General features: G+C 47.2%; 1 long non-coding RNA gene across 3 annotated transcripts; it reads right to left on the bottom strand.

Annotated features, from left to right (window-relative positions):
- Positions 1-38,535: 38,535 nt before the first annotated feature.
- Positions 38,536-40,700, bottom strand: LOC123185376 (uncharacterized). Of its 3 annotated transcripts, XR_006493359.1 has the most exons (4): positions 40,313-40,700; positions 39,729-40,161; positions 39,370-39,601; positions 38,536-38,810 (listed from the first exon to the last, which is right to left on the bottom strand). It is a non-coding gene; the product is annotated as an uncharacterized lncRNA (long non-coding RNA). The 3 variants fall into 3 exon arrangements; XR_006493357.1 differs by having other exon boundaries at positions 39,370-40,161; XR_006493358.1 differs by having other exon boundaries at positions 38,536-40,161.
- Positions 40,701-72,089: the final 31,389 nt, after the last annotated feature.

Below are 72,089 nucleotides of genomic sequence, written 5' to 3'. Positions count from 1 at the left end.
CGGTTATGCCTCTAAGCCGTGCTTCGACATGTGGGAGATATAGCCGCATCGAGGGCGTTACAAGTTGGTATCAGAGCCTTCCCCGACCTTAGGAGCCCCCTGCTTGATCGAATCGCTGGCATTATTGAGTCTAGAAATGTTTTGAGTCATTTAGGAATTATATATATCGGAGAGTTAGGAATTCCTTTTACTCCTCGGTCCCTTCGTCGCTCTGGTGAGGCATCCTGACGTAGAGTTTTGACTCTTCTCTTCTCAAATTTCACTAAAAAAAATTTAGGATCACGCAGGTATCTTGGAATCGTTCCGATGGTTTTGTGACGAGAACATTGTTCTTGGTGCCTCCTGACATTTAGGGGTTGTGGCAGTGTCCCGGGGAGTTGAGCTCCGAGTTGTTCTCGTCACAATTTTATTGTTGCAGTTCTGGAATACCTGAGTTTAGTTTCGCCGACATCGCAAATCTCTTTTATGCAGTTGTTGGTGAGATAACCTCGACGCCACCCAGTACTGGGGCGGGATTTCGGGAGTATTGCCATAACTCATATAATGGATGCTTTTCGAAGGTTGAGGTAGACGATTTCCGAAGGTTTCTTGGTTATGTGTTGAAGGATGGATACAGTTGGATGTAGGATTTGCTAGTTTTGGGTGAGATATTATGCTTCCCCTGTATCCCCAACACCTGATTGCATAACCGGAAAATTTCGGGAGTTTATAAGTGGGAATTCAAGTAGCTCTTAGGATATCTTTTCCGACAGATGTATGATATGAAATTGGGGTTCGACATCTAGTGGTCCGCCTATCCACGGTTGGTTTTATAGTGGTCTCATTGTGTCTTAAAGAGTCCTTGGCTATGCCGACTCGGGGACGCTTCGTATGTCATGTGCACTGCCTTGTACATGATGGTGCTGTACGATCGAGCCCGTGTAGGCCCCACCACAAAAACTTTGGACGCAATCTCTATCATATGTTTGTTCCGGCTTATTCTGCAAGCCAATCCTTTTTTTTGTTTTTTACTTGTGGTATTCGAGTTGCTTCAATGTCAAGTGTTGATTCCATACCTTTCTTAAGCGGTGTTCTCATATTTCTATGTGAATACTAATCCTTCTCGATTATCGAGTTTGTCATGTCAATCCATTTCACCGGTGTGCTTCTTTTCAAGTGGATCCGATCATTTCAACATCCGCAAGATCAAGTATCAGTTTCTTCTGAACGGTGTTTGTTTCATCCGTCTCCAAGTTGCCTTTGTTTTTCCTGCCCACCCACCCATTTTGTTCGAGGACTAAGATTTTGTCTTAATCAAGTATCCTTTTATTCTTGTGAAGCCTCTCCATTCTTTTTCCGTCAATTTTATTATCCGGTGATTCTCATGAAGATTCTAACGGAGCTTCTAGTTCATCATTATTTGTTCTTTTTCTTCTCCGGTGGGTCGAATTCAAGTTTTTGGTGCTGACCATATCCTTTCCTCGTTTCAAATGTTTTTTGTCATGCCGGTGTACCTCATAATCATTCATTTCTTGCTATTCATTTGTTCGGGAGTGCTGAAGATATCTCAGAAGGCTCGTCTTTCCATTCAAGATTCGTTCAACCTTTTTTTCGAGATTGTCATCTCATTCAAGCCATTTAATTCAACCGGTGCAATCTCTCCTTTTCAAGTAATCGTTCAACGGTGTTTCTTTTGAGTGGGCCCTAACCCACAGGTATTTTTCCAAGATCTTACCAAACTCTTCTATTTTCCCGGAGCTACCATCAAATTCTTTTCGAAGTTTGACGTAAGAATGAATTATCATCAATCATATGTATTTCTCCAAAATCCGTCAAATTCTTTTCATCGTTGACTTAACCTCTTCGTTTTGATTCTTCCAGAGTGTCTAAATAACTCATGGTGGTGTTTCTCGTCGTAATTCTCGGATTTTGAAGACCGGAGAAGAATTTCTCTCTCCAATCTTATCCGTTATCTCAAGATTCGTGGTTCTAGCTTGCCCCCATCCTCTCATAATTGTTTTTGATTGTGAGAATTCTTTTTACCCATCCGGCGCAATTCAGGAGTCTTTTCAGTTTGATTCTCCAAAGCTCCATCATCTCAGATTTACTCATTCTCAGCTTTCAACTTTTGTTCTCCAAATCTTACCGGTGAATCATTCAAGTATTCTCTAATCAGTTCATGATCTCTTCGTTCTCTTGTATCTAAACTCCCTCGAGTATCTTCATTTGTTCTCTAATTCTTCCCGGTGTTTCTTTATCTTTTCTTCAATCGTTTTTAATTCTTACGGTGGTTCATTCAAGATTTCTTTTCCTTCATTTTCATATCAATTTATTCGTTGTTTCAATCCTACCGGTGGTTCAGTGAAGATCTTCTCTAGTTTGCGCTATATCTCTCTCTTAATCTTTTCTACGAGAATAAGTAGTATGCCAAATCCGTTGTTTGTCATCAATTTAAATTGGTGAAGGATACGCATGATGTAATTCTTATTTTTGTTTCATCGAGTGAACTCAATTCCCTATTCCGGAGGCTCATTAAATTCTTGTTCCCATTTGTTCATTTTTCTTTTCCGAAGTTCCAAGTTTGCTCTTTATCTCGTCGCAAAGCTTCATCTAATCATTGCAAGGCTTCAACCTTACTCTTCTCATCTTTCTTTTCATTTGAACATTCCTTTGTTTACCGGAGTTTTTCATGGAGGTTCTACATGATGGTTCATCAAGGATTTACTTCCTTCTCGAAGCGTTCATCAAGATTCTTTTCAGAGGAGCTCAAGTATTCTTTATCTTGCATTTCAAAGTGCAATTCTTTCAACCGTATCATTCGAGGTGGTATTATGTCATTCTTGATAATTTGAGTTCATGGCTCATGATTCACATGTTGTTAAGAATGAGGTATTTTAAATCCATCAATCTCGTCATTGGAGTTATCTGGGGTTATATTTCACCTAAAGCATTCCCTAAGGATTAATGCTATTAATGGTGATAATATATGACCCAAGTTCTTCTTTTATCCTACCGGTGAAATAGTTTCTCGTCTCCTTGGTCATACCAATCCAATTCTTTTTCCCGTGAGTGGCAGGTTGTCACCTCATAATTTGAGATGTATTCCATAAGACCATATCAAGCTTACTCTTTTCGTTGTTGATTTCCCAACAACTCCGTTCGACCCTTCTCCTAAGGATGCCTTTTCAAGCTCATTCGAGATAGAAGATATTGTTCTCTCCTCCGTTCTTTCCATCCCATTCTCTCTTTTCTTCCGGAGGCATTGTGATGTTGCTCTTGTAAACCCTCCTTCTTGTTTTGTCAGGATCGTGTTCTTTTCATGCTTATCAATTTATCCAGAGTGTTGTGCACTCCGCTCAAGTTCTTTTCAACTTATCTATTCTTGCATCTCTTTTCTACCGGAGTGTTGTCCGAATTTGTTCTTCCTTGTTCCTCTTTCCTAACGGAGTGTTCTCAACTTTGTTCATCTCTGTTGTTTTTCTTTCTTTCAAGTTGTTCAACCTTTCAAGGTTCTTTGGTTTCACTCATTTGTCAAAGAAGCAACTTAGTTTTACCTCTCCTCTTCCTCTTCCGTTTTCCCTCCGGTGCCATCCCTAGGATCTCGGGTCGAGATCCTCTTGTAGTGGTGGAGTGTTGTGACGCCCCAAGTATGGAGCTTCAGATGCTTTCCAGGGTTTCCGGGTTCTGTCGTGTGTTTTGTTGGGTTCGTTGTTTTCTTCATTGCATCATGTCATCATGCCATCATGTCATTTCTTTTCTTAACTCAACTAAATAAATGGCATGGATCTTTGATCCATTTAAATCGAGGGAAGGGTGACTTCTCTTTATAAAATATCCTCCCGATAGTAGGGAGCTATATTAAATATTCCATTAATTTGGAATCATCATAACACACGTGCAAAATAATTCCCATGTCTATTCCTCTTCGAGTTTGATCTCAAACCTTGCCATTTATTCTTTCATCATTTTCCGGAGCTCCACCTAAATTCTCAACATTTTTGGGTACTTTGAGAAACCTGTCCCAGTTCAAACCTTTTGAATTAAATTCAAAGGAATTTGTATTTAATATTTCAAACTTGACCTTTTCTATTTTCCCGGACCGTGCACATTTTTTTTCCGAGTCCGTGAAAATTACCCCCGTGCCCAAATTCTTACTCTAACCTTCTCTTCTCTCTTTTCCCTTCTCTTATTTCTTTGTTTTTTTGTAAAGAGAAGGAGATGGGAGAGAGAAGAGCCCGGCTGGGCCTCCCGGCCCACCTGCAACCTGCCAAGCAGGCGCCATCCCCGCGGCCCACCTAGGCCTAGCGGCCTCTAAGGCCCAGCCGCGCCCCGCTGTTAACCCTAGCCGCACGCTGCTCGATCCCCGTCGCTTTTCCTCGATCCCCTCCTCCCTGTCTCTCTTCTCGCGCCGCCAGGAGAGGCACACCCGTGACACTTCTCTCCCTTGATACCCATCTCTCCCCTTCGTCCTCCTCTGGCGCCACCCCTCTCCCTCACTCCCTTGACCTCCTCGACAGCGCCGTCCTCCCAGCGCCTCCCCTGACCCGCTGTTGTGCCGCCACACCACCGCAACCGTGCCCTGCTGCTGCTGCTCTTCTGCACGCCGCCGTCCGTGACCAACAGGAGGCCGCCGCTCGCCTCGCACCTCCGCTGCCAGTGGTTCGGCGCCCCTGTTTCTCCCCGTCACCAGCGAGCCGCCGTCCTCCACGAGCAGTCGAGGACCAGCGCTTCTCCGCCACGTCCTCCCTCTCATCCATGTCAGCCCCGAGCTCCTGGAGCCCGAGCCGTCCCCGAGCGCCTCCTCCTTGCTGCAGTTCGCAGTGCCTCTGCCACCTCGACATGGCCCCCTCGCAAGCTTCCCCTATCGCCTTGTCTCGCCTCTGCCTCCTCCCTGCGGCATCGCGCGCCTGACGCCCATGGCCTCTCCAGCCTCCAGAAGTTCCGCTTCCGTTGCTCCAGGCCAAGACCTATGCTGTCCACTGTGTCTTGTTGCTACTCTTCTCGTGTTGCACCGCCGTCGACCTCCTGTTGTTGCAGGACCCTCCTCATCGTGCACCGTCGCCATTTTGTCTCATCTCGGTCAAGACCGAGACCGCCAAGTACCCGATGACTTAGATGCGCCAAGTACCTCACCGACAAGTGTACCACTACCGTCGAATTGAAACCAGCAAGTCCAACGACCCCAAGTACCACTACGGCTGAAGACCTCGATGCCCGACGCCTAAAACGATCGCCGAACCAGAAATAACGTCAAGTACTAGGTCTCCGAAATAGCCAAGTTCGTCTTCCGCCGTCTCCGAAATCATCAAGTACCACTATGAGATGTGCAACTACTTCCACGACGAAACGAGAACAACTACCGCCGTTGAAGGCCGTAAAGTGAACATCTACCGACGACGTGTGCGACCTACTCCGTGAACGTGTACCACTACGCCCGGAGGCATCGGATCCGGCAAATCCAACAACGACTATGCTCAACTACCTACGACTACCCTCGAGGACATTGGTTCCATCAAGTACGACTACAACATGTGTACGACTACCACCGCCGTGAATTTCGACAAGACGTCGTGAGCCTCTACTTCCACTACCACTCCGATGATCGCCGACGAACGATAGGATGACTACTTCGACTACCGTCGCGTGAACCACTACTTCCCTCGACGTCTAAGAACGTCTACTTTCACTACTTCCTCTATGCTGACACGAACCACTCCGATAATGCACGCTTTAGAGGTATAACGTCGAGACGACCGCTGTGGACAAATGTTGCGTGATGTATGAGTTGCACCCTATGTTTGCACCGTGGCCGAGTTGTCACTTCGTCGGTCCTCCTCTTCTGCCGCTACCTCATGGGACACCCGGAATCCGCGAGCGCCCCACCATCTTTTGCACGCATCCGCACATTTCTCCTTTGCATCGGTATTTCAATCGAGTTACCGTAACCGGGACGCTGCCGTGGCACCGTTTTTGTTATCATTGCCGTGGCACCCCTTTCCTTTCCGCCACGATGGCAAATGCTTCATAATGCTCTTGTCACTTTTAATATAAAAATTGCATAAACTTATTCATGTCATCTGCATCATGATAACAATAATTAAAATGCTTAAATTGTTGTTGCATTAAATTACTAAGTCATATGGGGATTTCCCGGAATTTGTTGTTCATTGTTTCCGGCCTCATTTAACCTTGACTAGATAGGTAGTTTTATTTTGCTTCACCCTCTTGCCATCTTTAACAACATTTAATATTGTTGGGTACATAAACGAGATCGAACTAAAAACTTGTCGTGGTGTTTCGTCAATATGCAACTCGTTGCATATTGAGCTCCACTTAATTTGTAGGGTTGCTTGTGCACTTTGCCATGCCATGCCTCATTAAACCGGACATGCATCATACTTGTTTGCGCATCGTGCCATTCTTATGTGGTGGTTGTTTACTATGTTGTTTGCTTTCTTTCCGGTGTACTTTGTCTTGGTAATCCGGTATCGTCGTGTTGTGAGGATTCGTTCGACAACGTCCGTTTGTCTTCTTCATGGACTCGTTCTTCTTCCTTGCGGGATTTCAGGCAAGATGACCATACCCTCGAAATCACTTCTATCTTTGCTTGCTAGTTGCTCGCTCTTTTGCTATGCCTATGCAGCGATACCTACCACTTGCTTATCATGCCTCCCATATTGTTGAACCAAGCCTCTAGCCCACCTTGTCCTACCATTGTTTGGCTATGTTAATGCTTTGCTCAGCCCCTCTTATAGCGTTGTTAGTTGCAGGTGAAGATTGAAGTTTGTTCCTTGTTGGAACATGGAGATGTTGTTCCTTGTTGGAACATGTTTACTTGTTGGGATATCACAATATCTCTTATTTAATTAATGCATCTATATACTTGGTAAAGGGTGGAAGGCTCGGCCTTATGCCTGTTGTTTTGTTCCACTCTTGCCGCCCTAGTTTCCGTCATATCGGTGTTATGTTCCCGGATTTTGTGTTCCTTACATGGTTGGGTTATAATGGGAACCCCTTGACAGTTCGCCTTGAATAAAACTCCTCCAGCAATGCCCAACCTTGGTTTTATCGTTTGCCACCTAGCCATTTATTTCCCTTGGGTTCTGCGGACTCAAGGGTCATCATTATTTTAACCCCCCGGGCCAGTGCTCCTCTGAGTGTTGGTCCAAACTGTCAGCCGTTGGTGGCCACCAGGGGCAACTCTGGGCTGGCCTACCGGAAGTTTGGACAATCTGAGTGTGCCCTGAGAACGAGATATGTGCAGCTCCTATCAGGATTTGTCGGCACATTCGGGCGGTGTTGCTGGACTTGTTTTACCATTGTCGAGGATGTCTTGTAACCTGGATGCGAGTCTGATCGGATTGTCTTGGGAGAAGGAATATCCTTCGTTGACCGTGAGAGCTTGTGATGGGCAATGTTGGGACACCCCTGCAGGGTTTTGAACTTTTGAAAGTCGTGCCCGCGGTTATGGGCAGATGGGAATTTGTTAATGTCCGGTTGTAGAAAACCCGAAGTTGACCTTAATTAAAATACATCAACTGCGTGTGTAACCGTGATGGTCTCTTTTCGGCGGAGTCCAGGAAGTGAACACGGTGTTGGAGTTATGCTTGACGTAGGTTGTTCTAGGATCACTTCTTGATCATAGTTTCACGATCGTGCTTTGCCTTCTCTTCTCGCTCTCATTTGCGTATGTTTAGCCACCATATATGCTAGTCGCTTGCTGCAGCTCCACCTCATACCTTTTACCCTACCTATAAGCTTAAATAGTCTTGATCGCGAGGGTGTGAGATTGCTGAGTCCCCGTGACTCACAGATACTTCCAAAACCAGTTTGCAGGTGCCGATGATATTGTCTAGGTGACGCAACCGAGCTCAAGGAGGAGCTCAATGAAGATCATGTTCGTTATGTCGTTTCCGTTTCCTGTTAATCAGTAGTGGAGCCTAATTGGGGTCGATCGGGGATCTGTGTAGCATTTGGGGTAGTCTTCTTTTATTTTGGTTCCGTAGTCGGACCTTGATTGTATCTGTATGATGTAATGCTTTATTCATGTATTGTGTGAAGTGGCGATTGTAAGCCAACTATGTATCTCTTTCCCTTATGTATTACATGGGTTGTGTGAAGATTACCTCACTTGCGACATTGCTTTCAATGCGGTTATGCCTCTAAGTCGTGCTTCGACACGTGGGAGATATAGCCGCATCGAGGGCGTTACAAGTTGGTATCAGAGCCTTCCCCGACCTTAGGAGCCCCCTGCTTGATTGAATTGCTGGCGTTATTGAGTCTAGAAATGTTTTGAGTCATTTAGGAATTATATATATCGGAGAGTTAGGACTTCTTTTTACTCCTCGGTCCCTTCGTCGCTCTGGTGAGGCATCCTGACGTAGAGTTTTGACTCTTCTCTTCTCAAATTTCACTAAAAAAAATTTAGGATCACGCAGGTATCTTGGAATCGTTCCGATGGTTTTGTGACGAGAACGTTGTTCTTGGTGCCTCCTGACATTTAGGGGTTGTGGCAGTGTCCCGGGGAGTTGAGCTCCGAGGTGTTCTCGTCACAATTTTATTGTTGCAGTTCTGGAATACCTGAGTTTAGTTTCGCCGACATCGGAAATCTCTTTTATGCAGTTGTTGGTGAGATAACCTCGACGCCACCCAGTACTGGGGCGGGAGTTCGGGAGTATTGCCATAACTCGTATAACAGATGCTTTTCGAAGGTTGAGGTAGACGATTTCCGAAGGTTTCTTGGTTATGTGTTGAAGGATGGATACAGCTGGATGTAGGATTTGCTATTTTGGGTGAGATATTATGCTTCCCCTGTATCCCCAACACCTGATTGCATAACTGGAAAATTTCGGGAGTTTATAAGTGGGAATTCAAGTAGCTCTTAGGATATCTTTTCTGACAGATGTATGATATGAAATTGGGGTTCGACGTCTAGTGGTCCACCTATCCACGGTTGGTTTTATAATGGTCTCGTTGTGTCTTAAAGAGTCCTTGACTATGCTGACTCGGGGACGCTGCGTATGTCATGTGCACTGCCTTGTACATGATGGTGTTGTACGATCGAGCCCGTGTAGGCCCCACCACGAAAACTTTGGACGAAATCTCTATCATATGTTTGTTCCAGCTTATTCTGCAAGCCAATCCTTGTTTTGTTTTTGACTTGTGGTATTCGAGTTGCTTCAATGTCAAGTGTTGATTCCATACCTTTCCTAAGTGGTGTTCTCATATTTCTATGTGAATACTAATCCTTCTCGATCATCGAGTTTGTCATGTCAATCCTTTTCACTGGTGTGCTTCTTTTCAAGTGGATCCGATCATTTCAACATCCGCAAGATCAAGTATCAGTTTCTTCTGAACGGTGTTTGTTTCATCCGTCTCCAAGTTGCCTTTGTTTTTCCCGCCCACCCACCCTTTTTCTTTGAGGACTAAGATTTTGTCTTAATCAAGTATCCTTTTATTCTTGTGAAGCCTCTCCATTCTTTTTCCGTCAATTTTCTTATCCGATGATTCTCATGAAGATTCTAACGGAGCTTCTAGTTCATCATTATTCGTTCATTTTCTTCTCCGGTGGGTCGAATTAAAGTTTTTGGTGCTGACCATATCCTTTCCTCGTTTCAAATGTTTTTTTCATGCCGGTGTACCTCATAATCATTCATTTCTTGCTATTCATTTGTTCGGGAGTGCTGAAGATATCTCAGAAGGCTCGTCTTTCCATTCAAGATTCGTTCAACCTTTTTTTCGAGATTGTCATCTCATTCAAGCCATTTAATTCAACCGGTACAATCTCTCCTTTTCAAGTAATCGTTCAACGGTGTTTCTTTTGAGTGGGCCCTAACCCACAGGTCTTTTTCCAGGATCTTACCTGACTCTTCTATTTTCCCGGAGCTACCATCAAATTCTTTTCGAAGTTTGACGTAAAAATGAATTATCATCACTCATATGTATTTCTCCAAAATCTGTCAAATTATTTTCATCGTTGACTAAACCTCTTCGTTTTGATTCTTCCGGAGTGTCTGAATAACTCATGGTGGTGTTTCTCGTCATAATTCTCGGATTTTGAAGACCGGAGAAGAATTTCTCTCTGCAATCTTATCCATTATCTCAAGATTCGTGGTCCTAGCTTGCCGCCATCCTCTCATAATTGTTTTTGATTGTGAGAATTCTTTTTACCCATCCGGCGCAATTCAGGAGTCTTTTCAGTTTGATTCTCCAAAGCTCCATCATCTCAGATTTACTCATTCTCAGCTTTCAACTTTTGTTCTCCAAATCTTACCGGTGAATCATTCAAGTATTCTCTAATCAGTTCATGATCTCTTCGTTCTCTTGTATCTAAACTCCCTCGAGTATCTTCATTCGTTCTCTAATTCTTCCCGGTGTTTCTTTATCTTTTCTTCAATCGTTTTTAATTCTTACGGTGGTTCATTCAAGATTTCTTTTCCTTCATTTTCATATCAATTTATTCGTTGTTTCAATCCTACCGGTGGTTCAGTGAAGATCTTCTCTAGTTTGCGCTATATCTCTCTCTTAATCTTTTCTACGAGAGTAAGTAGTATGCCAAATCCGTTGTTTGTCATCAATTTAAATTGGTGAAGGATACACATGATGTAATTCTTATTTTTGTTTCATCGAGTGAACTCAATTCCCTATTCCGGAGGCTCATTAAATTCTTGTTCCCATTTGTTCATCTTTCTTTTCTGGAGTTCCAAGTTTGCTCTTTATCTCGTCGCAAAGCTTCATCTAATCATTGCAAGGCTTCAACCTTACTCTTCTCATCTTTCTTTTCGTTTGAACATTCCTTTGTTTACCGGAGTTCTTCATGGAGGTTCTACATGATGGTTCATCAAGGATTTACTTCCTTCTCGAAGCATTCATCAAGATTCTTTTCAGAGGAGCTCAAGTATTCTTTATCTTGCATTTCAAAGTGCAATTCTTTCAACCGTATCATTTGAGGTGGTATTATGCCATTCTTCATAATTTGAGTTCATGGCTCATGATTCACATGTTGTTAAGAATGAGGTATTTTAAATCCATCAATCTCGTCATTGGAGTTATCTGGGGTTATATTTCACCTAAAGCATTCCCTAAGGATTAATGCTATTAATGGTGATAATATATGACCCAAGTTCTTCTTTTATCCTACCAGTGAAATAGTTTCTCGTCTCCTTGGTCATACCAATCCAATTCTTTTTCCCGTGAGTGGCAGGTTGTCACCTCATAATTTGAGATGTATTCCATAAGACCATATCAAGCTTACTCTTTTCGTTGTTGATTTCCCAACAACTCCGTTCGACCCTTCTCCTAAGGATGCCTTTTCAAGCTCATTCGAGATAGAAGATATTGTTCTCTCCTCCGTTCTTTCCATCCCATTCTCTCTTTTCTGCTGGAGGAATTGTGATGTTGCTCTTGTCAACCCTCCTTCTTGTTTTGTCAGGATCGTGTTCTTTTCATGCTTATCAATTTATCCGAAGTGTTGTGCACTCCGCTCAAGTTCTTTTCTACTTATCTATTCTTGCATCTCTTTTCTACCGGAGTGCTGTCCGAATTTGTTCTTCCTTGTTCCTCTTTCCTAACGGAGTGTTCTCAACTTTGTTCATCTCTATTGTTTTTCTTTCTTTCAAGTTGTTCAACCTTTCAAGGTTCTTTGGTTTCACTCGTTTGTCAAAGAAGCAACTTAGTTTTACCTCTCCTCTTCCTCTTTCGTTTCCCTCCGGTGCCATCCCTAGGATCTCGGGTCAAGATCCTCTCGTAGTGGTGGAGTGTTGTGACGCCCCAAGTCCGGAGCTTCATATGCTTTCCAGGGTTTCGGGGTTCTGTCGTGTGTTTTGTTGGGTTCGTTGTTTTCTTCACTGCATCATGTCATCATGCCATCATGTCATTTCTTTTCTTAACTCAAGTAAATAAATGGCATGGATCTTTGATCCATTTAAATCGAGGGAAGGGTGACTTCTCTTTATAGCATATCCTCCCGATAGTAGGGAGCTATATTAAATATTCCATTAATTTGGAATCATCATGACACACGTGCAAAATAATTCCCATGTCTATTCCTCTTCAAGTTTGACCTCAAACCATGCCATTTATTCTTTCATCATTTTCCGGAGCTCCACCTAAATTCTCAACATTTTTTGGTACTTTGAGAAACATGTCCCAATTCAAACCTTTTGAATTAAATTCAAAGGAATTTGAATTTAATATTTCAAACTTGACCTTTTCTATTTTCCCGGACCGTGCACATTTTTTTTCCGAGTACGTGAAAATTACCCCCGTGCCCAAATTCTTCCTCTAACCTTCTCTTCTCTCTTTTCCCTTCTCTTATTTCTTTGCTTTTTTGTAAAGAGAAGGAGATGGGAGAGAGAAGAGCCCGACTGGGCCTCCCAGCCCACCTGCAACCTGCCAAGCAGGCGCCATCCCCGCGGCCCACCTAGGCCTAGCGGCCTCTAAGCCCAGCCGCGCCCCGCTGTTAACCCTAGCCGCACGCTGCTCGATCCCCGTCGCTTTTCCTCGATCCCCTCCTCCCTGTCTCTCTTCTCACGCCGCCAGGAGAGGAACACTTGTGACCCTTCTCTCCCTCGATACCCATCTCTCCCCTTCGTCCTCCTCTGGCGCCACCCCTCTCCCTCACTCCCTCGACCTCCTCGACAGCGCCGTCCTCCCAGCGCCTCCCCTGACCTGCTGCTGTGCCGCCACACCACCGCAACCATGCCCTGCGGCTGCTGCTCTTCTGCACTCCGCCGTCCGTGACCAACAGGAGGCCGCCGCTCGCCTCGCACCTCCGCTGACAGCGGTTAGGCGCCCCTGTTTCTCCTCGTCACCAGTGAGCCGCCGTCCTCCATGAGCAGTCGAGGCCCAGCACTTCTCCGCCGCGTCCTCCCTCTCATCCATGTCAGCCCCGAGCTCCTGGAGCCCGAGCCGTCCCCGAGCGCCTCCTCCTTGCTGCAGTTCGCAGCGCCTCTGCCTCCTCGACATGGCCCCCTCGCAAGCTTCCCCTATCGCCTTGCCTCGCCTCTACCTCCTCCCTGCGGCATCGCGCACCTGACGCCCATGGCCTCTCCAGCCTCCAGAAGCTCCGCCTCCCTTGCTCCGGGCCAAGACCTATGCCGTCCACTGTGTCCTATTGCTGCTCTTCTCGTGTTGCGCCACTGTCGACCTCCTGTTGTTGCAGGACCCTCCTCATCATGCACCATCGCCATTTTGTCTCATCTCGGTCAAGACCGAGACCGCCAAGTACCCGTTGACTTAGATGCGCCAAGTACCTCGCCGACAAGTGTACCACTACCGTCGAATTGAAACCAGGAAGTCCGACGACCCCAAGTACCACTACGGCCGAAGACCTCGACGCCCGACGCCTAAAACGATCACCGAACCGGAAATAACGTCAAGTACTAGGTCTCCGAAATTGCCAAGTTCGTCTTCCGCCGTCTCCGAAATCGTCAAGTACCACTATGAGATGTGCAACTACTTCCACGATGAAACGAGAACAACTACCGCCGTTGAAGGCCGTCAAGTGAACATCTACCGACGACGTGTGCGACCTACTCCGTGAACGTGTACCACTACGCCCGGAGGCATCGGATCCGGCAAATCCAACAACGACTATGCTCAACTACCCATGACTACCCTCGAGGACATTGGTTCCATCAAGTACAACTACAACATGGGTACGACTACCGCCGCCGTGAATTTCGACAAGACGTCGTGAGCCTCTACTTCCACTACCACTCCGATGATCGCCGACGAACGATAGGACGACTACTTCAACTACCGTCGCGTGAACCACTACTTCCCTCGACGTCCGAGAACGTCTACTTTCACTACTTCCTCTACACTGACTCGAACCACTCCGATAATGCACGCTTCAGAGGTATAACATCGAGACGACCGCCGTGGACGAATGTTGCGTGATGTATGAGTTGCACCCTATGTTTGCACCGTGTCCGAGTTGTCACTTGCTCGGTCCTCCTCTTCTGCCGCTACCTCGTGGGACACCCGGAATCCGGGAGCGCCCCACCATCTTTTGCACGCATCCGCACATTTCTCCTTTGCATCGGTATTTCAATCGAGTTACCGTAACCGGGACGCTGTCGTGGCACCGTTTTCGTTATCGTTGCCATGGCACCCCTTTCCTTTCTGCCACGATGGCAAATGCTTCACAATGCTCTTGTCACTTTTAATATAAAAATTGCATAAACTTATTCATGTCATCTGCATCATGATAACAACAATTAAAATGCTTAAATTGTTGTTGCATTAAATTACTAAGTCATATGGGGATTTACCGGAATTTGTTATTCATTGTTTCCAGCCTCATTTAACCTTGACTAGATAGGTAGTTTTATTTTGCTTCACCCTCTTGCCATGTTTAACAACATTTAATATTGTTGGGTACATAAATGAGATCGAACTAAAAACTTATCGTGGTGTTTCGTCAATATGCAACTCGTTGCATATTGAGCTCCACTTAATTTGTAGGGTTGCTTGTGCACTTTGCCATGCCATGCCTCATTAAACCGGACATGCATCATACTTGTTTGCGCATCGTGCCATGCTTATGTGGTGGTTGTTTACTATGTTGTTTGATTTCTTTCTGGTTTACTTCGTCTCGGTAATCCGGTATCGTCGTGTTGTGAGGATTCGTTTGACAACGTCCGTTTGTCTTCTTCCTGGACTCGTTCTTCTTCCTTGCGGGATTTCAGGCAAGATGACCATACCCTCTAAATCACTTCTATCTTTGCTTGCTAGTTTCTCGCTCTTTTGCTATGCCTATGCTGCGATACCTACCACTTGCTTATCATGCCTCCCATATTGTTAAACCAAGCCTCTAACCCACCTTGTCCTAGCAAACCGTTGTTTGGCTATGTTACTACTTCGCTCAGCCCCTCTTATAACGTTGTTAGTTGCAGGTGAAGATTGAAGTTTGTTCCCTGTTGGAACATGGAGATGTTGTTCCTTGTTGGAACATGTTTACTTGTTGGGATATCACAATATCTCTTATTTAATTAATGCATCTATATACTTGGTAAAGGGTGGAAGGCTCGGCCTTATGCCTGGTGTTTTGTTCCACTCTTGCCGCCCTAGTTTCCGTCATATCGGTGTTATGTTCCCGGATTTTGCGTTCCTTACGCGGTTGGGTTATAATGGGAACCCCTTGACAGTTCGCCTTGAATAAAACTCCTCCAGCAATGCCCAACCTTGGTTTTACCATTTGCCACCTAGCCTTTTATTTCCCTTGGGTTCTGCAGACTCAAGGGTCATCATTATTTTAATCCCCCCCCCGGGCCAGTGCTCCTCTGAGTGTTGGTCCAAACTGTCAGCCGCCGGTGGCCACTAGGGGCAACTCTGGGCTGGCCTACCGAAAGTTTGGACAATTTGAGTGTGCCCTGAGAACGAGATATGTGCAGCTCCTATCGGGATTTGTCGGCACATTCAGGCGGTGTTGTTGGACTTGTTTTACCATTGTCGAGGATGTCTTGTAACCTGGATGCCGAGTCTGATCGGATTGTCTTGGGAGAAGGAATATCCTTCATTGACCGTGAGAGCTTGTGATGGGCTAAGTTGGGACACCCCTGCAGGGTTTTGAACTTTCGAAAGCCGTGCCCGCGGTTATGGGCAGATGGGAATTTGTTAATGTCCGGTTGTAGAAAACCTGAAGTTGACCTTAATTAAAATACATCAACCGCGTGTATAACCATGATGGTCTCTTTCCGGCGGAGTCCGAGAAGTGAACACGGTGTTGGAGTTATGCTTGACGTAGGTTGTTCTAGGATCACTTCTTGATCATAGTTTCACGATCGTGCTTTGCCTTCTCTTCTCGCTCTCATTTGCATATGTTTAGCCACCATATATGCTAGTCGCTTGCTGCAGCTCCACCTCATACCTTTTACCCTACCTATAAGCTTAAATAGTCTTGATCACGAGGGTGTGAGATTGCTGAGTCCCCTTGACTCATAGATACTTCCAAAACCAGTTTGCAGGTGCCGATGATATCGTGCAGGTGACGCAACCGAGCTCAAGGAGGAGCTCAATGAAGATCGTGTTCGTTATGTCATTTCCGTTTCCAGTTGATCAGTAGTGGAGCCCAGTTGGGGTCGATCGGGATCTGTGTAGCATTTGGGGTAGTCTTGTTTTATTTTGGTTCTATAGTCGGACCTTGATTGTATCTGTATAATGTAATGCTTTATTCATTTATTGTGTGAAGTGGCGATTGTAAGCCAACTATGTATCTCTTTCCCTTATGTATTACATGGGTTGTGTGAAGATTACCTCACTTTCGACATTGCTTTCAATGCGGTTATGCCTCTAAGTCGTGCTTCGACACGTGGAAGATATAGCCGCATCGAGGGCGTTACAGGTTCCCTCCCCCTAATCTGGTGGCTAATCCTATTTATAGAGGCCCTGGTCCTCTCCCCAAATATTGAACGGGAAGGGAGCCAACAACGGCCAATTTGAAAGGGGACAGCTAGTACAAGTTATCCTGACAAAAGCAGTCTTTGCCTGCCAAAGGCTCTGGCGATGACGCCGTCTTGGGATCCACAGTGTCCTCCGTCCCGCCGTCCTGCTGGTCTTGGTCTCGTTGCACCGATATGGAAACCTTTGCTTGACGCCTCGATATTTTTCGTCTACGCTTGTCTCCTTAACACCAAAGAGGAAACAAGGACACTGTGAGTGCTGGCGCCCGCCTGGCACCCGCCTGGCCTCGATCGTCATGGCTCACGTCATTGGAACCTCGCGAGGTTTGCCTGGCCTTGATCTCTACGCCCCTCGCGAGCCAGCCTGATGAGGCCGCTCCTGGGGAGGTCTTGTGTCGTCCGTGTCGCGAGGCTTGGCCCCTCGTGAGGGTCTTGAATGCTTGTTGGTGAAGTTGGGCCATACAGGCCCGCTTGCAGCGCCATGCCGTGGGCCGCAGGCAGGCATGTCCGGGGACCCCTGTTCCCAGAACGCCGACAGCAGCCTCCTGCTGCCTGTCATCTCCATGGCATTGAGGATCCACACCGACGATCTACAGTGGGAGCTACCACGCCGGCTGCCTTGCTGGAGCGGGAGCCGCCTCCCCGAGCCGAGGAGCTGCAGCGGGAGCTGTCACGTCGGGTCGATGATCTACAGCGGGAGCTACCGCGCCGGGCTGCTGCTGCCAACATGGGGGCCAAGGTGCCCTGGTCGGCCTCCTCCAGTAGCTTCCTCTGGTATTAGTATTTGGGAATGTAGAACAGAGGAAGGCGTTGAACTGGAGAATGGTGAGCTCGTCGATGGAATTAGGACCAGTCCAAAAGCAGAGTAGATTACACAAGAATTGTAAACTAGCCATAGGGGCAACTTTGTCTTTTCACATGATGAAAAAAGGGATAGAAATTCGAAAATGATTACAGTAATTGAAAAGGGCAAATCATCAAAAGAAAAATGAAAAGTGGGGCAAATGATCTAATCCTATGTAAAGTGGGGCAAATCATCTAATGCCCAAGTAAAGTGGGGCAAATCATCCAATCTCCCATTTTGGATGCGCCAAGTTCCTCTTCGGAAGTACGTCTACATGATGATCGGCCAAGTACCATGGCACCGAAGTCCTTTGATGCGTCAAGTCCCTCTTCGACAATTGTTGGACTACCATCCCGTGCATTGCGCCAAGTACCCCTTCTGATCGCCAAGTAGGATCTCTACCGTTGACGAGGTTCCGATAAGACCATCAAGCGAACGACTACTTCCACGACAATACGAGAACAACTAACGGCGACGTGCATTTTGCCAGGTACCCCTATCGATGACCCGAAGATCTACTATCTGTGTACCACTACATCCAGTGTGTATTTCGTCAAGTCCGACTATGACACAAATGACTACACTATGAATCCGAAGAACATGGAAACATCAAGTTCCATCCGGAAGGTGTACAACTGCTTCGACGACACCCCGTGAACGTCTACTTCCCCTATGCCCCATCGAACCTGAACCGTCTCAAACGCACGCTTCGAAGGTATAACCGCCGAGAACGACCGCCCGTGGATGAATGCATGTGTTGTATGAGATGCATGTTTAGATGTTGTATCCACCCGTGAACGATTGTCGTTCCTCCTCGGTAGCCATGCCGTCGACCCGTGGGAACCCGGTAACCGGGAGCACCCCACCTTTCACCGCATGACACGCCCCCGTCATACTTTCTTTTGCACCGGCATTTCAATCAAGTTAGCAGAATCGGAATGTTGTCGTGGCACCATTTCCATTGTTGTTTCCGTGGCACCCCTTTCGTTTCCGCCACGACGAGAAATGCTTCTTAACATGCTCATGTTATCATCTTCATAAAAATTGCATATCACTTGCATATGTCATCCGCATCATGATAACAAAATTTAAAATGTTTGAAATTGTTGTTTGCTTAAATTACTAATGTCATGTGGGGATTTACCGGAACGGTTATTTGTTCTTTCCGGCCTCACTTAAAAATTGCCTAAAATGTGTAAGTTTACTTTTGCCTCACCTCTTGCCATGTTTAATAACATTTACTATTGTTGGGTACATAAATGGGAGAGAACTAAATAATTGAATGTGGTGTTTCGTAAATATGCAACTCATTGCATATTGAGCTCCACTTAATTTGTAGTATTGTTTGTTGCACTTTGCCATGCCATGCCTTATTAAACCGGACATGCATCATACTTGGTTGTGCATCATGCCATGTTTATGCTTGTGTGTCTACCGTGTTGTTTGCTTCTTTCCGGTTTGCTTCTCTCGTTAGCTTCGGTTTCGTTTCGGACTTGAGAGGATTCGTTCGACTACGTCCATTTGTCTTCTTCATGGACTCGTTTTGCTTCCTAGCGGGATTTCAGGCAAGATGACCATTACCCTCGATATCACTTCTATCTTTGCTTGCTAGTTGTTCGTTCTATCGCTATGCCGCGCTACCTACCACATGTTTATCATGCCTCCCATATTACAATGTCAAGCCTCTAACCCACCTTCCTACCAAACCGTTGTTTGGATATGTTACCGCTTTGCTCAACTTCTCTTATAGCGTTGTTAGTTACACGTGAAGTTGACGATTGCTCCATGTTGGAACATGTTTATGTTGGGATATCACAATATCTCTTATTTTATTAATGCATCTATATACTTGGTAAAGGGTGGAAGGCTCGGCCTTATTCCTGGTGTTTTGTACCACTCTTGCCGCCCTAGTTTCTGTCATACCGGTGTTATGTTCCTTGATTTTGCGTTCCTAACGCGATTGGGGTTATGGGTCCCTCTTGACAGTTTTCTTCGAATAAAACTCCTCCAGCAAGGCCCAACCTTGGTTTTAACATTTGCCACCTATACTTCTTCCCTTGGGAGTCGCGCTCTTGAGGGTCATCTTTATTTTAACCCCCCCAGGTCAGTGCTCCTCTGAGTGTTGGTCCAAAACAGAGCCACTTGCGGTGCCGCCCCTAGGCAACTTGGGCTATCTTCGGTTGCCGTACGTAGTGTTCATCCGGTGTGCCCTAAGAATGACATATGTCCAGCTCCAATCAGGATTTGTCGGCACATTCGGGCGGTCTTGCTGGTCTTGTTTTACCATTGTCAAAATGTCTTGTAACCGGGATTCCGAGTCTGACCGGGTTATTCTGGGAGAAGGAATATCCTTCATTGATCGTGAGAGCTTGTGATGGGCTAAGTTGGGACACCCCTGTAGGGTATAAACTTTCGAGAGCTGTGTCCGCGGTTATGTGGCATATGAGAATTTGTTAATATCCGGTTGTAGAGAACTTGACACTTAACTTAATTAAAATGAATCAACCGCGTGTGTAGCCGTGATGGTCTCTTTTCGGCGGAGTCCGGGAAATGAACACGGTTTTGGGTGTACGAACGTAAGTAGTTTCAGGATCACTTCTAGCTTCACATTGGTTGTGTAGCTTCTCATCTTACTCTTATTTGCGTATGTTAGCCACCATATTTGCTTAGCGCTTGCTGCAACTCCACCTCATTACCACATCCTACCCATAAGGTTAAATAGTCTTGATCTCTCGGGTGTGAGATTGCTGAGTCCTTATGACTCACGGATACTTCCAAACAGTTGCAGGTGCCGATGATACCAGTGCAGGTGACGCAACCGAGCTCAAGTGGGAGCTGGATGAAGATCTTGGTCGTTGTTATGTGTATTTTCTGGATGATCAGTAGTGGTGCCCAGTTGGGACGATGGGGGATCTAGCATTTGGGGTTGTCTTCTTTTATTTTGGTTTCGTAGTCGGACCTTAATTGTACTCTTGATGATGTATGTTTAACTTGTTATTTGTGTGAAGTGGCGATTGTAAGCCAACTCTTTATCCCTTTCTTATTCAGTACATGGGATTGTGTGAAGTTTACCCCTCTTGCGACGAAACCACCATGCGGTTATGCCTCTAAGTCGTGCCTCGACACGTGGGAGATATAGCCGCATCGTGGGTGTTACACTTATCATACACGATTCGCAACCATGAACTGTTTCTGATGAAGTATGCATTGTAAACGTTGCACCACAGAATAGCGTGTGCGATAGTTGTCATGTACGACGATGTTACGACGGTCCGGCGTTTCGTAATCCTGTCCGACACTCATACGACGATTAGCTAATATTCTTAACGGTGAACCGTTTGTGATGGGCCGCACATCATACACGTTCTATAATAGTGAACCGTTTGTGATGGGCCGCGCATTGTAAACGTAGCATCACAGAATACTGATGGCGATGGCAATGCGAGCAGAAACGAGTAGGAGTAGTGTGGGGGCCCTATCCCCGACGGTTTCTGGGTCGTCTGGGAATGACCCCCCTATCGCCCACACTCACTTGTCGACGGTTCCAAATGCCGTCGCTGAAAGGGGTTTTAAACCATTTGTTTAGGACCGACGCGCACCAGTGCTCGCTTGTCTCGTCGCAAAGTTCCATCTAAATCATTGCAAGGCTTCATCTTGTTGTTTTCAACTTTGCTTTCGATTGATCATTCTTTTATTACCGGAGTTCTCACGAAGGCTCTACATGGTGGTCCATCAAATATTTCATTCCTTCTTCTAGTGTTTGTCAACATCCTTGTTGGAGGAGATCAAGCATTCTTCATCGTGCATTTCGAAATGCAATTTTTTCTACATTATCTTTTGAGGTGGTGTTATGTCATTTTTGACAATTTCCTTCATGTTTCATGATTCACATGTTGTCAGAACGAGGTATTTTAAATCCATCAATCTCTTTGTTGGAGTTATCTTGGATTATATTTCACCTAAAGCCTTCCCTAAGGAATATTGCTAATTGTGTTGCTTAACAATGATTCAAGTTTTCTCCTGCATCTCGGGGAAAGAAGTGTTCATCTCTTTATTCATCTCAAAGCAAGTAATTGTTTTCGTTAGTGGCAGAATTTCACCTCAAGTTCTGAGATGTCTCCATAAACCCACGAGGATCATATCCTTTTGGTGTTGATAATCCAACAACTCCGTTCCAACATTTCTCGTAAGCGTGCTCTTTCAAGTTCTTGGTGGTACACTATGTTGTTCTTTTGTCTGTTCATTCCATTCCATTCTTTCATTACTTCCGGAGGCATTGTGATGTTGCTCTCTTCGTTCCATCATCTCCATTTGCCAATATCATGTTCTTTTCCTTGCTTATCAATTTAGCAGGAGTGTTGTGTCCTCTATTCAAGTACTTTTCATCTTATCAAGTTTTTCTTCTCTTTTCTGCCGGACTGTTGCCCGAATTCTGTCCATCTCATTCGTTGTCTATCTCATTTAAACCTGAATGATTTCAAATTCTTCTTTTCCATTGAGCTCTTGATTCATGTCTTTGCAACCTCCAAGGTTCTCATGATGTTCCTTGTTTCTCTTTCCTAACGAAGTGTTTTCAACTTCGTTCATCTAATTTGTCTTCTTTCTTTCAGTTGTTCAACCGCCAAGGTTCATGATTTCACTGGTTTGTCAAAGACGCAACTTTATTTTACCTCTTCCTCTTCCGCTTCTCTCCGGTGCCATCTTTAGATCTCGGGGCGAGATCTCTTGTAAGTGGAGGAGTGTTGTGACGACCCGAGACCGTCGCTCCAACCGACGCTTCAGACGCCTCCCATTTGTTTTTCGTTGCCAAGTGTGTTTTATTTGTTTGTTGCATTTCATCATTGCATCATCTGCATTGCATCTGCATGTTTTTCATAGAACTTGCATCCGCTCGTAGTTACCGCTTCTTTGTTGTCTCTATTGACCTCCACTCTGATCAACCAGACCGCTCTCTTCTTTTTCTTCTCTGAGCCCATCAAACCCCCTTGCCCCATGGCCTTTTGTCAAACCCCTCACGTGCGTCCGAAAGCTTACCCGAACCTGAAACACTCAATCGTCATCGGTGAATCCGGATCAATCCCGAACATCCCCATACATCTTCAGTTTATTTATTGGACTTCCCTTCTCTATTCTTCTCGACCATCCGATCTCGATCGGGTGATCAAATTTCCCTCCTTTCCCTATTCATATCCAACCCAACCTTCTCCTCCGATCGGAGCCATCAGATCACGATCGGAGAGCTCCGAAACCCCCCTCAAACTCCCAACCCTAGACCCCTGCCTATAAATGGCCTTCCATTTTTTAAACCCTAGCGCCTCCTCCTCGTTTTCCGTCGCCACCCTATCCACCGCCGCCACTTGGTGTCTCCTCCTCCACCCCCCAGCCACCGCAGCCCGTGAAGCCCATCTGAGGCCCGCCCGGGCCCATACCCCGCCGCTTCGCTCGAGCGGCAGCAGCGGTGCGCGCGCAGCCACGGGAGGAGCCCGAGCTCCTCTCACCTCGGATCCTCGCAGCCTCCCGAGCGCCTGGGCTCCCATCCCGCTCCTCCTCGCCTCGTCGCTGATCCAGCAGTTGCCGGCGAGTAACAGCAGCCACCAGGACCGGCCGCCCTCCTCTTCCTCCCTTCCTCTAGTTCCTTCGCTCTCTCTCTCACATCTCTCTCTCCCTATTTTGCCGCCGCACGGAACCGTCACCTCTGGATCTCCAACCTCCGCCTGATCTGGCCGGAACTCCCCTGGATCCGCCCATTCCAGCCATCAAACGACCGGATCCGGCCCGGATCAACCCCCGCAAGCCCTCCTCGCTGGCCTTCCCTGCCGCCTGCCGCCGCTCCCCTTCATGTCCCGCACCGCCACGCTGCCACGGCCGCGTTGACCTTCGGTAGTCGCCAGGAGAGGACGACCGCACGAGCTCGCCCGTTCCCGTTCGCCTCCTTGGCCACATCGCCGCGCCAAGGCCACCCTCCTCTGCTCCGGCCCAGCGCCTCAAAGCCAAGCCGGTCTGCTTCGGCCTGCCTCCACCAGCTGGGCCAAGCCCGCAAGGTGAGTAGCGCCCGCTCCCTTATCCAGTGCCTAGGGCGCCATATTGTATCCTACACCCAGCAGTTTCGGCCCATATATGTTTTTTTTCCTCTGTTGCGAATTTAACCAATTATCCAGTAAGAACAGTTTTGCAAAACCCCCCTAAGTTTCATGCATATAGTAAATTATAAACCGTGCATCATATGTAAAAACTTTATATGTGTAAAATGCTTAGAATTGCATCTATTTTCACAATATTCAACTTTCCTCCATGTTTAAAATATTTAAAATGCTTTTTGTAATTAATTTGCATAAATGTCATGTTAAAATGATTTATTTCATAACTAAATAACCATAATTCCGAATTAAATAAACTTTATATGTAAATGTGATAGAAAAATGCATAGTTTAACATGGTGCACTTGCTTTGCGTTTTTAACAACTCTAAAATTGTGTTTAGGGCAGAACAGTACCAAATCCAAAATATGAACATGAGATTTTTCGGAATTGTTGTTCGTTGTTCCGGCCTCATTTAAACTTGCCTAAATAGTTAGTTTACTTATACTTCACTTCTTGCCATGTTAACGAACATTTAATATTGTTGGGTATATAAACGGGAGAGAACTAAATAAATGAATGTGGTTTTCTGTCAATATGAAACTTGTTGTATATTGAGCTTCACTTAATTTGTAGTATTGTTTGTTGCACTTTGCCATGTCATGCTCATTAAACCAGACATGCATCATACTTGATTGTGCATCATGCCATGATTATGTTTGTTGATTTACCATGATGTTTGCTTCTTTCCGGTTGCGCTTCTTCTTGATAGTTCCGGTTACGTTGCGATCGTGAGGATTAGTTCGACTATGTTGGTTCGTCTACTTCATGGATTTGATCTTCTTCCTAGCGGGGTTTCAGGCAGGATGACCGTCACCTTGGATCTCACTACTATCTTTGCTGTGCTAGTTGTCTCGATGCTATCGCTATGTCGCGCTACCTACCACTTGTTTATCAAGCCTCCCAAGTTGTCATGTCAGCCTCTAACCTTTTTCACCATCCCAACAGACCGTTGTTGTAGCGACCCGACCTCAGACGGTCAAGTCTCTATGCTTAAGTGTCATCCCTGGATTGGTTTGGTATGCAGACACACACAATACTCGAGGATTTATAACAGAGGTAAATCACATGCATAAAGTAACGTAAATACTATTACCTCAATCCATATAGCGAAAGTAACAACAAGATTGTGGATTCCCATCAACACCAACGGCAAAGTTGGGTGTAGAAATCGTAACCCTAACGTATCATACTCGTCGTAAGATTCCTGCAACATGAGACATTGCAACCATGTAAGTTAGTACATTGAATGTACTGGCAAATTCACACCATAGGATAAAAATGAGAATGGCTATCTCTATATGCATATTTGGCTGGTGGAGGCTCAAAGTTTTATTTTACATAAAGCTAATTTTTACCTATAACAAAGGAATATATTTTATTTAACTACAAAGTTTGTTGAAATTATTGAGAAGGTTCCTCGAAGTCAATCCCAAAATAATAATTATAACCCCACAAATTAATTAAGAAAACTGGTGAGATCAAATCAATAATTCAAGTACCAAATACTCAAGATTTTCATAAACCGGGGACACTGCTAACCATGATTAGTTTGTACACTCTGCAGAGGTTTGCGCACTTTTCCCCACAAGACTCGATCTCCTCCATTGAATTTCTCGCACTACATGATGTTTAAGAAACGGATGATCGAGACACAGTCTTTCAGAAGCATCATCTCCTTACTCTGGGTAGATAGTACCACCTACCTCCCCCCTACATCTACTATCCTACCACTAAAAGAGGTCACACAACTTACTCAACTATGCCAGAGCCCATAATGGCTTTTGGCTGCACACGGAAGTTTCTAGCATGAATAATCTTATGATCCCTTTGAGCCTAGGTGACATTCCATAGGGTGATCACACGGGTACTCCGGGATCCCCTTGGGCAAGCACTGGGTTCTCCAGGTATCCGGACAAACCACTGGATGCTCCAGGGTGCCCCAACCAATCCACCCAGATGTGTATTAAAGTAGCCACCTTAAGTTAACCCTTAGATATAAATAAATCTCACATCTTTCATGAATCTCACAAACCATTCCACGTCTACGAGCATAGCATAGCAGTATAAGCATAAAGTAGTAACACCATGGGTTTGAACACAAGACAATAGGTTCCTACCTCATCAACTACTTCCCAATACCCACATGTTATCAAACCTACTCATGCAATGTTTAAGGGTTGAAACTAATGCATAAAAACTGGGTATAAAAAGTATGATCAAAGTGTGCACTTGCCTTATACTATTGATGAAGATGATTCGTACTCATGACTCCTGATAGTTCTACTCATCACACTCCGGTCAATCTATCGTAAGCAAGCAATAGTAACCACACATAAGCAATCATACAAAAAGAATCGAAAAAAATATCTCGGAAAACTTCAAAAACAGGCAAATAACTCTTGCAACATAAAACAATTTCTAATAGTACCAAAATTAAGTGAATTTGGACTTATCAAAAAGTTTAGGTCAAGAGCTTCGATTTGCAAAAAGAATCAACTCAAACGGAGTTATAAAACTCGAGTTACGAATAAAAGAAGTTTGAATTCAAATCTGTTTGAAAACAAATTTTAAACTTTCAAAAATATGTTTAAGTTGGTTCACTGGATAGAGGGGATCATAGCAAAGAACTGGGCATTGGTTTCATTGGATTTGGACAAGCGAGCAAAAAGTTGTGATAGATAGAAAACTAGGGGCTAAATTGTAAGAAAGATAATTACATCTGAGTCCCTGGCTACGTGACAGAAAGTTATCGCACGAACGTACGCTTTAAAAGCATAAACGACGAACACGTTCACTACTGCAGCCAACCTAGCGAACGCTCGCTAAGTAAGTAAACCTAAACAAAACTGGTTTTACAGAAAAACCGAGAAAACCCAAAAATAAACCGGCCTAGGGTTCGGTTCAGTACCGGTTAGGGTGGCTTGACCTCGACGGCGACATCGGTTAGATCGGCGGTGGCGACTCTCCGGCGAGTCGAGCGGCGCTACGTGGCGGTGATGGTGGAAGCGGCGCGGGGCGGCGCTGCGAGCGGCGGGCCGGAGCAAGGCGCGGACGGCGGCGGTTACCGGTCAGCGCGGGGGGGGGGGGTTCGTCGGTGTCGAACAAGATGGCGACGACGGGGTTCGTCGGTGTCGGAGAAGACGACAGCGGGTGGCTCGGGCTCGACCGGAGCGGTGGCTTTGGTGGCCTACGGCGAGGGCGGAGTGGATGGGGAGGGGCGGTGCGTCGAGGCGAGGAGGATGGCGGCGTCGGCGGCGGTCCATGGAAATGCGATGGAGCGGGGTGGCGGCAGCTCCGGTGAGATGCAGCGGCGGCGGGACGTGGAGGAGGAACGGGGCCCGGGGTTCCGGTATTTAAAGGAGGAGGGGGCGGAGTGCCTTGGGCAAGTGGCAGAGGAGCCCGGCCTCGGCACGGACGCGAGCGGCGCGGAGGCGATGCCATGGCGGCTCGGGACTCCGTCCCGAGCTCGGGGACGAGCGGGGAGCGGTGTCGGGCCGGCTAGGCCGTGGCCCGGCAATTTGCTGGGCAGACCCAGCTCGGTGGCCTTGAAGTTTTTTTAACAGATAAAAATAAATAAAAACCAAATAAAATATTAATACAATATAGGCATATTATATATCAAAATTTTCAGAAAAAAGATTTTCTACAACATGAACATTTTTCTAGCATCAGATAAAGTCCATATAGTGTTATTGTTGTCATAAAACCTAATAAAAATCATTTTAAAAAATACCAAAATGATTTCAAATTTATTTCTCTCCAATTTTTCAATGTAGGGAATCATTTTACCCTATTTTCCATATATTTTATTTTTGCAGAAAAATAATTTGAATAACAACCAAATAACTCTAAATTGAAAATAATTTAAAAGAGACTTTAAATTTGATTATTTTAAACTTCCAACTCATATTTCATATGTTTTGAATAAGTCCTTTTAGCTTCTCTCATGAAAATCATTGAGTTGCTTAAAGTTTTTCAATTTGAAATATTTCCAATTGAAATTCAAATCTTGTCAACAACCCTTTGCATTTATTTAAATGGAAGAAGTCATTTATTCAAATCTTGGTGGTGGTGGGTTGTTGTTGTTGTTCCCCTGATGCTGATTCTGGACTAACAACTGCATCAATGTGTTCTGCTGCTGGATCAATTGAGTGAGCTCCGGTGGGAAGGTAAATCCGGGGTCACGTCTCGGAGGCATCTGAGGGTTTAAAAAAGATGAGATTTAAGAATAGAGAGGGGTCTAGAGAGAAAACACTACCCATATGCACATGAGGTCAAAAGCAAACAATTCACTTCATTCAATCAAACAAGGGCATACAATCGATCTAACTATCGCAAAAGTGCTCGGACTACTATATTTACATGATGGACTACTACTACTGTTGGGGTGGTCTACTAGAAATATTCTTTGGTTGCAGACTCCATGATATCTGCTCCAGCTTCATCAACATAGTCATCATCGCTATCATCTGGATCCGAGTCGGTGTCGTCGATGATGATGTAGTCTTCCGGGCGAATCTCCTTGGGTTGTTCGTTTTCTTCTACTGGTGTAGGGCCTCCCATAAATATTCCGATCTTCTTGATCAGATCGTCATTCTTCTCCACTAATACTTCGATTTCCTCTTCATAATCTTCACGTGTAGCCTTGAGTTCTTCCTCCAGTTCCTTGATTCTTGTCCTCGCCTTCTTCAGATCTATCATGTCGGCGCACATCTGGTTCTCCTGACGTCGAATGTGTTGGTTTAACTCCTGGATAAAAGATGCAATTGATCTATCCTTCCTGGTGCTGATCATCTCCCAGTGCTCATCTCGGCGCCCACAAATCTGGTAGATAGTATCCTTAAGATCATTGCGGTAAACTTCTCTAATGCGTCCCATGGCGATGTGAGCTGCCATGCTCTTTCCTAGACTCCAGGTTGGTGCATCAAAGGAAAACTCTATGGGCTCAGTAACTGGCATGAACGTCCTTCTTGGAACTTGAACTTGAATCATCCAGCGCTCTTCTTTGGGTAAAGTGGCGTTGTAAGTACCGGTGAAGCTTAGTACTCCTATGTTCAGATATCTAGTGACTTCCTTCAAGTGACGTCCAAAGGGTGTATCTTCGTCCGGTTGCGTGAACTTGTTCCTTGCATCCGCCATCATAAAAGAGTAAAAAAGATGAGGAGTCAGAATGAGAAGAGTGAGTAGTGATCTAGAGCTTTAGCTTAGTGGTCATGTCCTACAATCAACGTGTGCTCTGATACCATCTTGTAGCGACCAGACCTCAAATGGTCCAATCTCTATGCTCCGGTGTCATCCCTGGATTAGTAATGCTGACACCACACAATACTTGAAGGATTTATAACAGAGTAGTAATCACACACTTATTACATCGAGTGTCTCAAAAGAGAAATTATTACAATAAATATGGCTTAAGGCCATCTAATAACGATAACAGCGGAAGGCTTGGAAGATAAGTGAGTCCATCAACTCCAACGGCATCACTGAGTATATAGAACCACCACCTAAAAGCCTCCTTACTCGTCATCTGAAAAGTCTGCAACATGAACGTTGCATCCTGAAACGGGCCAACACATGGAATATGCTGGCAATGTAACATATAGAGAACAATGAAGGAATAAGGCTATACTACATGCATATTTGGCTGGTGGAAAGCTCTATGGTTACAGTTTTGCGTAAAGCCAATTTTTCCCTACTGCAAAGGAATACATTTTATTTAACTATCATGGTGGTTGTTAAACATTGAGAGTGTAGACACCCTCTCAATCCCAATTAAGCATCATCATTAAAACCCAACAAAATTAATTTAGAGTAACATGATGAGATTCACATGATAATCCAGGTACTAGATACTCAAGATGTCCATAACCGGGGACACGGCTTACCATGATTAGTTTATACACTCTGCAGAGGTTTGCGCACTTTTCCCCACAAGACTCGATCTCCTCCGTTGGGATTCTCGCACTACATGGTGTTTGAGAAACGGATGACCGAGACATAGTCTTTCAGAAGCGCTAGCACCTTACGATCGGGTAGACCGTTACACCTACTTTCCCCTACATCTGCTAGTCTACCACTGTAAGAGTTCGCACAACTTAATCAACTATGCTAGAGCCCATAGTAGCTTGTGGCTGCACACAGAAGTTTCTAGTATGAATAATCTCATGATCCCTTTGAGCCTGGGTGGCGGTCCAAAAGAAAACAGGCAATTGCTGGAATACCCAGGTGCCTCAATCTACCCAGATGTGTATTTAAGTTGCCACCTTAGATAAACCATTAATTTAACAATCTCACATCTGTCATGGATACACTCACCCCAATCCACGTCTACTAGCATAGCATAGCAATATAAGCAAACGTAGAAATAACTCCCAAAGGTTTGATTGTAACAGGTAATAGGTACTACATCATCTACTTCCCAAAACCCATAATTTAATTAGATCCTAATCATGCAATGTGTGAGGATTGATCTAATGCAATAAAACTGGATAGTAGGAGGTATGATCAAAGTGTTACTTGCCTTGCTGACGATCTGTGAAACCTAGCGATTCGAAGTAGCAAGCGGCGCACTCCGGGTACTCTATCGCAAACAAACAAGCACACAATAAGTACTCAGCTAATGCACATGTAAAACTCAAATAAGAGAACTAACGAGAAAGTTCAACTTAAGAACTCCGGTTGGCAAAAAGAATCAAATCGAACGAAGCAATGAAAGACAAACGGCAAAAGAAACAAGCTTCATTTACTATTCTAGATCTAGGTCAAATTTTACAGAAGCAAAAACTGGTTTGAGTTGGTAAACGGAAAGAGAGTTTCGAGACAAAACTCCAGGCGCTTGAATCGCCTGATTTCGATAAATGAGCGAAAAGTTATACGAAAACGAAAATCGGATCAGAAATCGCGATCAGAAAAATTGCGGATTTAATCCGAGAAAAAGAAAATGACAAACAGATTAATGAACGAACATTCGTTATCTGGATCTAAACGAAGAACGCGTTCGTTAAAACGAACGAATGAGCGAACACTCGCTAATTAACTAAACCGAGAAAAAAACCAATCTATCTAAAAAAAGAATCTAAAAAAACCGAAAAAAATCCGGTGAAAACCAATGGTTTTGTATAAAAAAACGGCGGCGGTTCGACCTTGTCAGCAGCGAGCTCCGGCGGCGGCGGCTGGGGCGCGACGCGGCTAGGGTTTGGGCGGGCGGCGCTGCTTGGGCTGGGGCGGCCCGGGTGGCGCACTATATAAAGCCCCCGGCCAGGCGGAGTCCTGGCCACACACGGCCCAAGGTCGTTTCGGATTTTTTTTAAATAATTACGCTCAGAGGAAAAAAGCAAAAGGAATACTAAACGGACTCCGGAAATCCCGAAATAAATTTTCCCCGACTTCTAAAATCAAGCCACACAGGATGAACATTTATTTGGGGCCTAAATGCAATTTTGAAGAACGCACATTTTTCCTAAATTCAAATAAAATAGCAAATAAATCTAAAATAAAATCTTATTTGATTTTATTATTAAATCCTCAATATTTCTTTATTTTTGGGAAAGTCGTTTTATTCTCTCTCATATTTTGTGATAGAAATAATTGAAGATAAAATAAATAAAATCAAATGATCCTATTTTCAAAATTTGAGAAAACTCAAATATGAAAATAACGAAATCCCCAACTCTCTCCGAGGGTCCTTGAGTTTCATGAAATTTCTGGATCAACAAAAAATGCAATAAAATATGATATGCAATGATGATCTAGTGTATAACATTCCAAATTGAAAATTTGGGAAGTTACAAACCTACCCCCCTTAAAATGAATCTCGCCCTCGAGATTCGGGTTGGCTAGGAAATAGGTGAGGGTGGTCTTTCAACAATTCTTCCTCTTGTTCCCAGGTGGCTTCATCCTCCGTGTGGTGGCTCCACTGAACTTTGCAAAACTTAATAACCTTGCTGCGGGTGACTCGGCTGACATAATCAAGAATTTTGACTGGTTTCTCCTCGTAGGTCAAATCACTGTCCAACTGAACCGCTTTCGGCGGCACTGTATCTCAGCGGTATATCTGTCATCTCCGCGTGGCACTTCTTCAACTGTGAAACGTGGAACACGTCGTGAACTCCTGACAATCCTTCGGGCAATATCAACTTATAAGCTGCTTCTCACATACGCTCCAAAACCTTGTATGGTCCTACAAAACGTGGCGCTAACTTTCCCTTAACTCCAAAGCGCTTAACTCCTCGAAGTGGAGATACTCGAAGATAAACTCGGTCTCCGACTTCGTAAACTGTCTCCTTGCGTTTAGAATCTGCATAGCTCTTCTGCCTGGACTGGGCTACCTTGAGCCTATCGCGAATGAATTTTACTTTCTGTTCAAACTCCTTAATCAGATCCGGTCCAAACAACTGACGGTCTCCAACTTCATCCCACGACAATGGGGTCCTGCACCTCCTTCCGTACAAGGCTTCGAAAGGGGCCATCTTCAAACTGGATTGATAACTGTTGTTATAAGAGAACTCTGCGTATGGCAAATTCTCGTCCCAACTAGATCCGTAATCTAGCGCACAAGCTCTTAGCATATCCTTCAATATCTGATTGACTCTCTCGGTCTGTCCATCTGTCTGCGGATGGAAAGCTATGCTGAACTCTAGCCTGGTACCCAAAGTTTCATGCAACTGATTCCAGAACTTTGAGGTAAACTGGGTTCCTCTATCTGATACAATGCTCCTTGGAACTCCATGCAGACATACGATCCTGGTCATGTATATCTTTGCCAACTTGGCACTAGTATAGGTAGTCTTCACTGGAATGAAATGAGCTACCTTTGTCAAACGATCGATTACAACCCAAATCAAGTCATAGCCTGAACGAGTTCTGGGCAATCCTGTAATAAAATCCATGCCTAACTTATCCCACTTCCATTCGGGTATCGGCAATGGCTGTAGCAATCCTGCTGGCTTCTGATGCTCTGCCTTTACTCTCTGACATACATCACAAACTGCTACATACTCCGCAATATCCTTCTTCATTCCGGTCCACCAGAAAGTATCCTTCAAATCCAAATACATCTTGGTATTTCCTAGGTGAATCGAATATGGTGAATCATGGGCCTCTTGCAGAATCAACTTCCTGATCTCCGAATCATTAGGCACATAAACACGATCTTCAAACCATAAGGTATCATGTTCGTCCTCACAAAATCCTTTAGCTTTTCCTTTACTCATTTTCTCCTTAATAGAAGCAATCTCCTTGTCATTCTTCTGGGCTTCTCTGATCTTATCCATCAAAGTAGACTGAATCTCCAATGCTACTACATAGCCTCTCGGGACTATCTCCAAACATAGCTCACGAAGATTTTCGGCTAACTCCCTTGGTAAATCTCCCGTCATTAGGTGTTGACATGGCTTTTACGGCTCAATGTGTCAGCTACTACGTTAGCCTTTCTGGGATGGTAATGCAATCTCATATCATAATCCTTGATGAGCTCCAACCATCTCCTTTGCCTGAGATTCAACTCCTTCTGTGTGAAAATATACTTCAAACTCTTGTGATCCGTGTACACCTCACAATGATTTCCAATGAGAAAGTGTTTCCAAGTCTTCAATGCATGCACTACGGCTGCTAACTCCAAATCATGCGTGGCATAATTTAACTCATGAGGCATAAGTTGTCGTGAGGCATAGGAAACAACTCTTCCTTCCTGCATAAGCACTGCTCCAAGTCCTCGACGTGAAGCGTCACAATACACCTCATAATCCTTGGTCTGATCTGTCAAAATTAACACTGGTGATGTAACCAAACGTTTCTTCAACTCCTGGAAACTGGCCTCACATTCCTTGGTCCATATGAACTTGGTATCCTTCTTCAACAACTCCATCATAGGCTTCGCAATCTTCGAGAAATTTTCAATGAATCTTCGGTAGTATCCTGCAAGTCCAAGAAAACTCTGGATCTCTCCAACTGTTGTTGGCGCTTCCCAATTTGTCACAGTGTCAACCTTGGCGGGATCTACTGCTATACCTTCTCCGGATATAATGTGTCCGAGAAATCCAACTTCCTTCAACCAAAACTCACATTTGCTAAACTTGGCATATAACTGATGTTCTCTGAGCTTACGAAGTACCAAACGCAAATGCTCCTTATGCTCCTCTTCATTTTTCGAGTAAACCAGAATATCATCAATGAACACTACAACGAACTTATCCAAAAACTCCATGAACACTCTGTTCATCATGTTCATAAAATATGCAGGTGCGTTAGTCAGACCAAATGACATAACGGTATACTCGTACAGCCCATACCTGGTGGTAAAAGCCGTCTTAGGTATATCCTGTTCTCAAATCTTCAACTGATGGTATCCTGATCGCAGATCAATCTTGGAAAATACCTTAGCTCCTTGCAATCGATCAAACAGATCATTGATCATCGGTAGTGGGTACTTGTTCTTGATGGTTACTTCATTCAATCCTCGATAATCAACAACCATCCTTAACGATCCATCCTTCTTCTCCACTAGAAGCACTGGCGATCCCCAAGGCGAAGAACTTGGGCGGATATATCCTTTATCCAGTAACTCCTTAATCTGCTTCTTAATCTCTTCTAAATCCTTTGCGGGCATCCTATATGGTCTCTTAGATATTGGCCCCGTGCCTGGCAAAAGCTCAATCAAAAACTCAATATCTCTATCCGGCGGCATGCCTGGTAACTCCTTTGGAAATACATCAGCGAAATCCTTCACTACTGGTACTTCCTCCTGCACAACTCCTATTAACGAATTTACTTGAGTTCTTTTAGGCACATGCCGGGATACATACTTGATCCTTCTTCCTTCTGGGGTGGTAAGCAAAATTGACTTACTAGCGCAATCGATGTTTCCTCCATACATCGACAGCCAACCCATACCCAAAATTACATCCAAACCTTGTGATTCCAAAACAATTAAATCCGAGGGAAACACATGCCTACCTATACTCAATGGCACTTCAAAACATACCTTACTAGCCATATACTCCGCTCCTGGTGAGCTTACTAACATAGGTGTTCTAAGAACTTTGGTGGGCAGGTTATACTTATCCACAAATCCCCTTGCTATATATGAATGCGATGCACCAGTATCGAAAAGAATGAGTGCAGTAAATGACTTAACCAAAAACTTACCGATTACTGCATCTGGCTGCTCTTCAACCTCCTCCACGTTAACGTGGTTCACCTGTCCCCTATTGAAAAGGTTCGGCTTCTTCCCAGAGCTTCCATTACCATTTCCATTTTGAGATTCAGAACATTCATTGGCATAATGTCCGGTCTTCTGGCACTTAAAGCAAGTGACTTGGCTCAAGTCTCTCTTGGCTGGGGTTGATGGGTTGGTACGATTCTGGCCGTTGCTTCCTCCATTCCCATTACCATTCTTGGTGCCATTATGATTGCGCGAGCTACCTCCTCCATGGGTATGCTGAAAATGTCCTCCCGGTCTAGGGGTAAAACGTGGCTTCTGCCGAGCTCCTGAATTGTACTTCCCTTGTCCATACTTCCTTTTACGATTCTCAATCTGCTGCTGCTTCCCTTCAATCATAAGAGCATGATCTACCAACTCCTGGTAGTTGTTGAAGGTTGCTACCATCAACTGCATGCTCAACTCATCATTTAGTCCTTTCAGAAACTTCTCCTGCTTAGCTGCATCTGTAGCAACATCATCTGGGGCATAACATGCTAGTTTACTAAAGTCCTCCACATACTGGCCAACTGTCCGTCCTCCTTGGCGCAAGTTGCGAAACTCATGCTTCTTCATGGCCATAGCTCCTGCTGAAACATGGGCAGTACGGAAAGCCTGCTGGAACTGGTCCCATGTGACAGTGTCGATAGGGAAAGTGGCTGTGAAATTCTCCCACCATGATGCTGCGGGTCCTTCAAGCTGATGTGCGACAAACTTCACCTTTCCACATCTGTGCATCCTGCCGTGGTCAACTCCCTTGCTGTCTTGCGGAGCCAATCATCTGCTACTATCGGCTCGGTGCTACTAGAAAACACTGGCGGATTCATCCTAAGAAAACGGGCTAAGTGATCAACAGGTGGTGGTGGTGGTGGTGGGTTGTTGTTGTTGTTCCCCTGATTCTGATTCTGGACTAGCAACTGCATCAATGTGTTCTTCTGCTGGATCAACTGAGTGAGCTCCGGTGAGAAGGTAAATCCGGGGTCACGTCTCGGAGGCATCTGAGGGTTTAGAAAAGATGAGATTTAAGAATAGAGAGGGGTCTAGAGAGAAAACACTACCCATATGCACATGAGGCAAAAGCAAACAATTCACTTCATTCAATCAAACAAGGGCATACAATCGATCTAACTATCGCAAAAGTGCTCGGACTACTATATTTACATGGTGGACTACTACTACTGTTGGGGTGGTCTACTAGAAATATTCTTCGGTTGCAGACTCCATGATATCTGCTCCAGCTTCATCAACATAGTCATCATTGCTATCATCTGGATCCGAGTCGGTGTCATCGATGATGATGTAGTCTTCTGGGCGAATCTCCTTGGGTTGTTCGTCTTCTTCTACTGGTGTAGGGCCTCCCATAAATATTCCGATCTTCTTGATCAGATCGTCATTCTTCCCCACTAATACTTCGATTTCCTCTTCATAATCTTCATGTGTAGCCTTGAGTTCTTCCTCCAGTTCCTTGATTCTTGTCCTTGCCTTCTTCAGATCTATCATGTCAGCGCACATCTGGTTCTCCTAACGTCGAATGTGCTGGTTTAACTCCTGGATAAAAGATGCAATTGATCTATCCTTCCTGGTGTTGATCATCTCCTAGTGCTCATCTCGGCGCCCACAAATCTGGTAGATAATATCCTTAAGATCATTGCGATAAACTTCTCCAATGCGTCCCATGGCAATGTGAGCTGCCATGCTCTTTCCTAGACTCCAGGTTGGTGCATCAAAGGAAAACTCTATGGGCTCAGTGAATGGCATGAACGTCCTTCCTGGAACTTGAACTTGAATCATCCAGCGCTCTTCTTTGGGTAAAGTGGCGTTGTAAGTCCCGGTGAAGCTTGGTACTCCTATGTTCAGATATCTAGTGACTTCCTTCAAGTGACGTCCAAAGGGTGTATCTTCATCCAGTTGCGTGAACTTGTTCTTTGCATCCGCCATCCTAAAAGAGTAGAAAAGATGAGGAGTCAGAATGAGAAGAGTGAGTAGTGATCTAGGGCTTTAGCTTAGTGGCCACGTCCTACAGTCAGCGTGTGCTCTGATACCATCTTGTAGCGACCAGACCTCAAACGGTCCAATCTCTGTGCTCCGGTGTCATCCCTGGATCAGTAATGCTGACACCACATAGTACTTGAAGGATTTATAACAGAGTAGCAATCACACACTTATTACATCGAGTGTCTCAAAAGATAACTTATTACAATAAATATGGCTTAAGGCCATCTAATAACGATAACATCGGAAGGCTTGGAAGATAAGTGAGTCCATCAACTCCAACGGCATCACTGAGTATAGAACCACGACCTAAAAGGCTCCTTACTCGTCGTCTGAAAAGTCTACAACATGAACGTTGCAGCCCGAAACGGGTCAGCACATGGAATATGCTGGCAATGTAACACATAGAGAGCAATGAAGGAATAAGGCTATACTACATGCATATTTGGCTGGTGGAAAGCTCTATGGTTACAGTTTTGCATAAAGCCAATTTTTTTCCTACTGCAAAGGAATACATTTTATTTAACTAACATGGTGGTTGTTAAACATTAAGAGTGTAGACACCCTCTCAATCCCTATTAAGCATCATCATTAAAACCCGACAAAATTGTTTAGAGTAACATGATGAGATTCACATGATAATCCAGGTACTAGATACTCAAGATGTCCATAACCGGGGACATGGATAACCATGATTAGTTTATACACTCTGCAGAGGTTTGCGCACTTTTCCCCACAAGACTCGATCTCCTCCGTTGGGATTCTCGCACTACATGGTGTTTGAGAAACGGATGACCGAGACATAGTCTTTCAGAAGCGCTAGCACCTTACGATCAGGTAGACCGTTACACCTACTTTCCCCTACATCTGCTAGTCTACCACTCTAAGAGTTCGCACAACTTAATCAACTATGCTAGAGCCCATAGTAGCTTGTGGCTGCACACGGAAGTTTCTAGTACTAGTAAGTGTGCACGTGCAACGCACAAATAATTTTTCAAAGGAATTCTGCCCTTCATAATGAGATGTTTTTTAGAAAAAAAATCACTGTAGTATGTGTATGTTACACATCAAAAGCAGTCGACTGAATGAGTTTCTACAAACCCTTTACAAGAAATAAAATAAAACCGGATAAACTCCTCACTTCATAATCAGCAGACCAGACCATGCATGTTCGTATTATGCGAATGGGCCATCCGAAAATAAATTTTACATTAGCTACTTTCCATTTAATGTATGTCGGTACTAACACTAATGTAGTTGTAAAAAGAGTATCTCCTTTTACCTGAAGCGCTCTTAGTTCAGTTCGGTATAGGGCGGATCTCCAAAATCCGACGTCGTAGGTTTAACTGTATGAACTTATACCAACCATTTGCAAGGAATAAAATAAAAACATATTGGATCAACTTCTCCGTAGAGAACTTATGGGCATAAGCTATTTAGTGTGTGTATAGTAAAAAAACTGGAATCAAATATTCCAGAATGTCTATTTTATAATGCAAACTTTACAGGACTTGTGATACAATTAAGCATTGTACAAATGGACATGGTAGAGACACAAACTTGGAACAAAGGGACACAAATGGAAAATAGGAACATACTAAATTAGTCCCAAACATTAAGCTTTACCAGCAGTAAATTGATTACGGACTAGACACTATCGCAAGGATAATCCTAATATGATAGTTCATGGTTCTTACATGATGAACCACAAATTTTCCCAAAAAAAACACAGGGAAAACGACATCCAATAATATCTGGTTTATAAGAACAAGCTCATGTCATACATACAAGATAATAACGCAAGATTCACGAATTAGCATCAATCTTAACACGTAGAACAATGTGGTCGGACCCTTCCCTGGACCCTGCGCAAGCGGGAGCTACATGCACCAGGTTGCCCTTAACACGTAGAACAATGTCAATTATAACCATGCAGGTCCAAGGAACAATTCGACAATCTATACTGATCACAATTGGTTAAATTTTACACATAGAAGTATATGAATGTTTGTGTCTGCAAGTCATTGATGCTGCCAGAGACAGGGTTCATACATATATAATCTACATTAGATGTAGAACCATTAACTTGGGTGGTCCTGGAGTAATAAAGGAAAGATTACAACATTGTTTGTGTCTGCAGGTCATTGATAGTGCCAGACACTGAGCAGGAGAGGTTGAACCACCAACAATCTCGATCTCCCATGGAGATCATCTAATTTGGTAGTACAGTCTGTGCCATCCTCCCATCTTACCTGAACAAAAGAGTATAATTTTAGTTCATAGATGATCACTGAACCAGCCTGCTATATATTCATGCTAAATAATTAAAAAGGCACAACCCTTAATCAATCTTAATTAGAACATAACTTCTCATTATGAGTTCATTTTTTAAGAAACGTTTTAATCACCATGCCATGCTTACCCGAAGGTGAAAATCTAAAAAAAACAAGCTGTCAGGCTCCGGAAACAACCTTATTTGGTATAGGTGGATTGACAAGTCCCATACAAAATGGATTATTTCAAGCTCTTCAGGAACTTCCAACATGGAACAATGAATTCCATTAATTAAGATTCAAATTATGTATGCAATGTTGCCAACTGAAAAAGAATAGCAATTTATGTGCATACTTTTTTACTGACCTTTACATATTTTAATTCCTATCCTTGATGCATAACATGTCTTATTTTTGTTCTTTGTTTAAAAGCCTACAAAATAATTTTCTCTGCCTCTGAAAAAAATATTAGATGGAAATAATGTGTACTAGCAACAAAATAATACTGTAGTATACATCAAAATATAGCGTCACATACCACACTCTTGATCAAGCAGCAATGTTCATGCTGGCAGTGATAAGAATCTGCTCACCAGCAGTGTTCCTCTCTGCTATCTGACACACACAAAAAAATCCAAGAGAGATAAAATCTTGTTCGCATCCAGAGAGAGCAGGTCTATCTACCAAAGCTCTCTCCATTCCCCATCGCTAGAGATCTTCATGTCCCCGCAACAAGCGTTCACCAGCAGAGCACCAGTGCTCCCCGTTCCCTGCGGACGGAGTTCCCAGTTCACCGCTGGTCCATGGTCGTGGGCTAATGGCGACACCGTCGGGGCCGGCCGGGAGAGCGAGGGAGGGAGGCAGGGAGAGAGGGATGAATGAAAGGATAAGATGTACCTTGACCGCACAAGTGCCCTTACTCAGCCGCCGCCGGTGGCTTTGACCACGGAGTTGTCAGCCTCGAGCACCATCACCCATCGGCCGTGCACCGAGAGCACCGCTGAGTCCAACACGAGCAGCGTCGTCACGCCTCCATTGCTCAGAGTCAGTTTCTCCTTCGCCGTAGGTCATAGTTGCGGTCGCCGCCATTCTTGTCGATCTCCAATCTGTTTGGGAAAGGCCTTTAGAGTTTGACTGAGGGGGCAGGTAGCAATTGAGGAGCAAGGCATGTGCCTTCCCCGCCGCGGCCATCAGCATGCTCCAGGCCGCCGGACGCGGGTCTCTTCCTCGGTCCAGCTGCCGCCACCGCCACCCACGTGGTTGGCTATGTTCGCTCCGTCCAATGCACGCAGCTTGTTGTATTCGTGAGAGACGGGGCCATCCAAATTACCTAAGATAAAACGCAAGGAAAAATATATTTTATCACCTAAGATGAACAACAAACCAGATCAAAGACTGGGGGTTGCCGCAAGCTTTTGTGACTTGCTCGAGCTGAATCGCTGGCTCAAACCTACTAATGCACATGGTGCTTATGGACTAACCTTGGGTGCAGGGGAGGACGACCATGGTGGCCGATGTGGGAGGACGGGGCAGATCTTGGCTAGATTCGGTGACCTGGGGAGGAGGGCCACGGGCTCGGCGGTGCCGTCCTGATCAAGGGCGTGCCTGGTGAGAGGGCGTCATCTCAGCTCATCGTCGATGTTGGTGAAGGAGGAGACGTCAGCTCTACCTAGTCGTCCACTGGGTAGGGATAGGGAAGATGATAGGAGGGGATGGGAGGTGCTGCCGGCGCACTCGTCGGTTCTGCGACGGCTGCGGTGGCGGAGGAGGGTCAGGCGGCGGCGCATGTGGCGTGGATGTCCGACACTCATCAGGCGGCGGCGCATGGGGCTCTGATTGAGATCACTTTCCTTTTTTTTCTGCTCTTTGCGTGATTGTAGGGGGATTGAGTTGGTGCGTGGCGGAGCTTCCTATATTCCTCCACGGTGATTCGGTGAAGCATAGTCAGCCAACCTAAATTACTAAACGCACACGAGAGAACAAATTAAATTAATGCTAGCTGTTAGATTAAGTTTAGTGGGCCTAATCGTACCGTGCTCATCAAACTGTGTACATCTGCCGTGTGGCTTTAAGAAAGAATTAGTTTGATTGTTTAATAGTAGTATAGATATAGATATAGAAAATTACTAAACACACACGAGAGAACAAATTAAATTAATGCTACTTGTTAGATTAAGTTTAGTGGGCCTAATCGTACTGTGCTCATCAAACTGTGTACATCTGCCGTGTGGCTTTAAGAAAGAATTAGTTTGATTGTTTAATAGTAGTATAGATGAATAATCTCATGATCCCTTTGAGCCTGGGTGGCGGTCCAAAAGAAAACAGGCAATCGCTGGAATACCCAGGTGCCTCAATCCACCCAGATGTGTATTTAAGTTGCCACCTTAAATAAACCATTAATTTAACAATCTCACATCTGTCATGGATACACTCACCCAATCCACGTCTACTAACATAGCATAGCAATATAAGCAAACATAGAAGTAACTCCCAAAGGTTTGATTGTAACAGGTAATAGGTACTACCTCATCTACTTCCCAAAACCCACAATTTAATTAGATCCTAATCGTGTAATGTGTGAGGATTGATCTAATGCAATAAAACTGGGTAGTAGGAGGTATGATCAAAGTGTTACTTGCCTTGCTGACGATCCGTGAAACCCAGCGATTCGAAGTAGCAAGCGGCGCACTCCGGGTACTCTATCGCAAACAAACAAGTACACAATAAGTACTCAGCTAATGCACAGGTAAATCTCAAATAAGAGAACTAACCAGAAAGTTCAACTTAAGAACTCTGGTTGGCAAAAAGAATCAAATCGAACGAAGAAACGAAAGACAAACGACAAAAGAAATAAGCTTCGTTTACTATTCTGGATCTAGGTCAAATTTTACAGAAGCAAAAACTGCTTTGAGTTGGTTAAACTGAAAGAGGGTTTCGAGATGAAACTCCAGGCGCTTGAATCGCCTGATTCCGATAAACGAGCGAAAAGTTATACTAAAACGAAAATCGGATCAGAAATCGCGATCAGAAAAATCGCGTATTTAATCTGAGAAAAAGAAAACGACGAACATATTAATGAACGAACGTTCGCTATCTAGATCTAAACGAAGCGTTCGTTAAAATGAACGAACGAGTGAACGCTCGCTAATTAAGTAAACCGAGAAAAAAACCGATTTATCTAAAAAAACTGAAAAAACTGGTGAAAACCAATGGTTTTCTAAAAAAACGGCGGCGGTTTGACCTCGTCGGCGGCGAGCTCCGGCGGTGGCGGCGGCTGGTGCGCGGCGCGGCTTGGGCTGGGGCGGCCCGGGTGGCGTGCTATATAAAGCCCACGGCCAGGCGGAGTCCTGGCCGGACACGGCCCAAGGTCGGTTCGGAATTTTTTTAAATAATTACGCTCAGAGAAAAAAAACAAAAGGAATACTAAATGGACTCCAAAAATCCCAAAATAAATTTTCCCCGGCTTCTAAAATCAAGTCGCACAGGATGAACATTTATTTGGGGCCTAAATGCAATTTTGTAAAACGCGCATTTTCCTAAATTCAAATAAAATAGCAAATAAATCCAAAATAAAACCATATTTGATTTTATTATTAAATCCTCAATATTTCTTTATTTTTGGGAAAGTCATTTTATTCCCTCTCTCATATTTTGTGATAGAAATAATTGAAGACAAAATAAATAAAATCAAATGATCCTATTTTCAAAATTTGAGAAAACTCAAATATGAAAATAACGAAATCCCCAACTCTCTCCGAGGGTCCTTGAGTTGCGTGAAATTTATGGATCAACCAAAAATGCAATAAAATATGATATGCAATGATGATCTAGTGTATAACATTCCAAATTGAAAATTTGGGATGTCACAGAAATAAATTTGAATTCATGGAGATCAGAAAGCAAAGTGAATGTTTTGGCAAAGTCATTTTATTCCCTCTCATTTAACTTTCAAAAAGTTTCGAATTTCACTCAATTTCACACGAGCAACTGCACCACAATCAATCAAAACTATTTATTTATTATAAAATTCCAAAATTTAGAATTTTGGGATGTTACAGTTGTTTGGCTATGTTATCGCTTTGCTCAGCCCCTCTTATAGCGTTGCTAGTTGCAGGTGCCGCTGCAGGTTGTTCCATGTTGGGACATGGATATCATGGGATATCATAATATCTCTTATTTAATTAATGCACGCATATACTTGGTAATGGGTGGAAGTCTCGGCCTTATGCCTGGTGCTTTGTTCCACTCTTGCCTCCCTAGTTTCCGTCATACCGGTGTTATGTTCCTTCATTTTGCATCCCTAACACGATGAGGGTTTATGGGCCCCTCTTGACAGTTCGCTTTGAATAAAACTCTTCCAGCAAGGCCCAACATTGGTTTTACCATTTGCCTAATAACAACTAAAACTTGCATAGGGACTTGCCGGCCCCCGAGGTCCCTTAATCAACCCCCGGGCCAGTACTCCACATGAGTGTTGGTCCACTACCTAGCAGTCGGCGGTGCCACCTCGTGGCAACTCGATGGTATTTTGGCTACCATCCACTCCGCATAGACAGTATTGTCCTGAGATATGCGCGGATCCTATCGGGGTATCGACGCACCGGGTGGTCTTGCTGGTTTTGTTTTACCATTGTCGAAATGTCTTGTGCACCGGGACCCCGAGTTTGATCGGATGTCCCACGATGGAGGGTTGTCTCCGTGGATCGTGAGCTTATCATTGGCTAAGTTGGGACACCCCTGCAGGGTTTAAATTTCGAGAGCCGTGCCCGCGGTTATGTGGCAGATGGGAATTTGTTAATATCCGGTTGTAGTGGACTTGAACTAAACTCAATTAAAATACACCAACCGCGTGCGTAACCGTGACTGTCTCTTTTCAGGTGCGTTCGAGAAGAGAACATGGTTGGGTTATGTTTGAACGTAAGTAGTTCAGCATCACTTCTTGATCATTACTAGTTTGCGACCGTTTGCGTAGATTCTCATCTTACTCTTGTACTAGTAAGTTAGCCACCATACAATGCTTAGTCGCTTGCTGCAACCTCACCACTTATCCATTCCATATCCATTAAGCTTTGCTAGTCTTGATACCCATGGTTATGGGATTGCCGAGTCCTCGTGGCTCACATATTACTACAACAACAGTTGCAAGTACATGTAATGCGATGGTCATGGCGTGAGAGCGATGTTTGCTTGTTTTGGAGTTCTTCCGCTTCTTCTTCTTCGATCAAGGCATAGGTTCCAGGCCGGGGGAGCCTGGGATTAGCAGGGTGGATGTCGTTCTTCTTTTTCATTTGATTTCATCCATAGTCGGATCCTGCTCTTCTGTATGATGATTGCTATGTATTGATGAACTGTTGTATTCATGTTGTAGCTTGTGGCGAGTGTAAGCCTTTATCTTGTATTCTCATCTATTCAGTACATGGTATGTTGTAATGATATCCACCTTGCTATGCGTTCGAAATGCGGTTGTGCCCCAATCATGAGTTCGTCACGTGATTGGGAGAGAATCGCATCTTGGGCACTACATCAGTCTAATGTTTATGTGTACTAGTACGGTTTTATTTTAAGTTTGACCAACCCTATATAAAACTAAACTAAGCTCCCATACACACACTCATCAATATGCTGCCACCGCCGTTGCACATGTCGGCGCCCGCCTACTCCGGCCAACCATTTCTCGCCCATCACCACCGTGTCGCCGCCATCCCTATGCCATGAAGCCGAAGGCTCGCCCACTCACGTCGTCTGCTGTCCCTCCTCGCGATGCCGCCGCGCCGTCAAGCACGCGATCAGCTGGTGGACCTGCGTCTATGCATGCAGCGTACAAAGAGGAGGACGAGCGCATGCTCCAGCATGCCGGCGAGGAGGAGCTAGCGTGTCATTGTCGTCTCCGCCCGCGCGGAGGAGGCACGCATGGTGGCTATCGCGGCAGAAGCCGGTCACGCCCGAGCCGAGCCCGCAAACCGGGTGCGGATGTGGAATCTACCTTCGAGACCTTGAATGCCATGTGGATCCTGCAATCTGAAGGAGCAATTTGGATTAGTCCACTATTGTGAGCCGTTGGATGCAACATGGATGGCCAGAAGGGTTTCTTGAACCTCCAAAATTGATGCATTGTTCATCTTCTCTCTCAGGCATCGAGCCACTAGCTCGCCACACGCCTAACCGCCTGCCGCCGTCGCCCCGCCCTCCCCTGAACCGCCTGCCGCCGCCATGCTCCCCCACCCCCTCCATTCGTTTAACCCCGAGCACGATCCATTTTTACTAGCAAACTGCATTCCACACCCAACACTCATAAAATAGATCATGGGCACCCTGCCACCCTAATATAGATATTGGGGTAGCTTCTCTGCCGACTTCTTGTTTCACTCCGTTGAACTTCTTTCACAAATCGACTGACACAAATTATACTACTAGTACGAACGTATTAAGTACAGTAGGAACACGAAGATACGAGCAGTAGTACCAACTACAAGAAGAACAATAGTAATACATACTAGTACTACTTTATGTACTAAAGAGTTCAAATAACAAGAAAGAACATAAACATAGTTCTGCTGGGGGCTCAACACAACACACCCCTGAAATAAAACTAAGCAACTAGTCCGCTTGACACTGCAGTAGAACCAGTAGGAGTGACGACACTGCCACCTTACTCGGAGTCCGAGTCCACGTCCTCGACTTCGTCCTCGTCCCTCTTCCTCTTCCTCTTCGCTGACGCTTCTTTGCTTGAACCGGACACTGGGCTCTAATTCTTCATCCAACCCTTGTAGATATTTAAACAAAGGTAGGCATCCATTGCTACGTACAAGATGTGATCTTCATCTATTGTCTCCAACTCCCATACATGATGATACTCGTGGTGAGGTTTCTTCTGTTGAGCATATGAAGGATCAATCATGGATGCTGCCAGGGTCAGCATTGAAGTCTGAGAGGAGGGCACCAGGCTTGCCTTCTGGAGATCGAAGGGCTAGCCTACAACAAGGCCTATCCGACCCAGGATAATTCTGTCATTACTAAAGTCTATAGTAATGAATTTCACTCTTTCGTCCTTGAGGAAGTTCTTGAAATCCTGGCACTCAACATCGGCATGGCATATGTGGTAGACCAAGCACACATTATGTACGCAAACCTGGATCACGTCGGTCTTCTTCTTCTCTGCCTCCTTTAGAATCTTCTCGCATTCCAGGACTGTGGTGTATTCAACATCTAGCCTAGCGACCCACTCATCCTTTGAACTGTTGAACATGCGTAGGAAGCGAGCAAGGCATGCTTTCACCATCGCGGATCTACGGGTGTAGATGACAACAAACTCATCGCCGGTGATGGCTCTAACCTGGTACTCAGCGGTGGTCATGGAGATTTGGCAGGACATGGATTTTGGAGGCAGGTTAGGCGAAGTTGAATTGGTGTAATGTGAAAGGACGGGATGACCGGGAGCGGACTGTTATAAGGTAGAAGACGGGGACGAGTAGGGCGTGCGAACGGCATGGGGTTGTTGGCTTGCCCGGTGGATAAACGGTTGCATGCCCCCAAAGAGTTCTCAAGTACTATGCGGGACCCACTAGATGTCATGTCTACTAGACCCATATCGTAGGCCTGAGGGTATAGCTTCTGCGTGTTCGCACGCCATGACGGCGCGTGGATGTAACTTCACTTAATTCCGTCAACCGTCGCGCCTGCCAAGACCTTCGCCTCCCTCGCGCGGTCGCGCCCTTTGAGACTTCGACCGGCTATAAATGAGCAATTTTTTTGCCTACTTCACATGCATGATACTCCCTCTGGTCCTTTTTACTCCGCGTAAAAGTTTGCAAAGTTTTTGACCAAATTTATACTAAAAATATCAATATCTACAATACCAAATATACATTTTATGAAACTGCATTTTATAATGAGTATAAAAATTATTGATTTGACATTATGAATGTTGATATATTTTTCTATAAGTTTGGTCAAAGTAGAGGTACATTGACTTCAGACAAAACTTATATGCACAATGCAGACTAGTTCCTCCGTCCAGGTGTGTTCCATGTCCTATCTAGTCATCACAACAAGGTTAGCAATTAGAGTACTACTACCTCCCTTCTAGTTTAAAGGGCTCGATTCAAAATTTTCACCTACTCTTACCAAGATAGAGGCGATGGAATAGTTTTTGTTGTGGTTTCTAGAGTCTGGAATCCGTCTTCAGGAACCTTCACTGCCGCCGACAAGAATGCAAGGAGATGAACCAGAAAGGAAATGAGGCTGGAATTAGTAGTTCCGTATTTTATATAGTGGCAGAGGTGGGTAAATATCTGCTACCTCCGGTGGCAAGGCCATGTCTCTATGCACACACGTCTCAGTCGTTGGTTCCAAGTAGATCGAACGACTCATGTTGTCCAGAGGCAGACACACCATCACCACCAACTGATATTTTTATAAGAGTGGTCATGCATGCATGTGATGTAATTAATGCATCGCTTTACACAAATTTTTTGAGAAAAACAAGAGTACTAATTAAGTACTTTTGCAAACTAAGGAATTAATTCCACCATTCATCATCTACCTTGGTTGAAGAGATTTCCAAATTAAGCCCTATAAACCGGAAAGGAGGGAGTACCACATTACCACCACTATGGTCAGCCTTAATCATCGCATGCAATAATTTAGTGCACCTTGAAATCTGAACGCCTGCTTGACTCTCCTTCTCCCTCCGGCAGTCCCACCACTCCACCTCGTGTGGGAAAAAACTGCATGCATGACTCTCCTCCCGCGCTCGTCCAATCCGTTGTGACCAGCAATATTTCCACCCCTTTGCTCACCCATAATTTAATACAACAAATATGCCCACCTAGCTGCTTCAGTTACTTAACTGCAGGTGCATTGGGTCACTGACATGTGGGCCCAATAGGCATCTGGCCCACATGTCAGTGACGCAACTGGACCTGCAGTTAGGTCAGTGAAGCTTAGTCTATATCTTATGTAGGTGTGCTATTGCTTGCTATAAATACCGCACCACCCACGGCATTCAGAAGAACACTCATGTTCATCGCTATCTCCTCCCCCTCCCTCTCATGTCGACCACCATGGCATTGCCCTTCCCAAGCCCTAGGCGCCCCTCGCTGCACCGCGCAGAAGGTCAGGCATCACCGTTCCGTTCCTCATCGCCACTAGTCGAGGAGGACGCATCGGCGTTCCGGTCCTCGCTGCAACGCGCCAAGATGGACGCGTCGGCATTCCCAATCTCGCCAGCATGCGCATCGGAGGACGCATTGGCTCCCCGCTACGAGGAGAACGCCGCACCACCCGCCGAGCCCCCCAGCCTTGAGGAGCTTTGGATAGAAATGGATGTCGCCTTGTGGGAGGCTTTGCCTTCGGCGGAGCGCGCAAAAATAGAGGCGGAGAAGAAGGCCGTGGAAGAGAAGCGTGCCGCGGGGCAAGCTGCCTGGCAGGCCTATGTCGCGTCCGAGAGAGTCAGGCAATTGGCTCTTTGGAAGAAGACTCATGCGAGGGCCGTGAGGGTGATGGAGTACGCCCGTGCCAAAGCCCTGAGTGCAGTCGGGCCCAAGTGCCTCATCTATGCTTGGTGGCACGTGGACCGGGTGCACGCTTCCAGCGAGGAGGAGTACCTATTGGCGCCGGATCACCACACCGGTGAGATCGCGGTCGCCCGCCGGCAAGCCGCCAATCAACACCTCGCGATTTGCGAAGCTGAGGAAGAGGTGTTGTGTCGGCGTGCTAGGAAACGGCCGCGCACCAGGGCACTCGTGGCGCGTCGCAAGTGCTCCTGCGAGTGTCGTGGCTTTTGTTAGGAATATAATTTAGTTTCATAAGGCGATCTCATTAGTTTTGGGACGCAAATGATAAATCCTGAACGTTCGGGAATTATTAGCGTCCTTAATTAAGTATGTAAAAGGAAAAGTTTGGAAACCTTGTGTATCCGTACGCATTTTGTAAGTATGTGCATATAGCACAAACTTTACTATATAGTATCGCAGTACACGTCTCTCTCTATATATGCTTGCAGACTGTGCTACTCGCTCCATCCAGGTGAATAAGTCATCTTTGGTTGTGCACCCTGACCAAGAAGGAGGGAAGACTTATACACCTAGATGGAGGGAGTACTACTATTACTTATGTACGTGCAAATGCACGTTTTAACATTACGATGCGGTTTTTGTAAAAGTAGAAAAACATCACTAGTCAAGCTTGTGAAACGATTCAATGCAAAACAAATGCAAAAATTCTCGTTTGATTGTTTACTTTTAGCTTCTTTCCACGTGGTTATTTCTCTATCGTACTTTGTATGGAGTATCTCACTGGTCGGGAAGGCATGCAAATTCCCAAACCACTTCCTACACCCTGTATCGAATTTTTTGCCTAACAAGTTGTGCCGTGCAATTGGAATTCCAACTTGAGTACTACTACTAGGAGTACTAGGGGCCAGTTCTTTTAGGCTTCTAGATTAGTACTCCCCACTACTACTACCTCCGTCATGTTACTACTACCTCCATCCTGGTTTATTGGTCCCCATTGTAATCTATGTCAAATTTTGACCATAAACTTAAGTAATGAAATGTTTGTGCATGTCACATGCACTAACATTTTATCAGTTAAATCTTTGGTCAAAATTTAGAACAAATTACAATGGTGACGAATAAACTAGGACATAGGTAATAGTAGTTTAGAAGCCAAAATAAATGAGTGAGGCGCCTTAATGATACTCTTCACTGTGACTAGTCTTATGGGAAAAGCTGGGGAAGAGACGGCTTATTTTTTAAGCCTCCAAAAGAACTGGCCCTAGGTGTAGTAGCTAGGGATAGTAGGAGTGGTAGCTAGGGATCGAGTGTGCGAGACGAACCGGAGAAAGTAAATGCAGACAGATGAAATGCAAAAAGACGGAGGGATGTGATGGTTGCTTGTCCGTTTATTTTACGAGGCCACTTATTACTAGGAGTGGTGGGGTTTTGTGATATGAAGGCTTTACTACCGCGCCACAAGCAGGTTGGGACTCCCGTGCAGTGGTGCCCTCTACACTAGTACTACATCGGTCATGGTTTATTAGTCCCCCATTGAATTTGACTGAAGATTTAACTGACAAAATATCGTTGGATTCGTATTTGAACATAGTTTTCGATGATATAATTTTAGGTGACATGCATGAGCATTTACCGTACTATATATAATGTTAGTTAATTTTTTGGCCGTACTAATCTATAGGAACGTGCCCGTGTGTTGCACGAAATAGTGAAATGCATTGATCGGGGAGTTGTTTATTCTGACAAAGGATGTGGGGGTCATCTCATGTGTAACGGGTATCGATAGGTTTCTTTGGATATTATTTCATCTCTAGAGCTCACAAACATCCGGGTGAAATAGATAAAAAAGTATCTTTTGCAAACAAAAGTGTTCAACTGTTCAACCCGCATAAAAAACTTATGAAGAAATAACACTTATATTGTGCTTCGCAAGAAATGGTCTTTAAGAATTAGTTTTTGAGTATCGATTGTTATACATGTTGGCTATAGATGACATGGCACTTTCTTATAGTCAACAGTTGGCTATACTATTAAGTATTAACCATGCTCTTATACGCCTAGACGAAGGGATTAAATCAGGGTGACTTGGAAGGGGGCAGAGGAGATGTAAGAAATGGTTCATCATAAGTCTTTCACCAGTACTGTAGTAAAATTTCTCAGTTAATGTCATAAATGGCAAGCGAGAACTCTAATGGAGCAAAAGCAATAATGGAAGATTCTAGACTAAACCATAAATGGATAAACTTTTATTCAAGCGCGATACTCAAATAGAGCAAGATCATGCATGGAAGGTTCTGTACTATATAAATAAGAAGTCTCCGCATGCTTAGACAGCGGATTACATTGAGCAAAGACTAATCATCATCATTTAAATTGCTAATGCATATGTCCAGGTGAACCTCCTTGGAGTCCCCGTGCACCATGTTGGGGGGGGGATCATACCATGCGTCTTCCATGTCCACATCGGCGGGAAGGTCCCAGTTCGGCACAGTCCTAGTCAGCGCCATGGAGCGGGTGTGGGCGCCCACGTACCTCTGAGGGGCAGTAACAATGAGCACGCACCTGTACATCGGCCTCGTGTCAGTGTCAGTGTCAGCGGCATCGCCCCTGACGCACACTACAGAGACGGGGCGGCGGCCTGCGCGAGCCTCACCGGTGCCCACGAGAAAGAGGAAGATGCTGCCGTCCTCCTTCGAGACTAGCAGGCGGTGATCCTCCAGCGACTCCGGCACGGCGAACGGGTAGTGTCGGTGTCAAAACCGTAGGATCTCGGGTAGGGGGTCCTGAACTGTGCGTCTAAGGCGGATGGTAACAGGAAGCAGGGGACACGATGTTTACCCAGGTTCGGGCCCTCTTGATGGAGGTAATACCCCGCGTCCTGCTTGATTGTTCTTGATGATATGAGTATTACAAGAGTTGATCTACCAGGAGATCGTAGAGGCTAAACCCTAGAAGCTAGCCTATGGTATGATTGTATATTTTATCCTACGAACTAAACCCTCAGGTTTATATAGACAGCGGAGGGGGCTAGGGTTACACAGAGTCGGTTACAAGGGAGGAGATCTCCATATCTGTATTGCCTAGCTTGCCTTCAACCCCAAGGAGAGTCCCGTCCGGACACGGGACGAAGTCTTCAATCTTGTATCTTCATAGTCCAACAGTCCGGCCAAAGGATATAGTCCGGCTGTCCGGAGACCCCCTAATCCAGGACTCCCCCAGTAGCCCCTGAACCAGGCTTCAATGACGATGTGTCCGGCGCGCAGTATTGTCTTCAGCATTGCAAGGCGGGTTCCTCCTCCGAATACTCCATAGAAGATTTTGAACACCAGAATAGTGTCCGACTCTGCAAAACAAGTTCCACATACTACCGCAGAGAGAATAATATTTGGACAAATCTAATCTGCTGACGCGTTCTGAAAGCACGACGTTATGTCATGGCTCGGTCATTATTCAAACCGTTTTCTCAACCAGCTCCGCACATAACATGGGGTGGTTTTCTCGACATGTCTTGTCAAAGCAGAGATCATGTCTCCCTTATTACGGGATTCTCATCAATACGAACGTGGGTAACCCAACCGCACCATCAATTACGGCGCCTGGGGAATAAGAGATTTTACCAGGCAAGTGGGGAGATGCATTGCCCCTTCCGCCCTTATAAAGGGACAAGGATTCACTCTTTTCACCCACGCCTTCTCCCTCCTTGCTTACCCATTCCCGCACACTCGAGCTCCAGCGCCCAAGCACGCGTTCTTCTTCTCAAACCACTCCAAGCATGTCCGAAGTAGGAGACAAATGGATGGTATCGTCCGTTACGGAGGAGCACATCGCAAAATTACGGGCAGCCGGATATCTAGCCGCAGATATTGCGCACCGGCTGCCAAATACAGGGCAGATCGTTCCTACGCCCGAACCCCATGAGAGGGTAGTTTTTCTCACCCATTTCATTCGCGGATTGGGATTTCCCCTCCACCAGTTTGTCCGCGGGATCATGTTTTATTACGGGCTGGATTTTCATGATCTGGCCCCCAACTTCATCCTCAACATCTTGGCGTTTATCGTCGTGTGCGAGGCCTTCCTCCGTATCAGGCCACACTTCAGCCTATGGCTGAAGACCTTCAATGTCAAGCCGAAGGTGGTGGTTGGCCAGCAAGCAGAGTGCAGAGGCGCCATGGTGGGCAAAATGCCTAACGTCACCCGGCTCGAGGGCACCTATGTGGATACCATAAAGGGGTGGCAATCGGGGTGGTTCTACATCACCGAGCCGCGCGACTCCAACTGGGTGGCGGCCCCCAGATTTTGATCCGGAATCCCCACGCGGCTCACCTCCTGGAAAGAGAAGGGCCTGTCCTGGGATTCTTCGGTAGAGCTGACCGGACTTCAGACCTGCATCAGGAACATGACGAAAAAGAAAATCAAGCTCGTCAACGTGGTCCAGGTCATGCTCTTCCGCCAGATCCTCCCGTGTCAACGACGGGCATTCAATTTGTGGGAGTTCGACCCGACCAAGCACTAGACGCTGCAAGAGCTCTATGACACGACGCACGAGGACGTCTGGAGGGTGCTGTTCAAGGGCGCTGAGGTACCTCCTTCCCTCACCGAGGACCGCGGACTCAGCGCAAAGCACCGCGCCAATCCGGTAAGTTTTTATATTTCACAGGGTATTTATTTGCCCCAGTTAAGTCATGTGCAGGATCTAAGCTTCCATGTCATTAACAGGACTAGATAAAGACGGTGGAGCAGCTTGATTGCCCGGCCCCTCTGCCCGAAGATCCTGCAGATGCTCTTCTAACGAAGATGCTGACTCCGGCATGTTACGAGGTGCCGGTAAAGAAGACCAAGAAGAAGGCCACGGGGACCCGAAAGGGTCCCCGGCGCAAGGTTGTATCGGACTCATCGTACGATGACTCCGACGCGCACTCCTCCCACGAAGACGAGGAGGAGGAAGAGGAAAGTTCTCCCCCCAAGCCGAGGGAGACAAGAAAAGGAAGGCCGACCCAACTAGGGAGGCCGAAGGGTCCAAGAAGGGAAGGACCCTCCATCCGGACTGTTCCACCACGGTCGCTCATAGCGACGATGAGTGGTTCCCCAGGGACAAGCCCTAGGCGAATTCGTAAGTATCCGAATACCATAGTAATTCATGGTATGTTTTATCGCACTGCTTCTACTTACGCCGAACATGATTTTGCAGCCCGTCCCGAGACCGTATCGACGTGTATTCATCAGACAATTCTTTGGACTAGTCGGATATGAACAGCGATTCACTTCTGACCGCCTCCACCCCTTGCCCCGCGGACAACTTCGAGGTGTTGTCTCAACAGGCACCGGGCCAAGGGGAGGTAGTCCTGGAGGCGCCTCGAGGCGACCTTCCAGACCCTGGGTGCAAAGGGAGCAAAATCCCCATGGGATCCAAGTTCGGCTCCCAGCCGGACACTACGCCGGAACCTTCAGTGGTTCCATACTCCAGCGGGCGGCCCCTCGTTAAGAGGGGCAAGCCGCCCGTGCCGGTGGCCTCTGTCCAGCCAGAGGCACCGGCCAACTTGTTGGAAGCACTTCGCGGCGCTTCCATCGACGAGGAGCACCACACTATTATGAGTGCGGTGAACAAGAAAGTTCAGTCTGCCAAAAACGGACTGACCGAAGCTTGTGCCAGCCTCCTAACAGGCTTTGAGGTAAGTAATGAAAATATAGGAAAGATATTACCGCATAGATAGTAGCCCCTGATGCTCTGTTCGGTGTTCGCGAAGAAAGGCCGAATAGAGGATCAAATGATAACTCAGGAGTCTAATCAGAGTATGTCTATGTGTATGCGCAGGCTTCACTGCTGGTCGTTGCCGCACGTACTATGGAGGTATCCGCACTGAAGCAGGACCTGGATTGGTCCGAGGACGAGCTCGGCCTTGTCAAGAGGCAGCTCGAGGAGAACAAAGGTAAGCAATACCTTTGTCTATATACTTAAAAGGAAGTTCGAGTGTAAAGTAATAGGATCATCATGAATTTGCTAGGGGCCACGATCGAAGTGGCGACCCTGAAGAAGCGTTGTCCGAGGCCGAAGACAAAGTGGCCAAGGAGCGTATTGAACGGGAGAAGCAAGAAGCCCGAGTAGGCGAGGTGCAGCAAGAGCTCGAGGCTCTCGCCAAAAAGCACGAGTCCTTGGAGCTTGACTCTAAGACGCGAGAGTCCGAGCTCGCGCAGGCGCTTGAAAGCGTCCGGTGCGCCAAGGCCGAAGCCCACAAGGCCCTCTAGGAGATTGACGCGGTGAAGAAGATAGCAGCGGGTAAGGCATTCATTATGCAAAGCAAGCACGTGAAGGAGATTTTTCTTACCCGAGTTCGGAGCTCTCCAGGAGTGTTTGCAGATCTTCCCCGCAGTATACTGGATGCCGCGGAGTTTTACCGAGCTAAGGTGGGGAGCTCGACGGAGAAGTTGTGCTGGTCTCAGTATACTGGGACCGAACACCCCGTGCCCTTGAGCGACCAGCTGAAGCAGTTGGTCAAGCTTCACAAGGCGGCCGAACAAGCCATGAGGGGCCTTATAGTCCGGATGTGGCCTGGCGAGCCCCTGTCCGGTAGCTACTTCAGTCTGGTAAGGCAGCTCGTCGACGCCTGCCCACGGCTTGAAGTCATAAAGCGATCCGTCTGCATCAAGGGTGCACGCAGGGCTTTTGCCCATGCAAAGGTGCACTGGTCGAAGCTGGACGCCGTGAAGCTAGTAAAGGAGGGGCCGCCGGAGGGCAAGGAGCATCGCTGCCCCGAGATGTACTATGAGAGTGTCCTGAAGGGTTCCCGCCTTGTGGCAGATGAATATGCCAAGGATGTACTTTTTGAATGAACATGCTCATGTGATCCTGTAATGTGAAACAAGTTCATTTGCGCCATACGACGCTTTTTTAATTTAAAATATTACCTTCTGTGCGGCCGTTTATAAAATCTGAGAGTTGACCAGTCGTCGGCTTCTGCCCCCATGTAACTAGTACTGGGGTGTTCGGGATAAACCTGAGCACTCTTTACCCTAATTTTGGGTCCTTCAAGGGAGGTGTTCAGCGCAACGAACCAGGCAATCGGACTATAAGGCTTTAACACTCTCACTTAGCCATAGAAGTCTACAATTTTAAATTTTGGCGAAGCCCCTAGTATTCGGAAGGCCGAATTTGGGGCGCTATACACGCCTAAGCCGGACAAGGCCGACTCCTCGCCCGAAGCGGAAAAAGTCTTTAAGAACTTGAGACCTCTCGAAAAGTAACCAGTCTCTCGCCTTATCATGACAGTCAGTTTTCGGCTTTCTCAACTGAGGTGTTCGTCCGGAAGAACCGGGACACAATCACAGTAGTTCTCCCACCGCTACCTTAGCCGATATAGCAGAACGTAAGGTACCAAAGCATGGGAGCCAGGCAAACCCAACATTTGACCAAAGACATGATTCGGAGCTGATGCATATAATGCTATAAGTTTGGGGTTCCGCACTGTCGAAAGTGTTCGGACTTCTCACGCCGTATTATGGGGTAAAACAAAAGCCCCTGGCATACTGACCATACCCAAATGTACGGGAACAGATTATCGTAAATGAACATATAAGAAAAAGGATAAATAATCCCATAATAGACTAGTGCTACGCATTGTTATTTAAATAATACGTCGAAGCGTATTGGTACAAGTAGTGCAATAAGCAAACAGTAGGACTATTTGACATGTCCAATCCAGGGGCAAGCTGCGTATGGAAAATAGAAAACGAGTACATCAATTATTATTAGAGACCACCTGAGGGTTCCTGTGTACATCTTAGCGTCTTGCCTCCTTGGTTGTTTCTTCCCGTAATGTGTCCGGCCATCATACTGCCGGACAGGGCTTCCAGAGAGCTAGATCCTGAAAGAGGAAAAAATGATAAAGGTATATAGCTCCTAGGGCAGTTAAGCCACATTGCGGGACGTGCCCTGATCGTGCCCCCGTCTATGTCCATGGTATTTTTAGTGCGTAATTATGTTCGTGCGACACGGATTTCGTCGCTTGACTGGGAATGGGACGGGGCCCGAATTGCTAGGCGAGCTCTGGACGTGCCAGGCAATCCTGTTGTAGTTTACTCCGGACTCACTTGAAGGTGTCCGGGAGCTGTATCACCGAATTAGTGGTTTGCCTTAAAAGGCTGCTTTATGCTTCTGCTGCGAGGGCCGCGGTGTGCTCTTTTGTGCAGAGCGAGCGTTTTGTGTTTCCATTTACTGTTATGACCCCCTAGGTCCTGGCATCTTGAGCTTGAGGTATGCATAATGCGGTACTGCATTGAATTTTGCAAATGCAGTTTGTCCGAGCAGTGCATGATAGCCACTGCGAAACAGGACGATGTCGAAGATTAACTCCTCGCTTCGGAAGTTGTCCGGGGATCCGAAGACTACTTCCAGTGTGATTGAGCCCATGCAATGGGCCTCTACACCTAGGATGACGCCCTTAAAGGTGGTTTTGGTGGGTTTGATCCTCGAGGGCTCTATACCCATTTTTCGCACTGTATCCTGATAGAGCAGGTTCAGGCTGCTGCCGCCGTCCATAAGGACTCGAGTGAGGTGAAATCCGTCGATGATGGGGTCTAGGACCACTGCGGCTGATCCGCCATGATGGATACTAGTGGGGTGATCCCTGCGATCAAAGGTGATCGGGCAAGCAGACCATGGGTTGAACTTTGGGGCGACGGGCTCCATCGCATAGACTTCCCTTAGTGCACGCTTCCGTTTCCTCTTGGGAATGTGGGATGCGTATATCATGTTCCCCGTCTTCACTTGTGGGGGGAACCCCTTCTGTCCTCCCGTGTTCGGCGACCCTTGTCCTTGTTTTCGGTATTTAACTTGTCAGCCTACTTGAACACCCAGCATTCTCTGTTGGTGTGATTGGTTGGCTAGTCGGGGTGCCGTGGATTTGACACGAGCGATCCAGTATGCGATCCAAACTGGATGGAGCCGGAGTACTTCTTTTAAATGGCTTTTTCCGCTGACCGGATCTAGAGCCTCTGAATCCGGCATTGACTGCCGTATCCTCAGTGTTATCGCCGTTATTGTGGCGCTTTGGTCTGTTACGATGTTGTCTGCCGTAGGCATCTTTGGTATCCAAAGTGCCCGGATTCCTCGATGTGTTATTGCTGCGAGCCAGCCAGCTATCCTTGCCCGCGCAAAAGCGGGTCATGAGTGTCGTGAGGGCTGCCATAGACTTCGGCTTCTCCTGGCCAAGGTGGTTGGAAAGCCACTCATCACGGATGTTGTGCTTGAATGCCGCGAGGGCCTCTGCGTCCGGACAGTCGACGATTTGGTTTTTCTTAGTCAGGAACGGAGTCCAGAATTGTCTGGCCGATTCCCCTGGCTGCTGAGTTATATGGCTCAAGTCATCAGCATCCGGTGGTCGCACATAAGTTCCCTAGAAGTTGTCAAGGAATGTGTCTTCCAGATCCTCCCAACTGCCGACGGAGTCTGCTAGCAAGCTATTCAGCCAATGTCAAGCTGGTCCTTTGAGTTTTAGTGGCAGGTACTTAATGGCGTGTAGATCATCACCGCGAGCCATGTGGATGTGAAGGAGGAAATCCTCAATCCATATGGCGGGATCTGTTGTACCATCATATGATCTGATATTTACGGGTTTGAAACCCTCCGGGAATTCATGATCCATAACTTCATCGGTGAAGCATAGGGGGTGTGCGGCACCTCTTTGCCAGGCTATATCCCGACGTAGTTCATATGAATCTTGTCTGCTGTATTCGGCCTGGTCAGATTTGCTTTTGGTGTATCCGGCGCGACGATTATCGTCCCGTGTTGGCGAGCATGCCCGTGACCCGTATATTGACCTTGCAAGTTTTGCCTTACTGTCCAATACGTCTCACAGGTCCCGTGTGTTGCCCCGAGCCTTGGTATTTTGGATCGAGTGGCGGCGGGGTGCAGGATGAACTTCAGGCTAAAACGCCTCTTTGGCTCGGCCACGTAGTGGCCGGTCAGCCGCATCGTACATTGGTGCATGGGGTTTCAATGCCTCCTCCTCGAGGTGAGGTAGCAACCTGCGTTTTGGGTAATTCTTGGAGGGGCGCTCGAGTTCGTATTCCTCGGCCGCAAGGACTTCGGTCCATCTGTCTGCTAGCAAGTCTTGATCAGCTTGAAGCTGTTGTTGCTTTTTCTTCAGGCTATTTGTTGTGGCCATAAGCCGGCGCTTGAAGCGCTCCTGTTCGACGGGGTCCTCAGGCACGATAAATTCTTCGTCGCCGAGGCTCGCCTCGTCTTCGGAGAGAGGCATGTAATTGTCCTCCTCTGGTTCTCCATCTGCTGCCTGCTCTGGAGGGCTGGCATGTTCATCCTCCGGCTCTACTTCGTGTGGAGGGCATTGTGATTGTCTTCGGCACTATCCGGAGTGTTATTATCTCCTGTGCCGATATCACTACTTTTGCTGTGGCGGGACTTAGAGCGGCACCGCTGACGTTGGCACTTGGGTTGCTTCTTGGAGGGGTCATCCTCCGCTGTCTCGTCGCCATTGCCTTCTTTAGGGGTGTCCACCATATATATATGTCGTATGATGATGTAGCGGTCCAGCGCCCTATCGTGCTCGTCGTGACTGTGCGGCGCACCTGACACGGGCTCGAATCTGTCGAAGATCAAGTCTCTGCAGACGTCGGCAGTGTAGTTTAAGTTTCCAAATCTGACCTGATGTCCAGGGGCGTAGCTCTCGATCTGCTCCAGATGGCCTAGCGAATTGGCCCGCAGTGCGAAGCCGGCGAATACAAAGATCTGTCCGGGGAGGAAAACCTCACCCTGGACCGCATCGCTACCGACGATCGAAGGAGCCATCAAGCCTTACGGTGACGGCACGGTGGAACTCTCAATGAAAGCACCAATGTCGGTGTCAAAACCGGCGGATCTCGGGTAGGGGGTCCCGAACTGTGCGTCTAAGGCGGATGGTAATAGGAGGCAGGGGACACGTTGTTTACCCAGGTTCGGGCCCTCTTGATGGAGGTAATACAGTACGTCCTGCTTGATTGATATTGATGATATGAGTATTACAAGAGTTGATCTACCATGAGATTATAGAGGCTAAACCCTAGAAGCTAGACTATGGTATGATTGTTGTTGTCCTACGGACTAAACCCTTCGGTTTATATAGACACCGAAGGGGGCTAGGGTTACACAGAGTCGGCTGTCGTGGTTCTAAGCCTGACAGTAGAGTGGGGGGTAGGTATGGAGAGGCAAGGTCCTAGCTATGGAGAGGTTGTAAACACAAAGGATGTACGAGTTCAGGCCCTTCTCGGAGGAAGTAATAGCCCTACGTCTCGGAGCCCGGAGGCGGTCGAGTGGATTATGAGTATATGAGCTACAAGGTGCCGAACCCTTCTGCCTGTGGAGGGGGGTGGCTTATATAGAGTGCGCCAGGACCCCAGCCAGCCCACGTAGGAGAGGGTTTAAGGTGAGTTAAGTCTGGGGCGTTACTGATAATGCCCCACATAAAGTGTCTTTACTATCATAAAGCCTACTTAATTACAGGCCGTTGCAGTGCAGAGTGCCTCTTGACCTCCTGGTGGTCGAGTGAGTCTTCGTGGTCGAGTCCTTCAGTCGGTCGAGTGAGTCCCTCGTTGGTCGACTGGAAGGTGACCTCTTCTAAGGGTGTCCTTGGGTAAGGTACTTAGATCAGGTCCATGACCCTACCTTAGGTACATGACCCCATCATTAGCCCCCAAATGGATTGAGGCTTCGAGTGAGGAAGGAGTTGATGTCGTTTCCGATTAACCTTTGCACACTGGTCGTGCGTTGTTCTGGGCCAAAGAATTTCTTCGTCGATAGTGAGCAACTTGTCTTCGGTCGACTCGATCCATTCTCTTCTTCCGTCGAGTGATTTTTCGGGCTTCGGCGGTCTCCGAGCGACGGATCGCGGGAAACCCCACGTCTGACAGACCGATCTTCCGTTCGCGGATTTAGCGGGATGCGAAACTTGGGGACCCGCGCGAAGCGGAGCGGACCGCGGCGTTCGGATGGGACGGGGCGTAGACACCTCGATCTCCAGGCCGCTTTCTTCGCCACGTATCCCGCCTGCGCAACTGTTCCTGATATGATTAGATCGACCGGGCCCACCTGTCATCCATTCAGAAGGGACCTTATAAATGCGCCCGGCGAGGATTTCTGTACTGCGCCTCAGTCATTCTCTCTTTCTCTGCTCCCTTCGTCCCCGTCCAGTGCGCTCTCTCTCGCCCCCGCACAACTCCCCCACGCGCACCTCGCCGGCAACCGTGGCCAAGGAGAAGACGGCGGCACTGGAGCGTGCGAAGAAGGCGTCGGCGTCGGAGAAGGCGAAGGGGAGATCTACCAGCCGCGGAGGGTCTTCTTCCAGATCTCGCCTGCCGAAGGGCTGGGTCCAAGGAGACTGGATCCAGTCGACCATCACAGAGAACGACCTCCTCGACATGGCCAACGGGGGCTTGATCCCTCATGGAGCTGCGAGGCTTCCGGGGAAGGAATGGCAGCCCCAGCCAGAAGAGGGTGAGTGTGTGCTCTTGGCCACCCATGTTGATCGTGGATTTTCCTTGCCTCCGAGTATTTTCTTCCGTGGCTTCTTGAATTTCTTCGGAGCGCAGCTCCACCACTTTACCCCAAACTCTATCGCCTATCTTGCCGCATTTGTGTCCATGTGTGAGGGTTTCTTGGGCTGTCGACCGCACTAGGGTTTGTTCAAACATATATTCACGTGTCGCTCTCAGACCGTGAAGAAGGCGAGCCCAGGTGATGAGAGAACCCGAGTCGTCCAAATGTGTGGGGGGCTGGGGATCCAGGTGAGGAACAAGAGCACCTTCCCGCCCATGACCTTTCCCGAGTCGGTCAGAGGCTGGCAGTCGACTTGGTTCTACTGCCAGGACCAGTCGACGCCGGGGCAGTCGAGTGGACTCCCACAGTTTACCATGGACCGAGTGAACAAGCCTTCCTCTCTGAAGTTGATTCCGGAGGAGAAAGCGGATGTGAAGATGTTGATGGAGCGCGTGGTGCAGCTGGTTCGGGAGGGAGTGACGGGCATGGATCTCTTGGAGGTCTTCCTTAGGCGTCGTATCCAGCCCCTGCAGTTCCGGAGCCACTGCATGTGGTTGTACTGTGGGACTGAAGATGAGACTCGAGTCCATCCGGAAGCAGTCGACGATGTCACTCTGGAAAGATGGATGGTAGCCGTTACCGGAAACAAGGACAACCCATGCGGAGCTAGAAGGATTCCTCCACTCGACCACAACAGCGGTCCAAACAAGGTACACTTGCTCTGCACTCCACTGCGTTCTTGTCGCATTCATTTCTGTTTACTCTGCCGACTGGTCGACTGATCCTTGTCTTGATATCTGCTAGGCCCTCACCGAGCTGTACTCGATGCCCAATGGGGCACAAACTCCGACTGAGGAGGGTGAGGCGAGTGGGGGCGAGAGCCAGGACGAGGAGGAATGGGACTCGGACGTTGCAGAGGATGATGATGATGATGACGATGATGGTGGTGATGAACATGACGTTGAAGACGAGGAGGAAGAGGAGGAGGAGGTCGTACCACCGCGCTCGGAAAGGCGGTCGAAGCTTGTCCACGACCCTTCGACCGAACGTGGTAAGGGGGTTGCGACCGCCGCTCAGTCGACCAAGCGCCCTCGGACCACCTCTCCGGTGCCGACTGAGAAGGCGCCGAAGCAGCCCAGGGCGGCCTCGTCGAAGCCGATCAAGCTCCTGCCGAAGATGAAGGTGTCCATCCCCACCATATCAGGGTAATCGTGCTGCTTAAGTCTTCTTATTTTGTGTGGACTTTGTCTCCGGTCGACGCTGAAATTAGTCGACTGATCCTTTGGAGTTGCAGTGCTGCTACTTCTGAAACCTCGGCCCGGGCTGATGACCACGAGATGGAGGACGCAGCAACTTCGAACCCAGGTACTGTATTCTTAACGCCGTTCTTAGTCGACTGACTCGCGATCTCTAATCCTGATTCTTCTCTGCAGCTCCACCCAATACTATTATTAATCTTCCTGATGATGATGAGGACGAAGAGCCGCTGAAGCGCAGGAGGAGTCGGAAAGCGTCCGCCAGTAAGGTGCCTCAGGATGTGATGGCGCCTGAGATTCTGACTGTGGAGGAAGAGAACACCACTCGACACACGGTGTCCTTCGCAAATCCGCTGACGAGTGCTCAGCAACCCTCCCTCTTCACGACGCACCACGTCCCAGAGGACCAAGCTGGCGCAGCGAAGGAGGCGATACGCCAGGCGGGAATCATGATGGAGCAGCTGAAGACCATCCGGGACGCGAGCCAGGCAGCTTATGACGCCAGTTCTGCCCTCCAAAGCAATGTTCAGGTCAGTCGACCACCGTTTGTTCTGTTGGATATGCTGCCACAAACTTTTCCTTTCCGGGATTTATAGTAGTCACCCACTGGGTGTTGTCGATTGAGCTCCGTATTAGCGGGGGCACGCTGAGTGCACCCGCTGGGTGTAGTCCCCAAGGCTAAGGTCGACTGCTGGCAGTCGGCCTTAGGCTTTATAATTTCAGTCTTTCTGTCATTGGACTAAGTCGACTGGATTTCGCGAACCGGTGGGGGCACGCTGAGTGCACCCACTGGGTGTAGTCCCCGAGACTGTGGTCGACTGCTTGCAGTTGATCACAGTCTTAGAGAATGCATCTCGCACTTTTTTTTTGAGGTCGACTGGTCGACTTTGTCTTCAACAGGATTAGTGGGGGCACGCTGAGTGCACCCACTGGGTGTAGTCCCCGAGACTACGGTCGAATGCTTGTATTCGGCTGTAGTCTTAGAAACATGTGTTTTTCCCTTTTTCACTTGGAAGTGAATTATATTTGACATTTAGTCGATTGGTTCTTCGCAGGACTCTTGTGATCTTGTGGCTCGCTACTCAGAGCTGGAACACAAGCATACTCAAGTCGAGCTGAGCTTGAAGCTGGTTCAGGAGAAGCTGACAAAGGCAAAGGAGGAGACCGAAGGTATGTTTGGTGAGACCCTGACGACTGCTTTTCCCCTTGCTTGTTTCAAAATCTGATCTTGCTGTAACTTGCAAGTAAGGTAAGGGAGGCCCAACAGAAGAAAGACCTTGAGCTAGCTGAGAAGATCAAGCTTGCTGACGAGAAGTTAGCTTCAGTCACCAAGCTTGAACAAGACAATACCAATCTGAAAGCTGCTCTTGGGATTGCCAACAAGGAGGTCAGTCGACTGAAAACTGATAAAGCTGCCCTGACCGACCAAGTCAGCAAATTGACTGGGAAGAAAACTGATCTGGAGGCCTTCCTGAGTGGACTTGCCAAGAAGCTGTTTCTTATGCTTGAAGGTAAACCTCTATGCTTGGCAGACATTTCCAATTGTGATTTTTCCATTCGACCATCCCCTTGACTTAGTGATCACCCTTGCAGAATTTTGTCAAAACTTTGAAGAAGAAACTAGCCGGCTGGAGCCAAACCTCGACCCCGTCAATTCTCCGGTGAACGACGAAGTTGCCATGGAAGTTTTCCGACTGGAGTCCCGTGTTGCAGCTGTCGTGGACTATCTCGCAAGGCTGAAGGCCGCCACATCGCGCATCGACTCGACGCTCTGGCCTGAGGAGACACTTCAGAATGACCTTGAGTCGCTGATGGCCCGCTTGAACATGATCCCTGGTCGAGTGCAGGAGTGGAAGAAGTCCTCGGCTCGGTGTGGTGCAGATGTCGCTCTGTGTCTGGCCCGAGTCCACTGCAAAGATGCGCGAGAAGAGAAGCTGGTGGCCCTTCGGGTGGCCAATACCAAGAAGCACGACTTCAGGTCCTTTATGGAAACTTTCCTTGCAGCTGCCACTCGGATCGCCGACGGAATTGACCTTGATGAATTCGTTGCACCTTCCAGCCCTCCACAGGAGGGGTAAAAAACTTCTTCTGGCTCGACGCTTTAAATTTGCCTCGGTATGCCGAGTGGAATTGTAACCGACAAACCTTAACGGGCTTGACGCCTGAGCACTTTCGGTTCCTTTAGATATCGATTCAAACTTGAATTTGGTGCTTGAATACGATTGCCTTCGGCTCGAAATGTCTTTTGCAGGTTCAAAGCAAGGCGCCTTTACTGCAATCGACTTATTCTTTAGTCCACTTAGGCGAGCACTGGGCTGCGGCTAAGCCCCCGAGTGAGAGGTTTTACTCTTCACTCGGTAGAATTTCGATAACTTAGGCTAGCACTGGGCTGCGGCTAAGCCTCCGAGTGAGAGGGTTGCTCTCCACTCGGTAGGATTTTGATAACTTAGGCGAGTGCTTGGACTGCAGCTAAGCCCCCGAGTGAGAGGATTGCTCTCCACTCGGTAGGATTTTGATAACTTAGGCGAGTGCTTGGACTGCAGCTAAGCCCCCGAGTGAGAGGGTTGCTCTCCACTCGGTAGGATTTTGATAACTTAGGCGAGTGCTTGGACTGCAGCTAAGCCCCCGAGTGAGAGGGTTGCTCTCCACTCGGTAGGATTTTGATAACTTAGGCGAGTGCTTGGACTGCAGCTAAGCCCCCGAGTGAGAGGGTTGCTCTCCACTCGGTAGGATTTTGATAACTTAGGCGAGTGCTTGGACTGCAGCTAAGCCCCAGAGTGAGAGGGTTGCTCTCCACTTGGTAGGATTTTGATAACTTAGGCGAGTGCTTGGACTGCAGCTAAGCCCCCGAGTGAGAGGGTTGCTCTCCACTCGGTAGGATTTTGATAACTTAGGCGAGTGCTTGGACTGCAGCTAAGCCCCCCGAGTGAGAGGGTTGCTCTTCACTCGTAGGATTTTGATAAACTTAGGCGAAACGGATTCGCGGCTAAGCCTCCGAGTGGGAGTCTGGCTCACCACTTGGTAGGATTTTTACAAACTTAGGCGAAACGGATTCGCAGCTAAGTCACCCACTGAGGGGGAATTTTATGTGGACAAAAATAAAAAGTGACAGAAATTATGGAGGGACTATGACACTATTATTTTGAAGTCCATGGACTACTGAAGTACTTTATTGCAACTCATCCGAGTGATAAAACTTAAGTATAAAATGGGCGGAGTAGCTCCGCGTTCCAAGCTCGGGGCTCGTCGATATTATGCTCGACATTGTAAAGACGGTACGCCCCGTTGTGGAGAACCTTGGTGACGATGAAGGGACCTTCCCAAGAAGGAGCAAGCTTGTGTGGTTTGTGCTGATCCACTCGGAGAACTAAATCTCCTTCCTGGAAGGCTCGACCTCTCACATTTCTGGCATGAAAACGACGCAAATCTTGTTGGTAGATGGTCGAGCGGATCAGAGCCATCTCCCTTTCTTCCTCTAAAAGGTCGACTGCGTCCTGTCGTGCTTGTTCAGCCTCTGCTTCGTTGTAGATTTCAACTCGAGGAGCATTATGGAGAAGATCACTCGGTAAGACTGCTTCGGCTCCGTAGACCAAGAAGAACGGAGTTCTTCCGGTCGACCGATTAGGTGTGGTCCGCAGCCCCCAAAGCACTGAGGGAAGTTCGTCGACCCAAGCTCCAGCTACGTGTTTGAGATCAGCATCAGTCGGGGCTTCAATCCCTTAAGAATCAGTCCATTAGCTTGCTCTGCTTGTCCATTCGACCGCGGATGGGCGACTGAAGCGTAGTCGACCCGTGTGCCTTGGGAATTGCAGAAATCTCTGAATTCCTCCGAGTCAAAGTTCGACCCATTATCCGTAATGATGCTGTGCGGGACTCCATATCTGAATATTAGTTCCCTGATGAAGCTAACGGCAGTACTGGCGTCAAGGTTCTTGATTGGTTTAGCCTCGATCCACTTGGTGAACTTGTCGACTGCCACTAGTACATGCGTGAAGCCACTTCGTCCTATTCTCAAAGGACCGACCATGTCCAGCCCCCATACTGCAAAAGGCCAGGCGAGTGGGATGGTCTTCAAAGCTGACGCAGGCTTGTGCGACATATTCGAGTAGAACTGACATCCCTCGCACTTATCCACTATCTCTTTTGCCATCTCATTCGCCTTGGGCCAGTAAAATCCAGCTCGGTATGCTTTGGCCACAATGGTCCGAGAGGACGCATGATGACCACAGGTCCCCGAGTGGATATCATTGAGGATGAGTCGACCTTCTTCTGGTGTTATGCACTTCTGCCCAACTCCAGTCGCGCTTTCTCTGTATAATTGTCCTTTGATTACGGTAAAGGCCTTAGATCGACGGACGATCTGCCGAGCCTCTTCCTCATCCTCCGGAAGCTCTTTTCTCAGGATATACGCGACATATGGAACTGTCCAGTCGGGAATGACCACCAAGACCTCCATGATTAAGTCGACCACTGCTGGGACTTCGACCACAGTCGGATCTGTGGCACTCTTGGGCTGTGGAGTCTCTTCGGTGAAAGGATCTTCTTTGACTGACAGAGTGTGTATATGCTCCAAGAACACACCACTCGGAATGGCTTCCCTCTTGGAACCTATCTTTGCTAGATCATCAGCTGCTTGATTTTTCAGTCGGGGTATGTGATGGAGCTCCAACCCCTCGAACTTCTTTTCCAGCTTCCTCACTGCACTGCAGTATCCAGTCATGGCTGGGCTTCTCACGTCCCACTCTTTCATCACCTGGTTGACCACTAAATCCGAGTCGCCATAGACCATCAGGCGACGGACGCCGAGTGAAATGGCCATGCGCAACCCATATAAGAGGGCCTCATATTCTGCCTCATTGTTGGAGGAATCGAAGTGAATCTGGAGCACATATCTGAGCTTATCTCCTCTGGGGGAAACCAGGACAACCCCAGCACCGGAACCATTCAACATCTTAGAGCCATCAAAGAACATGGTCCAATGCTCCGAGTGAACTTCAGTCGGCTGCTGTTGTTCAATCCACTCGGCGAGGAAATCTGCTATTGCCTGGGACTTAATGGCTTTCTTTGCCTCAAACTTGATATCAAGGGGAAGAAGTTCAATCGCCCATTTGGCCACTCGACCAGTTGCATCTCTGTTGTGCAAAATCTCTGATAGTGGAGCGTCGCTGACGACTGTGATGGAATGATCAGAAAAATAATGAGCAACCTTTTTGTGGTCATGTATATTCCATACACAAGCTTCTGATAATGAGGATATCTCTGCTTGGATGGAGTCAAGACTTCAGACAAATAATACACTGGGCGCTGAACTTTGAGAGCTTTTCCTTCTTCCTGCTCGACCGTAAGCACAGTACTGACGACTTGTCCTGTGGCTGCAATATAGAGCAACAGAGGCTCTTTGCTGATTGGAGCAGCAAGCACCGGCTGGGTGGAGAGCAGAGTTTTGAGCTCGGCAAACGCTGCATCAGCTTCTGGAGTCCACTCGAACTTATCTGTCTTCTTCATCAGTCGGTAAAGAGGCAATGCCTTTTCACCGAGTCGTGAGATGAATCGACTTAATGTGGCCAAGCATCCAGTAAGCTTCTGGACATCGTGCACTCGCACAGGGTGTTTCATTCGGAGAATAGTGCCAATCTTCTCTGGATTAGCGTCGATTCCCCGTTCGGAAACGAGAAAACTGAGTAACTTGCCACCAGGAACTCCAAATGTGCACTTTGATGGATTGAGCTTGATATCATACCTTCTGAGGTTGGCAAATGTTTCGGCGAGATCAGCGAGCAGGTCGGAACCTTTTCGTGACTTGACAACGATATCATCCATATATGCTTCCACATTCCTACTGATTTGAGTGAGTAGACACTTCTGAATCATTCGCATAAATGTGGCTCCGGCATTCTTGAGGCCGAATGGCATGGTGATATAGCAGAAGCACCCGAATGGAGTGATGAAAGCTGTTTTTACCTCGTCGGGCCCGTACAGACGGATCTGGTGGTACCCGGAGTAAGCATCTAAAAAAGATAACCTCTCGCATCCCGCGGTCGAGTCAACAATTTGATCTATGCGAGGGAGAGGAAAATGATCTTTCGGACAGGCCCGGTTGATGTGCTTGAAATCAATGCACATTTGGAGTGACTTGTCCTTCTTAGGAACCATGACGACATTAGCGAGCCACTCGGAGTGGTATATCTCTCGGATAAATCCTGCCGCCAACAGTCGAGCCACTTCTTCACCAATGGCTTTTCTCTTCTGGACGGCGGACCGCCGAAGATGCTCTTTGACTGGTTTTGCAGATGAGTCGACTCTTAAGCGATGCTCAGCCAGTCCCCTGGGAACACCTGGCATGTCAGCGGGCTTCCATGCAAAAATGTCCCAGTTCTCACGGAGGAACTGGATGAGCGCTTCTTCCTATTTTGGGTCGAGTGTTGTGGAGATGCGGGTCGGAGCTGCATCGGGGTCGGTCGGGTGAATATGAACAGGCTTCGTCTCCCCAGACGACTGGAATGCAGACTCTGTGGCGGGTTTCTTTGATCGCAGCAAATCACTCGGATCTGCGTTTTGCTTGTGTTCCTCGAACTCGACCGCTGTCACTTGGGAATCAGCAATCTTGGAGCCCTTCTGAAAGCACTCTTCTGCCTTTTTCCTATCATCGGTGACAGTGATCACTCCTTTGGGGCCGGGCATCTTCAATTTGAGGTACACGTAACATGGTCGAGCCATGAACCGCGCATAAGCTGGTCTCCCCAAAATGGCATGATATGCACTCTGAAAATCCACGACCTCAAACATCAACTTTTCTTTGCGAAAGTGTTTCGAGTCACCAAACACCACGTCCAAAGCTATTTGGCCGAGTGACTCGGCTTTCTTCCCTGGTATAACTCCATGAAAGCTCATGTTACTAGTGCTTAGTCGGGACATCGGAATGCCCATTCCTTTTAGTGTGTCTGCATATAACAGATTCAGCCCACTTCCACCATCCATCAGCACCTTTGTCAGTCGCGTGCCTTCGACAACTGGATCGACCACCAAAGCTTGCCTCCCAGGGGTGGCGATATGAGTCGGGTGATCAGATTGGTCGAATGTGATGGGTGTTTGAGACCATTTCAGATAATTTGCTTTCGCTGGGGCAACCATGTTCACCTCTCGGTTAATGACTTTCAGTCGACTCTTGCTTTCCACATCTGCAAAGATCATCAGAGTGGAGTTGATATGCGGATATCCTTCCTCACTGTCCTCCTTGTCTTCAGCTTTGTCCGACTCCTTCTCCTTGTCCTTAGACTGTTTTCCCTGAAACTGCTGGATCAGGAGTCGACATTGGCGAGTGGTGTGCTTCGGGTAGATGATATTCCCTTCTTCGTCTTTCTTCGTGTGGATGTGACATGGCATATCCATTACGTCGTTCCCTTCTTTATCCTTTACCTTCTTGGGGTTCCAGGATCCTTTTGGTTTCCCCTTAAACTTTCCCTGAGTCACGGCCAGAGCCTCTCCAGGAGCTGCCGGTTCAGCTTTCCGCTTCTGTTTCCGACTGGTGTTTCCTTTTTCCGACTGACTCGGCTTGTGCTTGCCGCTTCGGAGTCGGTCTTCTTCTTCACCGTTGGCGTATTTAGTAGCAATCTCCATCATCCGACTCAAGGTCATGTCACCGGTTCGACCAAACTTCAAACTCAGTTCTCTGTTCTTGACGCCGTCTTTGAAGGCGCAGACTGCCTGATGATCAGACACATTTTCCACAGTGTGGTGCAAAGTGATCCACCTCTGAATATACTCTCTGAGAGTCTCATTAGCCTTCTGCACGCAGACTTGCAACTCTGTTAATCCAGCTGGTCGCTTGCAAGTTCCTTCAAACGTTCTGACGAACACTCGGGACAGATCTTCCCAAGTGTAAATGCTGCTGGGAGGTAATTGAGTCAACCATGCCCTGGCAGAACCTTCCAGCATGAGGGGCAAATGCTTCATGGCCACCTCGTCGTTCCCACCGCCAATCTGAACTGCCACTCGGTAGTCTTCAAGCCAAGTTTCAGGCTTAGACTCACCAGTGAACTTGCTGACTCCTGTTGCCAACCTGAAATTGGGAGGGATAACTGCGGCTCTGATAGCTCTGCTGAAACATTCATGACCAGAAACATGCACTCGACTGCTTGTGGGTACATCTCTGTCGAGTCCACCTCGATGGGCTCTGTTCCGGTCGACCAACCCTTGCACGATAATGGATCGCGCATCGAAGCCTGGTTCTCTGGGGTCGACTGGAACCCTACGCCCTGTACTGTACTGATGCCTATCATCTGGCTGCCGAGGAGCGTAAGACCCTCCCCTCGGAGGGGAATTGGGCACTCGACGCCTACCATCTCGGTCGAGTCTGTCGCCATATTGATCTCGCCGATTCTCGCGCCCTTCACGCCGTGGAGGCGATCTGGGGCTGTGAGCCGACTGAACCGTATTCACAGTGACGGATCGACTGTGAATTCTGTTGCGCGACTGAGACACGGCTGAATTCTGATCTCCTGCTGCCCGAAGCAGATCCCTGATCTGCAGCAAACCTCTGCCAGCTTCCGACTGCGAAGGCTGGATGGACTCTGCTATACGGGTCGCAGCTGCTAAATTCTGGATTGGGGTTCGATATACCTGAGTCGGCGGGAAGAGTTGACGTCGATTGGTGTCGGGAACTCGTTGCCGCGCGCGCTCGTCGAGTGCTCGCTGAAGGTTCTCCAGCCGAGTGCGCTCGGCCAAATTGGCCAGACGCGCCTCCTCCAAGGCACGAGCCTCGGGGGTTTCTCCTGCGATGGGAGTATGCAGGGCATCCACGTTCCTGCGGCGAAGTTCCTCTCTTTGCAGAGAGTCGAGTGGCTCGGGTTGGTACTCTTCGTAGCCTCATGCGGGGTCGTCTCCGTCACCTGCTCCACCGTCATGGGCGAAGCCAGGGGGACCGCGGGGCCCGTCGACCATCAAGATTTCTGCCGCTGGATCACTGCTACCGCACTCGGATGCAGTCTCTACGGAGCCATTCGACAGGTCGAACAAGCCGTAGAGATATTCGTCGGGCTCGATTGCCGCGACTTGGGTGGTGGCTGATTGGCGAGCCACCGCGTGCCTCACCCATCGTTGAAGCCTCGACCGGCCCGAGCGCTTGCGCTGGCGGGAGACCGGGAGGGTGGACGATGGAGGAGCCGACCGATACTGGGTCGATGGTTGCCGCAGCAGAACGCCGCGGACACATGCGCGAAAATGCGTCGCACCGCGGACGGGGAGCGCATCTACGTCGAGTGGAGCCTCCTGGAGCCATGCGGAGTCGTCAGCGATGAAGGTGAGAGTGCCGAGACGGATCTCTTGACCCTCGACCAAAACTCCAGCAGACACCATGATGAAAGTACTCGGAAGAATCGCAACTTCTCCACAAAATCGCTAAAACACCTGCCCCACGGTGGGCGCCAACTGTCGTGGTTCTAAGCCTGACAGTAGAGTGGGGGGTAGGTATGGAGAGGCAAGGTCCTAGCTATGGAGAGGTTGTAAACACAAAGGATGTACGAGTTCAGGCCCTTCTCGGAGGAAGTAATAGCCCTACGTCTCGGAGCCCGGAGGCGGTCGAGTGGATTATGAGTATATGAGCTACAAGGTGCCGAACCCTTCTGCCTGTGGAGGGGGGTGGCTTATATAGAGTGCGCCAGGACCCCAGCCAGCCCACGTAGGAGAGGGTTTAAGGTGAGTTAAGTCTGGGGCGTTACTGATAACGCCCCACATAAAGTGTCTTTACTATCATAAAGCCTACTTAATTACAGGCCGTTGCAGTGCAGAGTGCCTCTTGACCTCCTGGTGGTCGAGTGAGTCTTCGTGGTCGAGTCCTTCAGTCGGTCGAGTGAGTCCCTCGTTGGTCGACTGGAAGGTGACCTCTTCTAAGGGTGTCCTTGGGTAAGGTACTTAGATCAGGTCCATGACCCTACCTTAGGTACATGACCCCATCATCGGCTACAAG

Source organism: Triticum aestivum, chromosome 2A, assembly GCF_018294505.1.
Source record: "Triticum aestivum cultivar Chinese Spring chromosome 2A, IWGSC CS RefSeq v2.1, whole genome shotgun sequence".
Classification (NCBI taxonomy): domain Eukaryota; kingdom Viridiplantae; phylum Streptophyta; class Magnoliopsida; order Poales; family Poaceae; genus Triticum; species Triticum aestivum.
The sequence above is the reverse complement of the archived record's forward strand: the minus strand, read 5'-3'. Positions and strand labels throughout refer to the sequence as shown.